General features: G+C 43.0%; 1 protein-coding gene across 1 annotated transcript; it reads left to right on the forward strand.

Moving 5' to 3' along the window:
• The first annotated feature begins 8,039 nt into the window (after nt 1-8,039).
• Nucleotides 8,040-24,215, forward strand: slitrk6 (SLIT and NTRK-like family, member 6). The gene is made up of 2 exons (XM_069166375.1): nt 8,040-8,574; nt 19,991-24,215. The coding sequence occupies exon 2, from the start codon at nt 20,006-20,008 to the stop codon at nt 22,544-22,546; it is 2,541 nt and encodes an 846-aa protein (XP_069022476.1). The 5' UTR covers nt 8,040-8,574; nt 19,991-20,005; the 3' UTR covers nt 22,547-24,215.
• The last annotated feature ends 47,874 nt before the right edge of the window (nt 24,216-72,089 follow it).

Consider the following 72,089-nt stretch of genomic DNA (forward strand, 5'->3'; position numbering starts at 1 on the left):
ATTTGCTCCCTCTGATCATTTACAAAATGGGGGGGGATATGCAGCTGTTAATTTGTGCTGACAAATTACACTCTTCTTATTTTACCCTCTGAGCTTTGAAGGTATTAAAAGCCATAAATGTCATGTTCGATCAACAACTTAGACTTGCAAATATATGCAAAGCCTTAATACTGTGTATGTATTTGTAAATGTATGCGCGTGCGTCAGCTATGAATACAACACTGCAGCTCACTTCTGTCTGCCGCTGAGACCACTGAACCAAAATGGCCACCAATTACACAGTGACCCAAACGGTCTGCATGTTTCCTCGTACAAAATATAGGCTAGTCGTCAGGACAGGAGCAGAGAGAGAGAGAGAGAGAGGGGGGCGGGGGGGCGTGCTGAGTGACGGCCACCGCGAGCGAAATAAAAACAGAAATCAGAGAGCAATAGACCGAGGGACCATGTGGCAGAGCGCCCCGAGGCCCTTCCGATCTCTCTCAAAGCGACTTCATCAGTGAAACAAGCTGTCCTCTTTCACCAGCATTTACGTCAGCCGCGCTCCCGGGGTCAGGACGGGCGCGCGGACTCGGCTGGGTCACCTGGAAGCGGCTCCCGCCGTTCGCCGGCCGGTATGGGACGACGAAGAGTCACGGGGACAAAAGCAGAGGTGGCTTTCCCCAGCTTCCTGGCTACAATGGCGGCGCCCTCTTTTGTGGCGGAAACACAAAAGCCGCGTTGGGTTTTAATTAAGATTCGCCCCGGGTGAACAATAAACAGGATATTGTCCAGGTAGTCACCCTTTTGTATCGGTTCGCAGGATTCGCCGGGGTGTCTTGCGCGAGGACGACCGGAGCGGTGTCGGATGAACAGCTCCGGAGAGCAAACAGGTGTTCGCGAGGATGGAAAAGTACAAGGTTATCGGCGTCCGTCACAATTGCACTCATGACTCACTCGGCGCAGGTAAAGGAGGCATGATGCTGAGGGGAAGGGCACCGCATGACAAACGAGATCGGATTACTAATAAGATCTTGGCTCAATGGCGGATCAATGGGGTTTCGGACGGCACGAGATGAGTTAGCTCGTCTTCTCAAGGACAGAAGGCGTTCACGCGTTGAGTATTTTTTTTTTTTTTTATGCGGAGGGTTTATGTTTGAGCGGGTCTAATGGTGGCATGTTGGGGTTTGCTGGCATTGATCAAAGGTTACAATTAATCAGACTCGTATTGCTTTAAAAAAAAAAAAAAAAAAAAAAAAAACACCAGGTTCTGAGACATTTTCCGCATTTGCATCTTCACACGTGAGGAAGTAATTTGCACCCTGCTGCTTTAATGCCGAAGCTAATTTCTCCCGCAAGTAAACCGTGATGCGCTGTAATAGCGGCAGGTCTTTCATTCCGCCGCATTTCCCATGTGCCCTCGCGTGACACGGCACGGGCGTGCCCCATTAAGCCCCGTTGTAAGGTGTTGGAGTCCCGTGTGGCCAACTTTTGCCTCAGTGTGTGCGTGTGAGAGACCGAACGTGTTATTGCAGTGGACCAAAGCGTTCCAAATCTCATTGTTTTTGGTGAATTTCACAAAGGGGATTGTCTCGACCGAGTCTTTCGGGCCACAGGAGTGACGTTGTCGGGGGAGCGGAGCTTCGCTTTCGTTGTTTTTTTGTAACGCCGCGGCACGTTCCACTTTTAGCTCGCACATAAAAAAAAAAAAACACAATGCCACGCTCGTGCTTTCCCGTCCTTTCCTGTCAGAGCTCATACAATACGCTGACGTCACACACTTGAAATGTGTTGACCCGAGGGGAGCGGGGTCGAATCCGACGCCCGCCGCGTTCCCCGGTCCTGCTGTGCCTTTGCATCCGGCCGCCGTGTGCTCACCTTTCGCCCTCTTGTCACTAACGGTGTAAAAGTCATATTGAAAACCAAGACACACACACTCACGGTGAAAATAACAAAGCCCTGCCCGAATGAATGAATGAATGAATGAAGCTGTCTGGAAGTAGCGTGCCAGAGATGTGCATGGTATTTTTTTTTAAGAAAGGTCAAAACTTTGAACTTTGAAGCCTTCGGCGACGTCTATAATAGACACGCTGGAGCGGAAAGGTGATTAAAAGCATGAACAAGGAAACAGGTTGCTAATTCCTGTTATTCTCCAAGCGGTTAAGGTTCAATGACCCGCAGCGATGCGCCACCGTCTTTGAAATCCTTGTCTTTTGGTGGTTACTGAAACAACTAAAGTGTGAAAAGTGTCTCATCACAAAGAATAAATCATTGCTAACCACGGGGAGTGCAACGAGGTGCAAAACAAAGCCGCTAATGAGGGGAAAGCATGTCGTAGCTTGATGATTTGCACAAAAATGAAGGCCCAAGAACCAAATTTTCTCACCTCCTCATGTCTCGGCGCGACTTTAAACGGCACACGTGCACCTTTCGTTTAGTACTGGCTGAAAAGATGATCACCCTTTATTGCGCAACGCCGCGAGGACAGGTTGGACCGCCACAGACGCCAAATATCCTGCGAGCCTGGACCTGAGTCAAAGAAGAAAATTGGCACGCTCCTCTCGTCACACCACTGCATGTTTGTCAAAAAGGCAGGGTTTGAAACTCGGATCGAGGGAGCACTCTTTTGTCGTGACTCTTGCTAAATCACTGTGCCAACAAAAGGCAACAGCGCCGCCACGTGACGCGATGAAAGCGCCTGCCGTTGTGCGGTTTAAGCAGTAGCCTGTGTAAATATCAACCAAGTTGCGCGTGAGTTTGCCTCGACGTCTCGATGCTTTCGTATTGACTGACAGCTGTTAGAGTACGAACCGAAATGTAAATGTCATCCGAGTTGTTTTACAGCCGAAGGGAGCCACGCGGAGCTTCACCTCTGCCTCTGACCTACCTTCTCCACCCTGCCACATATTATATAGGTCTGTGCGGGACTTGCTGTGGTTTTGATATCTTTCAAGATGGCACTTTTTTTTTTTTTTTTTTTAAGGGACGGGTGATAACAGAAATGAAAGCCATCCATGTGTCCCCGGGTGATTTGACACTCCATCGGCTGGTGCTTCACGCTCACAGCGGCTGGGTGATAACAGACAACCGGCATTATTACTAAAAGTATCAAGACTAACCTTATTTAAGTGGCTCAAAGTCTGTGCGGGAGGCACCCCGGCTGCTACAGCAATTGTGAGGAAACAGCCTCTGAGTTACTTTCTTCTTCTTCTTTTTTTTAGGGGGATTTAACATCAAAATCGCATCATAACATCTTTTGTGTTAATCTAAGAAGATGTGGCCTTGGGAAGTGACCAGCCTGATTGCCAAAGTAGCAGTCAGGCTGACAACAAGGGCAGAGGAGGGAACTAGTTTGACCAGAGGTGCACTCTGGGGCACTCAGTTGCTCCACTAAGGAAAACAGATACTCATAATCTCCGGGAAAAAAAAAATTGTAAAAATGTCATTATCCTTTGTTTATTTTCTGCTCCAGTGTGTTAAAAGTGCAGTGAATTGGTGAAGCGTTAAGCCTAAGAAAGGCTAAGAAGGAATATTTGAGAATGTACGCCCATTTGAAACACCTGGATGAGGTGTACAAGTGACCCGACCACACCTGCAGCTCGTTCTCATTTGTGCCTGAGCTTAACGACTCAAAGCTACGGCACGTTCCTCGCACAACACGCCCAGATCTTTGCTCAAACTGCCAGCGACGCAGTGGAATTGCGCAAAATGCGCCTCCTCAAACATGGAACTAAAAGTTGGAAGCACCTGAAATATCACGAGGAGGTTGCTAAAACGTTCCGTTTCCGGCGGAGGTCGACGGCAAAGACAACATTGTCCAATCTGAACAAAGCCTCGGCTGTCTTGTGCATCGTGCAGAGCCGTCTGCAGTCCATCTTCCGTTTGACCCGATCACCGTTGTCTCAATCACAATGACCGAAACAACAAAAGCCATTGCACGTCAGTCGGTCATGTGGTGAACCTTTGTGTTATCTCTCTAGGGATAAAAAAAAAAAAAAAAAGAATGTAAGCACAATTGTTGCGTGGAATATAGTTAAAGCACGATACGGCCTGAAGCACTCTACAATAGATCTAACAGGTGGTGCAGTGGAAATATCAGCAAGCGAAACGTGACGCACATGTCGATTCATTGCGAACATCTGAATGATGTGTGAAAAGGTGAAAGAAGATGCTGCACAATATATAATATACAATATAATACTGTCAGACAGAGTAGAATTGGATTTTTTTTTTCCAGCTTTTTCGAGAAAAAGTAGAACAACTTTTCATTTGAATAAGTGCAAAAGAGTGCAAATAACTCCCATTTACAGCAGTATATATTTTTTAAAATTGTAATGTGGATATTTTGACCTCCAACTGCATGCTGCATTTATTGACTTCAATCCCACACAGCAGCTCTTGCCTGTGGACTCTCACTTACTTGTCCAGTTATTGAGAGCTGGAGGTGAGGAGCGTAAAGCACTCGATGGGCTTGTAAAGTTTGTGGTTGGAAGGCTTGTGTTTGATGGGTCTCCTTTTTTAGAAGGAGACAAAAAAAAAAATTGCCCAGTCTGGGCCCCGGCGAGGTCTTTTCTTCTCCTGATGCAAAGCATGTTAGACATCTAATACTGCAGCACACAAAATGTGACATGTAGGACTGTGGGTGGGCCAGCTCCTTGGGCCAGGACCCCAAAAAAAAAAAACACAAATGCAAGAGGATCTGCCATTCCAAGATTCTCCTTGCAGATAAGTAAAAAGTTGCCCTGTCATTCGGATGTCATCACGCAGCTTCTTCTTTTTTTTTTTTTTTTTTACTCCTGGCTTCTTGGGGTATCGCGTTCATTCCGTGAAGATTACTGGCAGTGACATCAGAAGTATTAAAAGTAGGAGCAGGGAAGATATGGCCCTAAAAGTGTTGCAGAATCTACACGCCTTCATGGTCCTAAAAAGGTCAAGAACACTTGTACTGTAGGATTTTTTTTTTTTTTTTGTGGTTTCCTAAAATGCAGCAGAAAATACGACGTCGATGGAGGGGGGGGGGGAAAGAAAGCAAACAGCTGTGGAACACATTGATGATAATTGCGCATATTGTTACAGAGCCATTATGCAAAATATTATGTAAAAAAAATCCTGTTTAGCAAAGGAACCTTCTTCAGAAGACACTCAGCTTTCAGAAAATACAAGAGTTGCCTCAGAAAACTGACTCGGGAGCTCTTGAATTATGCATAAGAACAGTCACAACTAAGAAACTAACAAAACCAGATACGCACCAAATAACTGAAGCTGCATTGCTGTATTGTAAATTGAACACCTTCCAAATAAAACACACATATTCTGTCCAACATTTAAACAGTCAGATCAAGGCCTGCTGTTGCAGTTGGCTAATCCCACTCTTCCCAGAGTCCCTGGGCGCCCTTTCGGCTCACGTACTCCCCCATCTTTTTCTCCATCAGTCCAGTGGGAAGCATGTAATTGCCTTGATACAATGTCTGCTGTCGGTATATAGAGGTAACGTCGCGTTCATTACCATCGGAGCCCTGGGAGAAAGCGGGGGGAGGGACGCCGGATCACACTGTGGATGCAGCGAGGCTTTTTTTTTTTTTTTTTTTTTTTACCCGCTGTCAAGTACACTACGATTCTGCTGAAAATAGGACGGATGTGTTTGAAAGAGTTGCCAGCAGACGGTTCCTTTGCGAGTGGCACCCTACATTTTGGTTCGCTTTTATTTATTCTTTTTTTAATTTATTTTTTTTTTTTTTTTTTTTTAAACGATTGGGTTTTCAGTATGCAAAATGTTAAACCGGGACGCATTCACTGCCGCCTCCAGCGCTTGGCTCGGTATCTTAAAAACCTGCGAGATACAGCGGGAAAATCTTGGGGGTCCCGTGGTAAAAAAAAAACAAAAAAACATTCAAAGATTTTTTTTTTTTTTTAAACAGCCCACATAAATGGAATTAATTCAGCTTGAACAACGGTGTTGACAGTCTCCACTATACGTGTGCATTAGAGAAAGAAACGACTGTACTAATTGCTGTCAGTGTGAACCTCTTTTGTTTTGTGCGCCCACTATTTGTGGCCTCATTCAAATCCTCACACGAAAAAAAGCACACAAATTCCACCATCGAGCTACAACGTTAAGTGTGTAACACGAGTGAGGTGACATTTGAATTGTAAACATAGATTTGAATAAAGTTATTCATGTCGGCCTTGTGTTTCTTGCAGCCTCGGTTTCCTCTTTCGCTCCTCCGGCTGGTTCCACATTTCCACGGTAGCTGGGTAAAAGTTGCGTTTAATTCAACCTGATCTTTCGATCCCATCTGCACGTCGGCGGGGCTCACGTTTTGTTTGATTGTGAACAAATGGCGCCTCGTCCTGTGATCAAACAACAGATCAATGAAAAATGGAGTAAATAATTTAACACGTGGAGCACTTGTGCAAAACTCCATCAACACCCAGTCTGCTCCTTTTGTTTAGTCCACAAAGAACAAATACACGAGTGTTATTGCCATACTTTACTTGGTATTAGTTAACGTCCTTGTGGTAAAGCAGCCGGGCTTCTTGGAACAGCACACAGAGAGGTGCTTAATGGCTTTGTGGTTTTCAAAGGCGTGCTAGAAAGTAGTTAAAGAGCATTTTTCAACAAGGCGCCTCTGAAAGGATGCAGTGTATTTATTCTGAAAGAAAATGAGACACTAGGTCGGGGAGTTATTTGAAGAGTGACTTTGCATAACTATTTTCAATACACAGCCTTCCCTCACAATCACCTCCATTAACGGACTGTTAAATATTGACTTTTATTTGGTCTAAATGCTGGAATCTGCTTTCTGCAAGTTCTACAATAACTCACAGGAATCAATTTCAGGACTAAACTCTCCATTACAAGCACTCGTGTCTTTTCAAGGTTGTAATTTTTCACTTTAATTCACTGCTGCTTCCTCCAATCCTCCGACCCCCTCTTTTGAGAAGATCTATCTGGGTTGGGTCACCGGTGAGGTCGAGCATCAGACTCGCGCCGCTCTGTGATGTTTCAGACGGGAGTACATTTACCCTAATCCTGTGACAAACCCACTTGGCTTTAAGCGTAAAAAAAAAAAAAAAAAAAAACACAAAGTGAGGGACACATTCGCAGCCACATCTGAGAGTGATCAGCCAGTAAGCCGCAGAGAATTACAACCGGGGGGGGGTTTAGACGCAGATGAATCAGGCGTTATCCCAAGGTTACATACTGCGGTTTGATCTATCAAAACTGTATTTTTTTTTTTTTTTTGGAGTCACCACATCGGAGCACGAGCTTGAATAATGATGATATACTTTATTAGTTTCAGCGTGGCAGGGAGACCAGAGGTCAGACTGAGCCACAACTCAGCTGGAACTGGTAGCACTTCCGAGTCTAGTCCAAGGACACAGAATCACTTGAACTCCTGCATGACGAAAGGTGTATTCAGGGTGCCACTGTGCAAAGACACTTCTCTTATTTTCTCCCACGAGACTGATTCTGTTGTGACGCATGTCTTTATAAATAGCTTGTGAATGCTGGACTAGTATTAAGTGTATTGGTCTGTTAATCTGTTTTGCATGACCCTTTTTATGCCTATTAAATAGAATTACATTCATCCATTGGTTTTTGGTGCAGCAACCATGCTATTTAATACCCATTAGATGACGATTTTTTTGTCTCCTCCATATATTGTAAGAATCTCCAAGAGGAGGAGCTTCGTAAAACTGCTACAGAGCTTCCCAGTCTGAATGAAAAATACCGGAAATTGCATGATTTTTCCTTGTAAATAAAATCTGATAAAAGAGCTGTAGGAGAGTGATGGAACAGCTCCACAATGAAATGCAGAACGTGTTATAATTGGTTGATTATGGTTCAAATAATGTTGTATGTTTTGCGCAGGAATTGCGTAAAAATACGCGTGCGAACCAAAAAAATAAAAATAAAAATCTATCGAAAGCTGTAGCCCCGGGCTTTTATTCTGAAAGTCTCCTTCCAGATCTCCTGATGTGTATTGCAGGAGGCTTGACGCCGCTTTCCTTCCAATGTAGTCTCCCCTCCACGGCATGCAAATGACCGAGCAACTCCAATATATCGCAGATTTGGGTTAACTACACAGAGCGCGCGGCGCGGCGCAGGAGCAGGGCACCGTGCTCGCTTTCGTGATTTGAAGTGGGCTGTGCAACAACAACAAAAAAAACACAAAAAAAATGAAAGAATAGCCTCGTTTCAATCCCAACACTTGTTTGTTTTTGTGTTGTGTTTGCCTCGAACCCGCAACTTAAGTCAGAATTAATTGTGGGGAGGCTGGCTTGCGCTCATCCCGGGACCCGGAGCGGAAAACCTTCAACGCGACCACCGACTTAGTGCGTCGGGATAATTAGTGCGGTGACAGCTGGGGGGGGGGAAGACTGTGGAAGCAAGGGGATTGACGGATCCTGTGAAGTTTTTTTTTTTTTTTTTCTTCCTTTTTTTGTTCTGGTTTGTTTAAGGAGCGTGGTGGACCTGAGAGAAACTGCTTCCCCTCTTATCTCTCCGATGCGTCGGTTCCACCGCATTTTACCGATGGACCGAACACGGTGAAATTTGGACCTGGCTTCCTCTTTTATCTTCAGTTTTAGCCGGTAAGACATATGAGGCAGAGTCTGTAAGAATGTATGTGTATATGTTTAAAAAAAAAAAAAAAAAAACGCACTGTAATATGCTTTATGATTTAATAATTACTTTTTTTTTCCCGACCAGATGGGGCTTTATGGGGACTTTATTCTGCTTCTTTTTTTTTCTTTTTTTCCCCAACAGCCTAAGTGATAAGGAATCCAAACTGTCCATTACGGACAGGTTCTAACTCGCTAAAGTATGTTACAGTACAGTTCACACCTCCACCTTTACCCCCCCCCCCCCCTTAAAAAAAAAAAAAAAAAAAAAAAAAAAAAAAAGGTGCACTCGTACAAAATGCAATTGGCGATAAATTAACAGAAAAGACAGGGCCGATGTATTTACATGTGTTTATGAGGAGATAAGGAGCTATAAAAAAAAAATTAAAAAAAAAGTGGTCGGACTTGACAGAGAAGGACCAGTGAGTTTTCCTGGGGGGGGGGGGCTCCATTACCTCGAGCACACCTGGCTCTCTGCCACACGCAGCTCCTGTATCCTACGGCGCCGTATGGTAATCCTGACTGGTGTGCCTACACGCTGCCTCCTATTACCATAAAAACAAGTTCAAAAAAAAAAAAATTGAACTTTGCTTTAAATCTTTGTTTTGTTTTTTTTCTCCCAGTAAAATTATACTCGAGCTCTGCATGAGAATAGATCCTTCATTTATCAGTTTCCTCTTTCTCTGGCGTTGGTTAAATATAGCTGTGGCTTTTGAATATTTATAATCCCAGGTCACAGGTGTGTTTTAATTGAGACTGCGTCGTGACTCCTCTCAGCTCAGCCAATCGGGAGGCGTCATTTCTCTGCTCCAGTCGCCCTCATTAAGTGCTGTACAGTACTGCTGCCATTCCTGGCTCCACGGTACATCACGGCTGATTAGATAAACGTGAACTCCCAATTATTCCTAATTGAATCAGGTAGTACTTTGTCCTATAGGGCTACTTTTTATTTTTATTTTCTATGTTCTCAATTAGAGGTTTGAGTTTTATTCAAGGGCAAGTTAATGAGGAAAGTAGGGTCTAATCAGCTTCAAATTCAGGAATTGCATAATTGAGTCTGGGTCCAAATTTGTTGCTTGAATCAATGGCTAATAATCATATGGTGTGGTGGTAAGCACTGCATACCATGCATGTATAAACTGCTTTAACCCCATGTGCCTATATCATTTCATATTCATTATTGATTGGTGGTTTTTGAAGAATCTATGTGGGCCAGTTTAACAAATTATTCAAAGCTCAGGATGATTTTTTTTTTTTGGTTTATTTTGATGCTGCTCTTCCAGTAATCTTTTTGTTGAAAGATCTGTGTCACCATTTGCATTCACAAGGATTGGCACCAGGCTATTTTTTTTTATTTATTTTTTTTCTCCTGCTTTGTAGGACCAGTGGCTCCAATAATCACCCATCCACAGGGAATTGTGGCTCCCAAAAAAAAAGTGATCTGCTGTTTACACGTGGATATCAGGCGACGCAGTCCTGGTCAATCCCCCACTGAACAAACCGTTTTCATTAGGGGACACCCAGATATGTGTTTGAATAGGTGTTTTCATGTGTAAAGTAGCCAAAGGAAAATTAGGCCTGGCAAGGTGTGTGAGCTGTGTGCACATTCAGCCCATCAGCTCAGGGATAGAGCTGCAGGTCAGGGGGAGGCGGAAATGTGAAAGTTTACTAATGCACGCTATTTTCAGACAGAGAAATCCTGCAGATATATCGGAGTGCCTCCTGCTTCTCGAAGACACGGAGGAGGTAGGCAGCACGAGCCCACAGAATATTGAATCAGTCAAAAAGAAAGAAAGGGCTGGAACAAGGGGCAGGAGAGTTGAACTATCTATTGCCTCTTGAGTGGGCGGATGTCATAATTATCATTTCTCCGGGATTGCGGTGGAGGGCCGCGGGCGCTGGCAAGGATCTCTGCAGATATGTGGGTGTAGTGGTGGTGTCGACCCTGCAGGGCAAGCCACATCACTTCCAATGCGCGGGGAGAAGGGACAAGTCCCGCCGTAATTGGTGCCTGGGAACGCTGCAGGGCGCTCAGGGAAGTTGATAGACGGTCAGGGCGAGTGCGCTGTCCGCAAACAAGGCTGGGGGGAACGCACACACACACACACACACACGCACACACACACACACACGCACACGCACGCACGCTGACGCGCGCACGCCAAAGCAATAGAGTGCAAGGGGAGGCCTCTAATCTGCTATACCATGTCAGGCTGAAATGAAACAACCCCTAGCTGGACGCAACAAGCCTCACTATCTCGCGATTCTCTATGTCCCAGTCCCCCTTCTCATTCTCTGTTTCAGCCCCCCCACCCCCTTCCCCGAGCGAGAGGCAGCCTGACTTTAAGTATAAGTAGATGCACGCAACCGTTGGTCGGTGACCTCCAAGGGAGTCGGGATACAAGGAGGAAAGAAAGACGACTCCCCCCTGCCGTTAGCCAGGTTCTTGGTATTTTCTGCTTCACGTCTTGCTGTGTAACTTGGAATAATTAGCAGGTAGGACTTTTTGTATCCTGTTACAGTTCTTCTTACAGTCAGACAAGGCATTCTGTGTCATTTAAATGAGCTGTCGCCCGCCTGAGCCCAGCCACTCCTTCGTTGAATTGCTGTTGTCTCAACCACCTGGAGGAAAATAGCTTCTTTCGCGAGGTCTTGCTATAAAACTCTCTGTCAAGAGGAATATAAAAGGTGGGAGCTTCAGGCCAGTGGATGTCTTATTGGAGCCTGGCGAGTCAATAGAGTTGTCCCAGGGCTCCTCACTTTGTTTTCTCCACGAGAGGAGCACTGGTGTTCCTTACTTAAAAAAAAAATATTAGGAGCTTCAGTCCAAATGTTGGAACAGCTCTTAAAACCATTTTCAGCACCATCGATTTGGGAACTTTGTAGATTTGCTACTGGTTAATGCTTTAAAGGCACATTTTCCATGGTTCTGTCTGTTTTTTGTTTTTAAAACATTCATTCATGACAGGTGTTGAGGCTCCTACCTTATCTATCTATCCATCCATCCAGCTGAATGCTTTATGAATATTGAAAAACCTGCTGCTCGGGAAGTCGCTCAAGTACGACGGGCCGTGGTTAGCATTCTGATGAAATGCTCAGTGAGCAGATTATTTAGGACAATAAACACCCCGCTGCTTTTGTTTGAAATGCAACACTCCCTTCTGTTGCACCGGTGTCACGTGTGATATGCACACATCTCTTATGCCAGCCGCACAGTACACAAGCCGTGTTGTCTGTAAATGCATTTAATCTCCCGTTTCTGTTACGATTCGAGGCATTTTATCTGACTCCCGAGTACAAATACGGACTTAAGGGTGGCGTTCAGGCTTCTTTTTTTTTAAATTTTTTTTATTTGACTTTGGAGTTTTCTGTGTTCTCATAACAGGTTTGAACAAGATCTTAGGATGCTGTCCAGCCTCTGCAACTGCCCGCTGTGGCATTCCTACTTAATTGGTCTTGAAAGGTCTTGTTCAGTCGGACGGTGCAGGTCAGCTCAAGTCTCTGTAGTTGTTAAGTCATCAGACACTCAATTAACTCAGCCACAGTACCTGATCTAAGAAAAAAAAAAAAAAAATAAGAAACGGTACATGCAGAAAACAAGCCACCTTGAGCTAAATTTGAATTAGAATTGCTGTCGAAGGTGTCCAGGCGAGACTTTCATGTAAAAATATACCCATTTTTTTTTTTTAGCCTTCTATCTATCAGTCTAGCTCAGTATTTTTATCTTCTGAATGGAGCTGTGTTCGAGTCCTCTGTTCACATGTTTCCCACTCATCAGTCCAGAAGCTCTGCCTTTTCCAATGAGTCTTGTTATTTCCATCAGCCTTCCTCTGGATTTCCTTCAGGCACAAATGCGCATCAGTCTGCTCCGAAGTGTCCAATAGGGGGGAGTTTTTGGTTTTACTGGCTCTGCATCATAAAGCAACTCATACTGATCCCCAGTATGACACAGGAATGAATTATGGAAGTGCCTAGTGAATAAATTCGGCCGCATGAGAGAGAAAACGAGAGAGAGAGAGGTGGGATAGGAGGTATACATGATCCAACCAGTGATTTTCTGTCAGAGGTAAAACTTGCCAATGCACGTTTCCCAAACAGTAAGAGATAGTCTGTGACTTTGTACTAATCTTCTGTCCTGTTATTACTTTCTCTCTGGAACACAAGAGCCGAGGGGGAAATTTGGGTATGTTTTTGCTTGGTTTGCTGAAAGCTAATCCACAGGGCTTAAAGCCGGGGCGCCATTGCTGTGTGTATTTATTTGATCTTTTCCATTTTTGTCATGAACAGGCGTGGGCTTAGCATGCGCACCTCCTTGTATAAAATGTGCAGTCACTTTGGACAGTAATCATCGTCAATGTTGGCAGTGCAATTACAGATGCCACGCAGAACTTTTCAAAAGTGTGTTGTTTTTTTGTTTTTTTTTAGTCGCCTTTTTGATGAACTATCACTTCACGAGACACCGTTCAGCTGTTACTAATGATTACAGCCACTCGCAGATGTGGTTATAAAAAAAAAAAATGCTTATGACTTTATTATCTACTTAGTCCAATTAGTAAACTCAGAAGAGCTCTGTTGAAGAATTGTAAGCATACAGTACAGTACAGTTAGGATGCCACAATATGTAATATGCCACGTGAGAGATGTACTTGAGTTGTATTTAGTATGTGTGGCTCTAATTTCATGTATTTGTAGTTGTATTAGAAGGTGATACGAGTATTTAGACAACAGTAGACATTTATGTTGATGCAACAACTCATATTTTTTTTTCAGATAGCCAACATTACTTCTTTTCTAGTTTCCTTTGCTATTTCAAAGCAAAATGAAGTCAGTTGGGGCCAAGTCATGGAATATCAGGGAATTTTGTTTGCACGTTGAAATTTGAGTTGCCATTTATCGAAGTGTAATATTTTCCATGTTTGCAGCTGAAAACGTGAGCTAGTTATTGTCGACGTGTATGTTTGACAGAAATTGAAAATGTAGCTCATCAGACTGCCAGCTATTTGCGGTTATTGTCAGATGAATTCTTTGCATCCGCAACCAGTATTTTGACATGTATTTAACTATTTTCAATATCCTCGCAAACAGGTGCATTTTTCAGCCCTTTTTTTTTTTTTTTTTTTTTTTTAACAGAAACATTGTTGTTTCTTGTTTGCTCAGCACAACAGTAGCCTGTTTTCTGTTCATTGCAGGTCGTGGAATTTCAGCTATTTAGTCAGTGAAAGTCAGGGAATTTGACATTTGACTGAGAGTGGGAACCCGGTGTCATTAACCTATCCGTCCTGTCGCACTGGTACGACATGGTGTTCTAGGTGGTGCCCTTTTTCTTTGTTTGATCCTCAGTAAGCAGGTCTGTCTACCTATAACATGTGGCTCCTTGGAGACTGAAGTTTCAGTATCAGATAGCAGATCTACAGCTATTTATGGAGTGAATCATAAGACTGTCATTACCATTACCCTGTGGCCTTTTAGCGAAGGGTTGGGTACTTCTTTTTAAATGGGCAATTGAAACAGATGAGAACAGATAAAGACTGAAACGTATGACTATGTAAAACATCTTAATTTTAGATGAGGCATGAAATTACTAGCTGTATATTTCTCAACAACTAATAAACTCAACTTTTCAGAAGTCCTTTCTGTATTAGTACTAGATTCTATATATTTTTAACCAGACTTTCCAGACACAGCTGCCTCTGAATTGAGTATTCTGAACCAATTTATTTCCAGGTTGCCAGACCTGCTGGTGAGTCACTCCTGAACAGAAACTGTCCCTTTTTAAAGGCACAGTAAAGTACACAGAGACAAAAATATATATATATACATCTGTTTGGTGCAGATGGGTCTCCTTACAAAACATACCTTGATGCCACTCTACACTGGTGTAATCCGCCTGCTCATTTCTGGAGAACTAATTACTGCGCATTAGTTAAACAGACCATTTGAAATGCAAGCCTGCTAAATCACGCTTGCCAAGGGAGCCGAACCGCCCCCCCCCTCCTCCCCACCACCCACACCCCTTCTTCCTTTCCCCCCCTCCGCTCCCCACGCATCCTTTGTGCTTCTATTATTAGTTCTATCGTGCATATGTTCTCGATCAGAAATGAAAGCCCACCAGCAGAGAACGGGCAAATGAGGAACGCAAGCACACAAGGTAGCGAATAAGTGGAGCCGTACAGTTGCATGGGTTTGTGGTCGCACGGATGTGTGAGGTTTCTATCGGTGTGTCATGCCCCTCTGCTTATGCGTTGCCGTGTGATCAGCTGCCAGCTGCTTGGAGCACTGCACGACACGAGAAGAAGCACACAGCTGATCACGGATGATGTTTCTGAAGATGCAATCCTTGCAGCAGCCGGCAGAGCACAAGCTTCGATTCCCCTGATCACTAGGGAGGTGTGCTTCCAACACAGCCAAACAGATCTTTGCTTTAGAACGGGGAGAAGTCGGCGGAGGAGCCGTGGGTTGCTACAGCTTCCAAGTGGAGAATGCGCGGTTTGATTTAACAGTTAAAAGCATGCGAGTTTGCTAAAACAAATATATTGGGTATAGAAACCTAACACATACAAAAAAAAAAATCTCCCTGCTCATGGTATTTGATCCGTGTTATGTTACTCCAGATTACAGTTACATTTTCGCTTTTATACATGCTTATAAAACACCAACATTATTTATGCGGTTCAGTCAGGGAACCGCAGACCTCACTGAATTAAAATGTACTCTTGCAACCTCCTTGTTGTCGAGATCCATTAATCACCATGACTGCAGGTAGCCTAGCAATGAGAACCGAGGTCATAAAGTGTTCAGACCTGAGGTGACTGTGAAGCTTTTTGTTGTTGTTGTTGTTGTTAACAAGTTAACAGCCCACAAATATTATGCAATATCCACAAGACATCTCCACAATGTGCTTGTGGAGTGACTTGTGTCAGTCTTAACGGAGTTGGGAGAAAGGCTCGAACTGTCGGGTGCCACTAGGGATAACAAGCCTTTCATACTTATACATCAAGTTGCCTCATGCTACAGAAAAAAAGGAATTAGGCTCCTGCCTTATGGGCTATTTGTGTCTCTGGCATGCTTTACTTCCTTTGACAGAGACGGGGACAGAACACGACTGTAGCTGCGTTCATATTATCTAAAAATAATATTCAAAACTGTCAACTGGATGACGTGCGCGTTACTCGGTACAGCGCCATCCAGGTTTGTGTTGTGTTATTGTGTCTACATATTACGTATGCGTGTCCATTCACTGCAAACTGTGACAAATGAATAGTTGATAAAAAATAAAAAAAAGTGGTATTGCAGTGCTGTGACCACCAGGTCCACGAAGCGTGCAACATCCTTAGAAAGCAAGGGCATAGTGGTTCCTCGGTAAAGACGGCACGCTCAGTGTAAATGCAACTTTAAAACTCCACGTTTTGACCAATCGTGTCGAAAACAGAATAGACGGGAAGCACGATGTGTTTGCCGAGTTCATCAGCAAGGGTTTCTGTAGCTCCGCTGCTTATTCACACTACACTGACAAGTCGTGACAGTTAGCCCAGTGTATCATGCCTAATTAAGCCGGTCGGTGGTACGCAGGTAGACAGCCGAGGAAGGAGAGAAAACGAAATCATGTAGGAATGGTAAGCACGCGAGGTGATTTCAGTCGCGCGGGCGGTGCAACCAAACTTCCTGTCTCGATGTTTGCTTACCTTCCCGAAAACACTGAATTATTGATATCTGCAGAACTTGTAGCTGAGCCTCACCTCTGACCCGAGAGTGAACTTGAAGTCGAACACAACAGTTCTGCGCAGCCTCATCTGTTGTCCATCTCGTTCATGTGATGTTCGACAGCCGATTCAATTGGCTGTAAATATCATCTTCCTGGAAGTAAATTGAGTGCATTGATCATGAGTGACTGCGGAAGAATGAGCCATATTCTTTCGAGCAGTGTGTCTCTGAGGCATATGAACATGTGTATTCATGACTTGTCTGGGTGTTGGGAGTGTTGGCTAGAATAACATAGAGGAGGCCTTGTTACTGTGACATGACGATGTGGCATTGGACTCAAGCTGATGGGTGTTCCATGATATTATGGAGCTCTTCACTGCACTGGAATAATACAACTCACAACGGACCCAAATACAGCGCTTTCTTTTCCTGGGTTTGTTGTGGACAAAGCCGAGTGTGTATGTTGCCGTCGAGGGGCTCAATGTGTGATGAATACTCCATCATCGCATTTTTTTTCTTCCCTTTCCCCTTCGCTGTCCTGCCCTCCTCAGCTCCGCGCACCTCTTTTTTTTAAATTTTTTTTTATTCTCATGTCATTTGATGTCGGAGGATGAGTTGGCCTCACTCACATGCATGAGGAGAGATCTCATAGGGCCTCAGTGGATCTCTAATTGAATTGTCTGAACGGCAAGAGTTGCACATTTGAATCTGTAAAAGAGAGTGCAGCGGAAGACGGGCACCGGAAGAGTGTTTCATCTCGCCGCGCCCTTCACGCTGAGTTCCATGCAACATTGATTGCCTGAAAAATGGATCAGTTAGAGAAGTCTGTTTGAAATACAGAAGAAAGAGTGCATCAGGCTTTTGCCTCTCCGTATCAGCTCACTGCAGTGTTGTCATGCAGTATGCGATAAACATCTCTTAATAGTTTTTTTTGTTTTTTGTTTTTGTCGTTTCATATGGTCCGACAAGCAATCAGGTTCACAAAGGTGAGTGCCTCGGGTACCATGACCGCCACCAGTCTCCTCTGCAAGCGATAATTTCCGAAAAGAAAACAGCCATGTTATCACTGTCCACACAATACATGTGTGACAGGTTTGACAAATTAGATGTGTCATCATATTTTACCACATATTATTTTTCACTGATAAATAGATGGATCTCAGAGAGAGTGACATATCCTGATTTCGTTTGTTGGGTGAAAATAACAATTTCGTATCTTGCTGTGATGTTTGAAAGACTTCACAAATGTGATGTCCAAGCCTGTTCCAAGTTCTGTTAACGTGACTTTTTTTTTTTTTTTTTTTATCACCTTTTATATATTTGAGATCATCTTCATGTGCTTACACCTATTTTGTGTATGCAAATACCAGTTTTTGTAAATGATCCACATGAGTTACTTGTCATTCTGAGAGATTTTTCAGTGGCAGGTCTCCCTATTGTTGTTGTACCGCTGTGCAGGCCGACTCAGCACCAGATGTCCCTGGAGGCAACGACATGCAACACATTTTTCTGGTGTTTTCTGTCTGATGTTATAGTAATCCCCTGGAGAAATTAGTAAGGGAGGGGCCGAGACATGATTAGTGCACTTACTTTGAACTTTTACTTCTCTCTGTAGGTAGATTGTCTACGATATTTATCGTGATTTATTTATTTTATTTTGGTCAGAGAAGTGAGTTCAAGATTATTTTATTCATGTAATGATTAGCGTTTCATATTCAGTTGAATTTTCTGTAATATTTTTTCTGTGGTGTGAGGAGTGTGAGTGCATCAGTTGTGACAGGAATGTTTACAGTGACCTCAGGGTGTATGCCTGAATGCCTTACAGATGCTGAAGATAGTGTTGCCTCGCTTTTCATCAATTTCGAGTTTACCCGACGGCACAAAAACAAAAATACGCTTCGAGGGACATTAAAAGAGTCAAAAAGAGAACGAGAAGGTTAGAGTTAAGTTCTAACTTCAGAGAATGCTTCTGAAAACTAAATGTGGAGCGGCGATCTTATCTCAAAGGTTGTGTTGTCTCCTCAGGTAACGCGCATGTGGAGATGTGGGCTAGTCAGAATTTCATGCGACTTCGCTCCACCACTCATCTGTCTATAGCCAGCAAATGCATTAATATATACATTGGTGTCGAGTGACATAATTTAGATGGACACTGTTTGATCTCCGGTCATATTCCAACACACATTTTGTGCCACACTACCTGATTTTTAAGGCACACTCGTGTCCAAACACCCCCAGACAAAGTGCCCCACATCTCAATGACTTTCAATAGGGAGAAAGTATTGTTTATATGTATGTCAAAAGAGAATCAGATACCATTTATAGAAGGATTATGAGTCAGAGGTTTCAGTCTCTGACTAACACGGGCCGTATTGGCTGAACTAGACTTGCCCAGTCTTGCTCAAATGAAGCCTTCCAGATGCGGATGGTTAACAAGAACAGCTGTCATCTTCCCACATCTCACCTCTTTGAAGAATCGTGTGCGATAACGTCAAATATCGAGATGATCCTTGATCTCGGAAAAATGCCTACACTTCTCCAACCAGTTCCCCCCCCCGAGAGAGATCCAGCCTTTGATCCACTGTGATTTTAGTCAAGTTAATGTAATGGATCTCGATGTGGTGCCGAGGCTGCTCATCATTAAAATCACAGATAGGCGTTTCACTTGTCGTTCAACCTAATTTCTGCTTCCAGTGGAGTCGGAATTATCTTCTTTGGAGCCGGGTTGGACAATGCTGCTACCAGATCCTTTGGTTCAGTAGAAAAACATAAGCAGATTACCAGTGTAAGAGATGAGACTGATGAATATATGCTCGGTTTATGATTGGTTCACTTTCAGTTCACTCTCGTGGGCTGGTTTCACAGTGAAGACATAGCTTTTCAGTCCTTTATGTTAAATGCCTGTTATAAATGTTACTTTGACATGGACTGAACTGACTTCTGCATTTGCATGACTCACTCTTTTGTTCACATGAGTCTGCATATGAAGCCAAGAGAAATCAGTCAAACGAGAGCCATTTAAAAAAAAAAAAAAAGTACCATTATCCCGCTGTGAGTCACTGGAAGAAGACGCTCTTACTTATTCGTATTGCTCGCCCTGTGAAATGTATTTACGAATTGGTAAAATGTAGTGTCCAGATGGACAGTAGGAATCTGAGTAAAAAGACGCTTTGTATGGATAATCAGGATTCCCATTAGCTGCTACATAGGACACAATACAACATAGATTAAAGAAGTGCCACACAGGGATAAATCAAAAGAGCACATCTGACTGATAGCTTTGCGAGGATGTATTTAAAACAGTACTATTTCCACAGAATATAAGGTTTGTAGAATGGTGGGCATGAAGCTATATTTATTATATATAAGCTATATATTTTTCATGCATTTTCACTATTTAAAGACAATTGGACACTCCACTTTCATCTAAGATGAGTGTCTTCTCTTCATGCATGTAATGCACTCATGAATGACATTTTACACTATTACACTTTTACACGTACAACAACCAAAGTTGGTGTATTTTAACACATGAAACTTGTGTGACATTTGAATCACTGGGATTGCGTCATCTAGAATAATAGAGTCTGTGTTTAGCACGATGCATTTGAACTAAAACAAGTTAATGCCTTTTCTTTTTTTCTCCCCTCCTCCCTCTGCCCACGCTTCTGTCCTTTCTCCACAGATACCTCAGACCGAAATGCTGGCCCGTATCATTTTCATCGGCTTGTTCCTCACCGCGGCCCGATCCCAAGATATCCATCCCTCAGAGGCATCATCCTCTATTAGTGAATCTTGTGACTCCTTGTGCTCCTGCGAGGGGAAAGATGGCATCCTTCATCTTAACTGCGAGCAGAGAAACATCAGCAAAATCTCCCAAATCAAAGTCCCGTCAGGTGTACCCTTCCACCTGAACCTTTACAAGAATGACTTGGTCGAGCTGCGTGCCGAGGAAATGGAAGGGCTTAAGAATGCCCTTTCGCTGCACATTGGGGGTAATAGCATACAAGAGCTGGAGCCCGGGGTCTTCAGCACTCTCGGGTCCCTGAAAAAACTCCACATAAATAGCAATTTCCTTGTCACTCTGAAAGAGGACACTTTTCAGGGCCTGGTGAATTTAGAGTTTCTCCAAGCTGACACAAATTTTATCCGGGTCATTGAACCGGGGGCCTTCAACAAACTGATCCGCCTCAAGGTCCTCATCCTCAATGATAATTCCATCGAGTTTTTACCCAACAACATTTTCCGGTTTGTGCCCCTCACTCACCTGGACTTGCGCGGCAACAAGCTCCAGACACTGCCTTATGTGGGCTTTTTGGAGCACATCGGACGGATAATGGAACTTCTCCTGGAGGACAACGAGTGGGTCTGTGACTGCGATATTTTACATCTAAAAATCTGGATGGAGAACATGAGGGCCCAGTCGGCGATCGGGGACGTGGTTTGCAGCACTCCGCATCACCTCAAGGGGACCATTCTGGCTAAAGTCAAGCGGGACATCCTCTGCCCGTCCCATGCCGACATTAACCTGGAGGAGCCCTCCAAGTCACTGGATATGGTTGTTACTCCCTCATCGAAAGTGTCTCAGATTCCCAAGCTGATTAACGCCAAAGATGACGCCAGGGCGCCGACACCATCTCACATTCCCGGCAGTCCTTGTGTGGAGCACTGTTCCTGTCACAATCACCCTGTGGCTGGCTTTTTGATGCATTGTCAGGACCGGGGAATTCAAAAGATCTCAGATATCGGAATACTTCAACATAGCCCAACTAAACTAGTCATGACTGGAAATATGATTCAGAAACTGTTGAAGTATGATTTTGTCACGTACGATACTTTAGAATTACTCAACTTGGCGAACAACAGAATTGATTACATCGATAACGAAACTTTCCTCAGCCTGAGCAGTTTGAAAAAACTCTATTTGAATGGCAACAGAATCGAAAAACTCTTCTCAACGATGTTTGTGGGACTCCACAACCTTGAATACCTGTATCTGGAATACAACCTTATCAAAGAGATTGCTCCAGGCACATTTAATCCCCTGCCAAACCTGAAGCTGTTGTCATTAAATAACAACCTGCTCAGCTCTCTTCCAGCGCAGATATTTCGCAACGTTCCCCTCACCAAATTAAACCTGAGGAAAAATCTGCTTATGCACCTGCCAGTGAGCAACGTGCTTGATCAACTTATCTCGCTGGAGCAGATTTATTTAGAGGACAACCCATGGGACTGCAGCTGTGACTTGCTCAGCCTCAAACAATGGGTGGAGAAACTGAGGAAGGACACAGTGGTGGGCTCCATTTTGTGTCACACCCCAAAGAAAGTGATGCAGACTGAGCTAAGGAGCCTTCATCATGACGTGCTCTGTCCCGGTTTAGGGACCTACTACCCTATTCCCCCAGGTGGGGAGGAGAGTGTGACGACCACACTGGGGCCCGACAGCGACAAGAGGAATTTGTTCCTCTCACTCACTGACACTATCCCGCTCTCTGTGCTCATCTTAAGCCTTCTTGTTTTCGTCCTCATGATTATATTCTGCTCCGCCGGGTTGGTCGTGTTCGTGGTGCATCGCCGGCGCCGCAGGGCAAAGAGAAAATCAGCAGAAGAGCAACCTAGAGAAAACACCAGCGGCAGCTCCCCCATTCACCTGCATTACAGCATGTACGGGCAGAAAACTACCCACCACACTCTGACGCAAAGGACGGGGTCGGCCTCTCTGTACGAGGAGAGGTCCCACAGTCCCATCGTGCAGATCTGTCGCAACCCCACCTACTGCTCCCAGCACAAGGAGCACGACGCAGATTTGGATTACAGCCTGGACGACCCCAGCACCAAACACCACGTCTGTCGGAGTATCATGGAGAAGGAGAACACCTCCCCTCTCACGGGGAACCCTGGCTCCAAGTTCCGTCCCATGACCGGAGAGTGCCCGGCGGAGTTCGTCACTCTCGGGAACCCCAACTCTTTGTACAGGAACATTCTGGAGCGGGAGAAGGAGCTGCAGCAGCTCGGAATAACGGAGTACCTTCGGAAAAACATGCCGCAACTCCAGTCCGCTGTGGACATGCAGGTGCCGGGACACCAGGAGGAGTTAAAGCTAATGGAGGCGATAATGTACTCGAGACCACGCAAGGTCATGCTGGAGCAAACTAAGAATGAGTACTTTGAACTTAAAGCTAACCTGCATACTGAGCCAGACTACTTGGAGGTTCTGGAGCATCAAACTGCATTTAACTGAGCTCAAAGAGAAAAGACAGCTTCATATATCATGTTTGAACCAAGTGCCTTGTCCTGTTTGCCCTCTTGTACTTTCCACAGTGTGAAAAAACAAATATATATATATATATATATATTACGGGCACATCTCTTTAAGTTGAACTGTAGCACAGAATGTATCTGGGTTATCCTTCCGTGACCTTTCATCTGTCGACAGCCATGTTATGTAGCTGGTGAAAGGTGTAAAATATTTGGCCAAATGTGACTCGAAGAAGCTGTCACAGTCTGTCGAGGAGCCCCGGCTTCCAAGTCTACTCAATTAGCTATTTTTTTTTTTTTTTTTTGCGATTGATTACATTTCCACGGTGTTACTGCAGCCAAATGAATTGATCCACGCAGCACACCCACACACCCCGACCCCCCCCCCCCCCCCCCCCAACCCACTAACCCGATATCCTGACCGGATAAAGCAGATGTTTGGAAAGAAGTTAGTGAATTTCAATCAGCACTCGACCCAGAATTGCTGTTTAATCAGTCTATCCTGACCCGGGGTATGACCTGATTACACCCTCTATCAACATAAGCCAGCTGGACCGCTGCAACCCCCAATGCTCATTGTGCCGTAGTCATCACAAATTTGCCAACTGTACATTGGAAAACAGTGATAGGGAGCGCGGCTCCACCGCTTGTCCCGCTGTCACTCCATTGATCCAACAGCTGCAGTCACAGCAACTTTATTTATTTTATACAAGCTGATAATATTCACAAAGATGTTTTGTTTTTCTCTTTATCAGTAAATAGAGCACTTCAAGTACAGTATATACACAACTGTAATCTTGTAAAAAAAAAAAAAAAAAAAAAATGCATTGCACTAATCAAATGCCATTAGATGGTGCATGACAATCAAGAGTCCTACTGAAACATTTTGTTCATATTTTCTTTTATTATTTCGGAGAAGAAATGAGCCACTAATGTGCGTGATCATTCAGTGTGCGCTTGTGCGGGTGTGTATGTGTGTGAGGCTGTGCTTGATGCCACTCTTTTTGCGTCTGACAACACATTCAACTGCATTGCTCCTTCCTCGTGCTGGCATCGTGAGAGTCTCGAACTGTTTTAGAACTGATTGGAGGCGGGGCTTATCGACCCGTTAGAACATTACTGGTGACTGACGGGCGACATTTATCCAAAAGCGAAGCTCCAGTTTTCACACACGGACAACCTGACAACGGACTTCATAGTAAAAAGCAATGGACAGTTGGCAACTGACATCCAATGTGGACATTGCCGTCATTCAGGATTTATTACAACACACTCATACGTCGATACTCTCGGAAACTCGTTCAGATTTGAAACAGTTCATGTAAGCACACACTCTGTAGCTTTTCTACTAGATTGAATTATTTATTCTGTATATTTTGTATATACTTCTGTTCCATGATATCTTTTGGTTTTTGTGTGCCTTCAGTGCTGTACAGAATATAAACAGAAGTTGTAACTGAAACAGGAAATAAAGAATTGCAATATTACACACAAGTTAGAAAGTAATTGATGGCTAACTGATGTGCAGAGAGGTATACCTTTATACATCCTGCCTCTTCAGTGCAGTATCACCACTAATTGTGACAGCGGGTTTCCAGGCTGAAAAAAAAAAAGAAAAAAAAGTGTTCTCTTAATCTGTTATCAGCCCTCCACAGTGCATATATATATATAGATATAGATATATATAGATATATGTATATATATGAGCATGGATGTTCTTGTTTAAACAATGTTTGGTTCTTTCCCTGCTGTGTGAATAATTTAGCCCCCCCATGAAGGCTCAAACATAGCCCTTAATCACACAACAGTGGCTGCAGGCGTTTTCACCAGCCATGCTTTTCTGCATGACTTTCATTTTCTCTCTCTCTCTCTCTCCGGGGAAAACAGTGGACCCTCTCTAATTCCTCCATTTTCCATCATAATTGATGTATCTGAAGTTCCTTTTGCAAGAACACACGCGCAACCTTGCGGTTTGATTGCCGCCTGACGTGCAGCGCCCGCCTCCCCATCCGGATACCCCGCGAACATCAATAAATACACGTTTATACAATTTGTATACACGCACACGTTTTTTTTTTTTTTAAGGTAGGCAAACTCAAAGAGGCAAACGACCAGCGCACACACACAGCAGGGAAGACAAATTATCTTCTGCAGCTTGATCCTGTGAGACTCATAAGCAATACACCCCTCCAAAGGTGAGACATTAGCAGAGCATAACTGTGTTCAGAGAGATTCTTTACTTCAGGGGCCAACTTCAAATAAATGGATTCATTTATGAAGTAAAGCTCATCGAGATAGCGTCATGCAGCAGCACTGCAGAAGTAAAGAACCACAACTCAAAGAAGGGGTAATGCAGCATATAACGTATGTCAGACAGCTATAATGTTGTAGTTGCAACCGTTTAATCAGCTAAAATCCCGAGCTGGGATTCAGAAATTGAATATGTGGTGCGGAGTTTTCTGTAATTTGTGCTCACTCGAGTGAGAGCGACCAGTCCACCTGTCAAGAAGTTTTTGTACCTTTTGAAATAGCAACATTTGATTTAGACTTGTGTGTTACGTAGAGCTGCCTCGCCTCGTTTTCCCCGACATTATACACATTTTCTTCTCCTGACTTTCCCGTGCACCTGAGAACAAGATTATGTTAAGGACCTCATATTCTAGTCACAGGTTCCTCCCATCGAGTAGGTGATGTGAGGAGGTTTCGCTGCATAAATTTGCACAACAATTATGAAAATGGTGGTACATTAGGGGCTGAGCACCTCTTGTTCGCTATAAGCTGACTTACCTCTAATGACTGTGGATGTTCATGTTTAGATCCTGCAAAGAGATAGTCGTCCACGCACTGATGCACTAACCGTCATCATATGGAGAGCAATTATGTGGAAACAGCTGCAGAAATTCACAATAAACCGGAAAAAAAAAACCATAATGCGCAACCAGTAGTGAAAGTTAGACATAAAATGCATTACTTACACACATAAGCTCGACTCAGGGAGGCAAACAGATGCCGACCTGAGCTCCAACAACACACCAGCAACCAGCTGTGACTGTTTACAATTCATTTTGAACTCTGCCTATGTTTGTTTTGCGTCACGGCCGACAAGGAATCACATCTCGTGATCTCAAATGTAACCACATAGACTTCCTGGTCAGATAGCAGAAAATGAACAAATAATGCTTTTCATATGCCAAATAACACCGCTTATGATTGAAATGTTAGTGTTTTATGTTTCCTCTATTGATACAGGCAGTAAAGGGAACTTAGTGGAGTATCCCATTTGTTCTGCAGATGATGTATTAGCTCTTTTAGCAAAGCGCTTCCAAAGAGAGATATGAAAAAAAATCGATATCATCTCACCCAGTTATTATTTATAAAATGCTCTATCTGTTCCATCGTCCCTGCGGCCACAATACATTAATATTCATATCTGAGAGCACAACAACAGAACATCTCTTCTGGGCAACAGTATCGATCGCTCGTTCGTCTCTTAGAGATTCACCGGGTTCTTTTTGTAGCGAGCGGCAGTCAATTGATGTCTCGCGTTCCATTCTTCAGGCTGCGGCATTGCTTTCTCTCCTCGCCTTTAATTTCTGCTGACATTTAATGAACAGTGAGTGGTCGAAGTGCAGAACAATCCCACATATAATCAGATATAATTGCCGGAGGAGCTCCCCCCCCCCCAAAAAAAAGGGGCGAACACATGCGAGAGGTGATAAGATGTTGGACGAAAGTTGGGAATTAGGTCCCGTTCCTGCAGGGTGGGAGAAGTATGTAGAGACTTTACTGAAGAGTTGTGATGCTGCAATGAAGACACTTCTTAGCTTAAGTGTCACAACTAAAATCCCTGTAGGCATAAATGTGGGCTGCAAATGACCTCATGAAGCTCAACTTCTCATAATGAAAACTTTTTTATGACATGTAAGTATATTTTATCTGGGGATTTTTCTTTTCTTGTAGAGCGGTATCTGCTGAAACATCTCCGCAGCGATATTACGAGCTGACGTGAGGAGCTTTCAAATTCCCTCCATGACATCTTTTATCATTTGAGTCGACATGTGGTCACTTTAATTATTGGGGCACGATTTGGAATGAGCTCCACGTCCATCGATCAGACCAACCGTCCATTTTTCTTTACTGGCTTGTTTTTAGAACTCAGGGTCATGCCAGGAGGGGTGGGGGGGCTATCCCAGCATGCACCGGGACAACGGCAGGCAGACGTGCGTAAAATGCTCATGTTTATGTATAAAATGATGGAGATTGAGCACGTCGGAGCAGAAAGATTTGTCCATTAAAACGGCGATTGATGCTGTAATCGCTGCCAGAGGGGTTTCTAATGTATTCAATCTCCGGCAGGTGAAATAAGAAGGGCATAACAAATCAAAGGCGGTATTAAAAGGCACTGAAGTGACAATCCACATGCTGTGTGGGGCATTCAGGAAATACAAGCGTGAATGAGGCGCCATTATAAGTGGCGACTTTGTCTCTCAGCACGCCCCCACTTCCTGACTGAACTGTTGTGGGTTGCAGAGCTTTACCCCGAGGGCGATCTTATGATACCGCCTGCCAAGCGGAGCAGCTCGCTATGAAGCCGCGGACATTGAACCCCGATCCTGTTGTTCGCCTGGCTCACAGTTTAAAGACAACCGAGCCGGTGACCCAATTTCAAATCCGAACATCACAAGTGTTTAGTCATGGGATGTATTGTGCTGAATCTTTTGTTGCGAGCAGCCTCTCAGGTGTGGGGGATATAAACTGTGTGAAAAGAAGAAAAAAAAAATCCCTCATTGCGAACACTAAAACCGTCCACTGACAATATATTTTTGAATGTCCTGGATCAGTTTCGTGGTTTGTTTGTTGCAGACTGTTGCTTTACACTGAGGTGTTTTCAGTGCTAATGCTGCTGTGTCACACTCGTTCTAATGCCACCATTTTGCTGTGCAGAAACTATAGTTTCTCCACCACCCACAATGCAATGCAGCCAATACAGTTTGTCCTCGTCTAAATGCTATTCTGACTACGTTCTTAACATGCAAATGTCATTGCTGGAAGTTCAGACATGTCCTCTGGCATTCTGGGATGGGAAATCACGATCTGGACCAGGAACCAGCTATGGACTTTATATAAAAATAGACATAGAATTCAACTCTGTAATAGAAAGTCTTTGCGGAAGTGCTTTAAAGTGCAATATCGCTGATGGCCCCCCATGGCTAAAAAACAACAACAATTGGCTCCCATTTAAAAGGCATCAACTTCCCTCATGAAATATAAAGTTAATATAAGTCATTATGATGTCATACACTAAAATCACTCCTTATGTTCAGTCTTCTGAAAATAATCCCATCATTAATTACACATTAGGCCTCAAAGAGAGGTATGTTTGGGTACGTGCCTGGTTTGATTAACATGCCTGGGGTGTAGTCAGGTTTCTGTTGTTGGTGGGCGGGGGGGGGGGGGGGGGGGTTTACTGTCCTCACTCCTCCCCAGGACATTCAAATATGGTCAGTTCTGGCTCCTAAAAACCAAGATAGGTTTGACGAAAATGCAAGAATTGAGGCCTCAAAATCCCACTTCAAAAACCAATGAATGAGTTGAAGCCTAAAACCAACCAAGCAGGGTGAGAGTGGGTGCCGTCCACCCCAGAAAATGGTAAAGTGCAGCACTTCGTTGTCAAATAGCTCCTGGAATGTGTTGCACATCCCAGATTGACGACATATAAAAGCAGAAGTATCGAAGGAAGGGTTTCTTGGCTTGCGTGCAGCATTTTATGAGGTATCACATACAGCACAGTGAAAATGGATGGAGAGTAATGAAGGAGAATGTACAATGTGATTGAGATCGTAACCACTTGATGGATTAAACAGTGGGTAACATTGGGGGCAGGGACAGGAATAGATAGGGTATTATGAATGGCATTGATTTGTTCTGTTCCCTTGAAATGACCTTTTTCATCTTAGATCAATTGGAAAACAGTTAGTCTCTAATGAAGTCCAGTACATTCAAAGAAAAGGCATTATATTGAATGAATTAACATTATTGAATCCTTACAGATCATGGAGGAGGTGATGAAGATGGAGGTACGTACATTTTGATCTATGAGATGGATTGTTAAGACGCAAAAACCCCTGTGACCCAGTAGAGGATATGGTCTGACGCAAATAACCCCCAGGAGCAACACCGAGGGGCCAAATAAAGCCACTACGGTTAATGTGAATGTACACAGCAGTGATACTGAGTAGAAAAAAATGTGAACATAATGTATTTGAATTTTAAACACTGACATGAGGGTAGAATTAAAGTGAGTCTCCTGGCGAAGATGAATAGCCTAAAATCGTAAAGACTACGTTTATTATGTACATGTTTTAGGAGATGATGTCTGGTTAGTAAAAGCCCTTAAAAACTTGCCTTTAAATCCACTGTTTATAACTCTTTAAACATGCAGGGGTAAAAAGCGACGGGTTGATTTTTCTGAGCTTTGGCACTGCAAGCAAAGGAATCAACCTTTGACGATGAATTTCAGGTGCGGTGACGTCCCTGGTTTCAGCTGTGGGGAATTTGAATTAAGCTGTTGCACCTGAAGCTCACATTCAGAGTGATTTGCAGACCACTACCACAACTTCCATGGAGCAGGCAGGTCTCCCAGCTTCGGTCGGTCGGTCGGCTCACCTGTATCATGAGGTCAGAACCAAAACTCGTTCTTTCTCAGATCAGCTGCCTGCCTGTATGAAGAGTTTTGTATTTTCGTGTCTTCCCCGTCAGGCCGCCGGTGTGTCAAGACCTTTAGAAATGTTGTTAGTTTGAGTGTTTGAGGTTTTCTTTTACTTTGATTGACAGTATAAGAGCCGCAACTGTTGTCAGATTGTTATTCAGTGGATTCACGGGTGTACGTTACATGTTTTGTGGTTTTGGCCACCTCAGTCGACTGAGACTTATTTAGATATCTCGAATGTAAAATATCCAAGACAGATCATTTTATGTCTATGCATGACCCAATAAGTCAAAGCAAGACTTTGAAAGAGAAGAAAGTATCACGTGAAATCGTCTCGCTTCCCTTTACCTTGTGGCAGTCTGGTAAGACTCGTGCCTGGATACGTTGTGAATGTGTTTGCGCAGTTTATTGCGCAACGATGGTTTTATATTTTTAACTTTTGTATTCCCATGTGAGGGCATCACTTGCAGCTGCAGACTGTTTGTGTACCACTCAGGGGTGCATGACTGTGCCAATTTCCATGTTACAGTGATGTCACATGGCCACCGCTTAAATCAAAATTTGACACATTAAATGCTTGTTATGAATTCAGTCAGAGAGATAGATGTCCTTTCTACTGGACCTGAACTCTTCACATCCGCACTGTACATTTCTGGCTTGTTGACAAATTGCCCCGAGCAGAAAATAACCTGAGCACGGTTCAGATAGAAGACAGCAACTGACACAGGTGCAACACACGGGAGAGTCTACATACGAGTTCGCCTTTGTTCATACAATAGTAGGAATATGAGAAAAAGATAATTACTCAAGCTCAATGAACCTCATCCCAGAAGTGACTTACTGCGTTCCCTCTCTATGGGGTCAATAAATTGAACTTTTTATAGGTGAGGAAAAGCCCGTTCGTGCAGATTTAATATGTATACAGCGTGTTTGCATGTCCTTTTAAGAGAATAGTGTTTGCTATGTCTTAGAAACACACTGCGAGCTTGTAGAGAAGCAGCACCGTCGGGCATGACACGAATGCAACGCCCTCCAAGACCGGGACGGAGTCACAAGTCACACTTGCGTTTCCTGCATTAGGACAAAATTTCCTCGTGTGATCACCCTGCAGAAATATGAGATCGTAGCCCAAAGTGTTTCTAATAATATTCCAACCTAATGACCCATTTCGAAAAGTGGCCTCGCCCGGCCCCACTCGGAACATTGAACAGGATCACTTATAGGTTTTCATGGCTTGAGAAGACGGAGCCGAACGAGCCATCGGTTCCTTCCTCCACTGAATGATGGTGCAATTAAATGTTTCATGGTGTGCCAACATCAGTGCTACCACTGCACTGGCTCCCAGCTATCTCCTTTTTCTTCCTCAAAGAGCTGTCATGCAAAGCACAAAGAGATGAGATGTGAGCTTGTTACTTATTTCTCTCTTCTTCTCTTTTTTTTTTGGTGTTTTGTTTTCGTCTGTTTGCCTCATTTTAACTTCATCTAACTTTCCCTTTCTCTCGCTCCTTTGTCTCTGAGCTCCAGAAGCACATCTAAGTCATATCAATTAGAGAAGTAAACTTTAAACCTCTACTCTCCAAATGATCTCCGAATGCACCGCTCAGTGCACATAAACGTTTCCTTAGTTGTGTATTCTCTAAGGTGTGGACGTAAAGACCGACAGAAGTGTGTTTGTGTGGGAGGGGAGGGGGGGGAAAGGGGAGAGAAGTGGGGGGGTTGGGAGGGGGGGGGCATTATGAAACCAATACCAGCATCAATCAGTGTGTTTCTTTGCACAGCTTGATGTTTTCGAGTGTGCTGCAAAGCATCTGCACTTCAGAAATGACAAAGTTTTTGCTGAAATCACAAATGTACGAATGTTCTCCTTTTTGGTCCTTTTGAAGAATTCTGAGACAAGAGGTGCGCGGAACGAGAGGCAGTGATCAAAAGGGGGATTTTAAGTAAAGTGGCAAGGAAAAACTGAGGCAGAAAATATATTCTGAAATGCACAAATCTGAAAGATAAATAAGAGGAGGGTAAACACAGTACTGTGGACAATGCATGAGAAGATTAGGCTCTGGAGTCTGTTTTCCTGTTTGCAATGTGTCGCGTGCATGGATAAACCTGTTGTCTTTAACTGCTATTTGTAATTATAAAGGCATGGCTGTAAATTTGACCTGACTCATGAACTCCTCAGAATGTCTTGCCACTACTACGATGGACCTGAAACAAAGTGCAACACTCACTGTTAATAGTGGAGCGAGTGCGCTAGACTCATTATGACATGCTGCCTTAAGGGCCACCAGGCCACAACCATCTTCCTTTAGTAATCATATGCCATGTCACCAGGAAGCAGTTAGTCCTATTTTGACATCCACTTTCATGAAATGGTGTGACGTTTAGCCTGAGGGACTTTTATTAAAATGTTTATCTGAAAGGGAGATTAAGACGAGATTACCAAACGTTATGCAGGGTAAATATGGCGATAGTCTACACCGGTTTGGATAGATATGGTGGTGAATCCGTTATTGCTGACTCTGACTCAAAATGTAGCCAATTGTTGTGTTTAAAAGATGTCAAATCAAACTGGTTTTTTTTCCTCCATAAAAAGAATATCAGCGGTAGAAACTGAAATGTGTTGTGGTGGGATAAGACACAAAGTTATACAAACCAACAGATGCTAAAGCTTTGCTATGGGGTGACAACTGGCAGCCATAAAAAGCATTTCTGCACATCTGGGCAACAGATTCCCTTTCTTTGAAAGGAGACCCACATCATAGGGTTGTTGTTTTTTTGTCCCAGGGCTGCTGAAAGGTTTCCAAATATACAAGTAAAAAGTGTCTGTCAGATTATCGCTACATGTTTTGTTTGGACTTTTGGGGGCCACCAAAGGACTTAGGCAGGCCTCGGTTTGGAGGCAACAGCTTGATGCGCCCGTTCCACCAAAGTGCAGATGCTTCTTGCAGGCTTATGGATTCAAAGTTTGAGCTGGTGACGATGCTGGAGGAAAATAATGAAGGGAAGTTGTTTCAATTTGTCTCGTGGGAATCAAACATTTCTGCATTAATTACCATCCAGTCCAAGCTGACATTTCAAAATCTCAAATGTTGCAAGATTTAACACTAATGAGGGAACTATTGATTTCTGTGTGGGCCAATGTGAGGCCTAATTTGGATGTTTGTGGTGCCCCCAAAAGTCTTGAGCCAGCCCCGAGTTGGATATTATGATAAAATGTGATTCAAATGTGTTGTATTAACAGATATACGGTAAATGGGTGTGTTAAATCAGCTATAAAATGATCAACAATTAAGATAAGCACTAAAACGTTGATGTGGTGCAACAAAGCTGCTGCGTGTCGTCATAATCTGTTAAATCTGGCAGTAAGCTGCTGTCTGATTCCCAGTCTCCAAAATGCGCCTGCTAGTTAAAATGCATGTTTATGTTTTCAGAAAAGTGAACGATTCAAAGGTTTCTGGTGGAAATCAACAGACCTGTCCCTAAAGTGCATCCAGCCCATGAATCAGACGTGACTCAATGAGCCACATCCCCCAACGGTCCGGAGTTCCCCGCTGTCTCCGTCTTAGAGACACACTTCCACTGTGTTTGGGGCTTAGGACCGTCCCCTGGTGAAATCCCCAAAGTCTCTTATGTGGATTTTTGAAGCCTCTTATTTGGAATTAGAGCCTGTGCTTAATCTTGTGGATTTAAGAGAAGCGGATTGCTCTCAAAGAAAAGGAAAATATTGGATTTAACAGGAGGAAAAAAAACAACTTTTATTTCTGTACAACTGACATAAAAGTGAACGTATGGACTACTCCTTTTAATTATGAAACATGTTTCCCGCAATGTTCCAGTTATTTTTTTCAAGCCTTAGGTTTTTTTTTTTACAAATAAGTTATATAGTCTACGATATCTGCTACAACAGCCAGCCCCAGCTTTCACCTGCCATCTTTGAACTTGAACCACTTTCATCCATCTTGAGAGAGAGCGCAGCAGTGCAATGCCGAATTTGCCTCTTTTCTTTTTTTTTGAATCTTTTTTTTGACTTCGGCAAGGTTTTTAAATCCATACAAGAATATTTGAGCATCCTTCGCTTTAGGCTCCATGCGTTCCTGCAGTTGTATTCTTGACGTTAGAAGTCAAAACAATTAAGTCATTTTTCACCCATAGGCCTGTGTGGTATAGAGGCTGCAAAAGCTTACAGAGGAGGCAAATTTTTTTTAAACTCACGCACGCACATTTCTCCACACGGAAAAGGAACACGGGCAAACATTTTTTTTTAGCCTTTTTTTTCCCTTTTGCAAAGATCTGGCCCATATTAAATATGTATTCCTACTGTAGTTTTACAATCCATATTCCACTTAGCTAAAAAATAAAAAATAAAAAAAACCCTAATTAGCGCTAGTTTTAAGCAGCGGTACATAAAATATGACGGCACAAGTTGTTCCATTTGAGTCCTTTGACGAGAACGCACGCTCGTATTCCATTTTATTTTTCATTTCCACTCCACCGAGGTGGTTTCAGCAGGATGTAATCAAAGACAAGTTTTATACCGCGCTGTGATTGTTAGTCTTACACCTGTAATAAATGTCAAGCGTCTTCAGGCAAGCACAGTAAATGCTGGTGGCTCCGGATGGAGGGAACACACACCCACACACACACACACACCCACACACAAATATAAACACAATCAGGAACTCGAGGGACATCGTTGGTTTGGTTTATGATGCTGTTGCTCAGCTGAAACTCAGACGCACGTGCATGCTGCAGATTTGCGTACCACAGAATGCACATATGAAACCACACACACACACACACTCGCATGTGCGCCTCGGCTCGCTTAGGAATGATCGCCTGGACTTAACGCTACATGGGCCAGTGCACATGGCTGCCTATAGTGGGGGTGGTGATGGAGGCTTACGTGTATCTGTGTCTGTTTGAATGCGTGTGTGTGTGTGTGTGTGTCGGTCTGTACGTAGCCCCCCCCCCCCTCCACGGTTTGCTGTTTCTACGCTTACTGAAGCCAGCGCGTGCTTTTCGATACCACCCACCGAAAATCTCGCAGCCCGGGCTAATTTGTTCCCGATGACGTCGTCACACACTCCCACACGCCCGCATTCACGGATGAACCCACTTGGCCGAGGCTGAGGGAGCGTTCCTGTGAATCGGCGCGTCTCATCGCGACGTGGTCATGCACGTACTCTCAGTCAAAACTTCAGCCGCTGTTGATTGATAATTGATGTAAATTCAGAACTATGCCACCTCCGCAACCGGTCCGACGGACACGTGTGAACTTCGCGCGCTTTGCATGCAGACGCCTCTCCCTCCCCAGCGCTGCACACACCAACACACAAATGTGAGTGTAACCGACATGATGAATCATGCCCAAAATCCCTTTGAGCATTTTTTTTTCCCCCCTTTCTTTTTAGTGGTATATATATATATATATATATATATATATATATATATATGTGATGTGTTCAAGGGGTGAGCAGGACACTGTTCAGGCTTTTGACTGCATTGTCATCCACCCTGGTGCTAGTGGGTTCCAGTTCCAGTCATATCCGCTGGGAGCCGGGTCACGCACTTCAGCAGGAGTCTCCCCCCCCCTCCCACAACCAAACACACACACACACACACACACACACACACACACACTAAAGGTGTGCAAGAGTACAGGGATTTTTTTTTTGGAAAGAGATACACAGACTTCTTCTCGGCAGGAGCTCGAGCCTGCTGTCAGTTTAGAGAAAAGAGGCTGCGAACCCCTGGAGTTCGGCCTCTTCTTCCTTCTCTCTTCGCCGGATTCTCCCCCGATTCTCCTCACCTCACCTCTCCCTTCCCCTCCGCCTTTTCATACTCTCAATCCCGCTACTTCCGCCACCATTTCCCCATGTCTCCTCCCCCCCCCCCCCCGCTCCCACACGGCATCCCTCTTCATCCTCCGCCTTCCATCTTAACACAAAATGCAGCGACATGCCACTATCTGCTCCTCGAGCTCCACCAGCACCCTCACAGGCAACCTCTTCGGCTCTATCAGCTCTCTGGGCTATTTTTAGCCGCCTTGCAGCACCTACATAAATGAGCCAGAGCCTCCTCCGACTTAACGGGATTCTGATTATGCTGCGTGCACCACCCCTTGGAAAGTTAGACGAGAGGTGTGAATCTGCAAAAGATTAAATCTCTTTGATACAGTCGGCTTATGTCGCAGAGCAGATCCCCAAATACTCGACAAGATAATACAGATGTGACTGCGGTGCTTCTTCCGGTCTCTCTTCCCTCTTATTTGGTTCCAGCTTGTTTTTTTTTTCTTTTTCCCTTTGTGCATCAAGACACCAAACTCACTCAGCCATCTAAAGTATGTCCTCTTAGCTCTTTGCTGTCGATCACTTGTAGAGAGTGTACTCGTAAACATAGAGGGCTTCTCTTTTCTTTTTCTCAAACATTATGCTTCTTTTTGTCAGCAGGCACCTGTCTGTTTGTAACATGCGACACAGGGGTGCCGGTACCTGCGGACACAAACGAGAAGGGTGACCTTTTGTTGCTGTCCCACTTATTATTTAATGTTTCCCAAGCTCTTCCGCTTTGTGCACTTTTGGATATTTGCCTCAGAAAAATATGAACCTCACGCTGGAGGAGGAGGCGTGCACGCTTTCATTTGCACAGGCCGACTTCACTGGTGGATTTCAGTGTGTGAATCCCGTGACCTAGAACCACCGCATAGCGCACAAACAAGCAGGGTGAACAAAGCTGACAGTAACATTCTGTTCATGCCGTACTCAGACCATGAGAAGCGAGGTGGTTTTTTTTTTCCGGGGTCGACGCCGGCCCAGCAACATATTTGTTTGACGTATTTTCTCAGGAATGATGACGTAAAAGGTGTCAGCTGTGCCAACAGGGTTAATTTTCACGGGCGTACCTGAAATGACAATAGCAGCTGCTATTTTTGGTGCAAATCAAAGAGAGTTGCCCTGAAGACAAACTTCATATGGTGTTGAGCTGCCAGTGGTAGAGAAAGTAGGAATATAACTGGAACAGAATAACTATCAAACTGGCAAACTTTGACATGTTTTGTTGCACACAAACATTTTCTAAGTATCATGAAGCCATCATCCTTCATTCCTAATATGTAACGTCCTCATTTTATAAACATTAATTTGAGTGGAGAGCTTGTGATGGGAAATCCTTGTTGACTTGTGTTCAGTTCTGTTCTGCCCATACAGGTTATTAAATTCTTTTTTTTTTTTAACCTGCCTGACCCTTTAAGAAACTGCGTACTACCCCTTCAATATGTCTTTGTGGCGTGATGTTATTAGTTTGTTTGTTGTACCTTGTGAGAAGCTGAATTTAGTTCACATTGGTGTGAAAGTACAGCTGAGAAGCGTGCTGCTCTTCACGAGCAGAGATTGATTCCACCTGGGTCAAAGTGGCACTAATTCTGGAGGCCTTCTCTGATTGGCCACAGACAGACGGTGACACGCTATACAAGGGTTTGGAAGACAGAAAACAGGTTGGTCTGTTTCATTAACTCCCAGGAGGTGGGGTTTTTTGTGTTATATTTGATATATTTATTTTGGGCAAGGGAGGATCTTGGCTGTGTTTTTCTGTGTTTTTTTTTTTTCCCCCCGTGGTTGGTCTGAAGCTGATTTAGCTCCTATCAATAAAAAGGCAATCTTAAATTTACAGCTAAATGAACAAATCAGGGTTTGAAACATACGTCTATATTCCCTGGGTCTTATGCCCCCCCCCCTCACTCTTCCCAAATATGGTCACTTCCGGCTCAAAAAAAACCCCAAAGATGGCTTTGCCATGCTCCCATTAAGTTCTGTATTAGTCTGGGGAACAAAGGACTCTGGGAACACAGCAGGAACTAACCTCAAGAAGCTAGAGAACTTTAAATGAGTCTTCAGAGCTTCACCAGCCAAATGCTTCTTTAAGCAGTTTGATTGTGGACAAAAGTGATAGACGACCTCATAAAAGTGTCTGGCCTTACATCCCAATAACCAAGATATTGCACGGAATATAAAGTTGTCCGTGGGTAATGACTTTGAGGAAAAGGGATATTCGCCCTTAATGGGTGTTTTCCAGCGCGGTGTACAACATGCAAAAATGCCATTACTTGTTTTTTTTTGTGTCTTTATCATGTTCCTCAAGGACTTTGCAGTTCAGCACAAAGGCATGAGGAGGATTACATAAATTTAAAGTTTATTGTACATAACGCAGGCTACAGGTAGGGAGCAGTCACTGTGACTTGAGGGTAGCTTTGTGCTAAATCATGGATAAAATATGGAATACAGTGACAAGCCCCATTCCCTTTCGTGTCAGGATAATGAGCTACTGCAAGGTTATGCATAGGATTACTTTAATAACACCGATGGAGTTTTCACATCATTCGGGCTCCACAGAAAGCTGTGATATTCATGTACAGTAAGGACTCTTGGTTTTGTCTTTCAAGGGCTGCAAAACTTTGCACAAGGTGCATGAAAAAGTCAGCTGTCAATTACAGACAAATGAATGAAATATTGGTATTACCCGGTTTCCTCACCTTGCCCTCAATACACAGTTAGGCAGTGAGATGAAGAGAGAGGGATGCCAGCTGCAATGTAATATACAATTAAGAGCTGCAGTGCTCAGTGCCAAACTATGAAATGAAAGATTTAATGCAATTGCAAAGTGTGCGAGCCGCGGTGTCCTGGCTCTAATGTTACTTCTCTGAGGCTGTGCTTATTTTACAACCCAGCCACCATTTTTTTTTAGTTGTCACACAACAGGAGTGCTGCTATTTAATTTTTTTTTTTTTTTTTTTTAAATGTCTATGAACTGGCTTCATACAGGCTTACGCAACAGCTCAGTCGCAGGTGTTGCTGTCTATTTCTATTGCGTGTGTAAATGGGCCCACTCACTACTGTATGCTTGTCAAGTGTTGTCAATAATAGAGTTCAGTTCAAAGGAATAACTTGGACCAACCTTGCACACATACTGTAAATGCATACAGGTGTTCAGACATACTGAGACAAACTGCTGTACTTCGATATGGTTCTTAAACGTGTGGTAAATTATGAAAAAGCTTGCAACATGATTGGTATTGTCAGAGGCACAGCGGTCTTTGTTGTTATTGCATCTTGGTCACTAAATTCACCCTAGAAATCCCATTTTGAAACTAGTACATACTAAAATTTTGCACAAACATCATTTGATTTATGATTTGTATTCATTATGTTTCTCTGTTTGTTGATTCACCCCCTTGTTCTGCGAAAACTCATAATATGCACATAATTTGTGGTCATTTTTTAATGCTCTCCCCAATCAGTTTTGGCTTCATAACAGAGACATTGTTTGTGATTAAGCTTAGCAGTGTTCACATCAAACAAAAAGCCACGGGCCTACAAGAAAAAAAAAAAATCTCAAAGATCGCAAAAGATGTGAACTTATCCAGTGATGATAATCTTGTTTATAGTGTATGAACTCAGTCAGAACATGCTGAATGTGCAGCAGAAACATCAAACAGATGCTAGAAGAAGAGAAAAAAAGAACCACTGTGCAGTTTGTAAGACTTGGCCAAAGTCGACTTTATTATTCCTTTTAGCCAGTTATTACATATCACTAGTAGCAAATAAGTTAAACTGCATGAACAGACTTGATTTGTTAGTTTAGTTATTTATTATGAAGTGCTTTAACTGCAGCTGTAAATGCCAGCTCAGTGGTGCTTCAACAAACTCGTTCTGTAATGCCAGATTTGAATAATTTCCATCACAGCATGCGTGCACATCATGAAGGTGAACAGTTTCACGCAAGCCGAGTCTAATTTCTAGAAGAAAACAAAACCAAAAACCTGCACTACAGACCCACATTTAATTAACTTCTTTTTGCTGTTGTTGTCGTTTACCATTTTTAAAGATAAAGTTCGAGTACCGTCCTGGCTTCAAAAGGGAAAACATGGACGTGACAAAGTTGATACGTTTTGAGGGCTCATTCCCAGCGAGCGACTTCCACTTCATCCCTTCCCTGTGGGTGTCAGGTGATTGGCAGTAAGCAGAGTGTAACGTAATGCAGCGCTGATACGAGGACGCTCGGCTGTGGCACAATGAAATAACGATTAAGCAGACTCCGACAAAGCCCAAATTAAGGCTTCATGTTTGCCATGATGGATTACCTGGCTGGAGCCGCGACGATTTTCAAGTTGTTTCAAGTATAGAATTGAGTGGCGGCGAAATAGCTTATTCTGACGAGATGAAAACAAGCCGCAATATCTGGGACAGAAAAAAATCCTTTAAATAAGCCTGCAAACTCAATGATTGATTTTTTTTATTTTTTTTTTCCTTCATTCCACATGCTCTGTTCCCCAGAAAGGCTGCATCCCACCGTCAGAGGTGAACGATTTAGATTCAGAAATACGAACATTCTGAAAAGTAGGAGTAAAATGAAGCCTCACGTATTGATGGAAGTCATTACTCATCAATGACGTCCACAAAGGATCCTTTAAAAGAGCGTAAAGTGAGGTGGAAAGAGGACAATTACTCCTTTGACAGTGAGCTCCTTCCTTAAGATGTTCTTCTTCGATATGAAGTCTTAATTTAAAGACTTGAAACATCCATAAGAGGAGATTAGTCTTGTTTTCCAGATTTATCTTAGACCTGTGAAGAAGGGTTTTCCGAGGACATAATTCCCCCTTCGCCCCAACCCACCATCACCCACTTCCAATCAACTGACGGATCATCTGGCACCCGGCCTGTGTGGCCTCAGTGACCCCCCCAGAGGAAGGGGCTTTTTGACTTAAACAAGATCTGCAGATGTCAAGGCTCCACATGGATAAAACAACGTCGGGGGCACATTTAGGTGTTAAATATTCTCGGCGTGGCTTCAAGACGCTGAGCATGACCAACATTGTCTTTACAGGGGACACTTTCTGGTATGTCATGCTTTCACTGCTCTTCACGCTGCATTACAGTCGACACAAACTACTTTTTTGTTGTTGTTGTTGTTGTTGTTGTCGTCTCCAAGTTGGAAAGTTAGTTCAGACTGCCTGAAAACCGGGCACCTGCCGGAGTAAACATTTGGTTGTGGGTATTGATCGGGCCTCGCAGATAACCGTGTTCAGTGGCTTTCCCATCTGCCATAATGGCTAGAGGCCACTCGCCAGCTGCCATCACAGGTTTTCAGGTTCTGGTTCAGTGTTAAACAAAAGATAAAGGTGTGTTTCTGTGACAAAAAAGCAACCCAAATTAGTTTTTCATTTCTGAGGTCTTGTGCATTAAATTATTGTGTATTTTCTTTTTTTGAAGAATTGGAGGCTTTGTCAAGTTTTTTTTTAGTTTTTTTTATTTTTTATTCTGCAGGGTGATTTTTTTTTTTTTCCTTACTAAATTAGTTTGCACATCCACCACACAGTTGAATTAGTCTTTGTTTTTTTCTCACTTTCTCTATGAAACGCTGTCTTTATTGTTAAGCATATTTGTGCTCAACTGCCCCCCCCCCTCCCTAAGAGCTCTACAATCTACGTCAAACAACAACAAAAAGTACATTGATTTCTATATTTTAAGTAGCGATTGCCCTTTCAAAGAAAATCCAATGAAGTTTGAAATCGTGCTATTACTTGAGCTTCAGAATGTGTTTTCTCGTAGCAGGGCGTTTAACTGCGGCTTAACAGTTCACACTGAGAGCCCACAACAACAACAACAACAACAACAAAAGCTTCACGCCAGCGTAGCGACGATGTGCTGCTTCTCAATAGAGATTTCCAAACGTGCTCTTTATCGCCGGGAGAAATGGCAGCGGACCGTTAACACGTGATTCAGCCGGTCTGCTGTACACTGCAGAGAGGAGAGCAACGCAGCCCGAAGGGAGAGGGAAGGCATCCGAGGGATCCGGGCTGAGTTCATGTACATTATGTTTAAATAATAAAACAACTCTCCAGCTTTTCAGTTTAGATCCGTTTCTGTAACCAAATTACACCAATAGCATTCGTGTGATCTTGGGAAGATCATTTATGTTCCATAAACGTAAACAAAACACCCTTTGAACGAGCAGCGGCCAATACAGCTTTGAATATCAGATGCAGACGATGAAAGCATTTTGCTGGATAAGTAAGTGTTACTGCCAATTATACAGTTAGCTTACACGCTAAACTGATTGGATTTCCATTCCAAATGTCCACACGCATAAATCTACCAGTTTTTTTTTGTTTTTTTTTATTTTTTCAAATCGACAGCTGCAAGCGTTTCCCAAAACGTTCCGCTCCTTCGGGGAACAAAAAAACCCCACAAACGGTAGTAATGCGCTGTCAACCGTCATAATGCACAATTTAATCTGGGAAAGGAAGTGGCCTCGGTGAATATACGAAAAATAAGGAAATGGGACACCGGAACCGCCACCTTTAGAAGTTAGTTTCCTTTTGAGTGCAATAGGAGACTGTGGGGGCGGGGGAAGAGCCCTCAGTCAGCTCACCGCTTTCAACTCAATCAGAAATATCTAACTGAACTGCATTGAATTAACATCGAAGGCGAACTGTTAATGACTCAAGATCTCTGGCTTTTAAAAAAAAAAGAAAAAAAAAAGAGCAGCTCCAGTCGTGAAATAACACTCTAAAAGAGCTCATTACTATCCGGCAATCTTCACTCTTTCTACTGTACATCCAGCTATCATTAAGCCTGCATTTTGGCTATAATGACCTTGTGTTGTTCCATGGCTGTCACGGGCTATATCAGTAATGGTCCTCAAGCCACTGTCTCACCCTGTTGCTAAAAAGTGCCACAAGTTAAGGACACACGTGTACGCACACACACACACACACACACACACACTCGCACGCACACGCACACACACAAAGTTGCTCACAGTATTTTTCACCCAGTTATCCCCAAAGGACCAGAGAGCCATTGGCCAAGTAGCACTGTCTCGACACCTTGTCACAACCCGCGGCCTGAGTGGTCAGAATTGTGCTCGCACGTGTGTGTGTGTGTGTGTGTGTGTGTGTGTGTGTGTGTGTGTGTGTGTGTGTGTGTGTGCGTGTGTGTGTGCGTGTGTGCGTGCGTGCATCACCTCCTCAGACACAGTGAGCCATATCGATGTGACACTGCAAAGTGCAAAGCTGATTGCGGGTGTACGGCCACCAGGATGTTTGACGGCGCCGAGTGTGCCATCACGAAGGTCATTTACATAAAGTTGCCCTTGATGTAAATTGGACCGTTTTCAATTGGCTATTAGATAACTCGGTTACATCACTGTTTCCGTGGGATCTATTTCCCGCTCCACTGATCAAGAGGAATGAAGAGGAGAGGCGCGCACAGTAAAGGAAGGATGTGAGGAAAAAAAAAAGATGAAACTGATGTCTTCAGCTTCCTATAAGCACAAGTGATGTCACAGTGAGAGTTCATTTTCTAACTTCATAAATTGAAATTAGGATGAGTTCCAATGTTACAGCTCTGGACCATAAAATAGCAACCAACAGAAAAAAAAAATAAATAAAAAAAAGTTTTTCAGCAGCCCTCCGTATTTCCTTTTGATGTGGTCGCTTGATCGTTGCAAGCGAGTAGCAAGCAACTGTAATGTAAAAATACATTCTGGGTGACACATCCGTTTTTGCCTCCTAAATGTGCCTCAGATCAAAGAAAGTACATAATTTTGTTTTTCCACTCAAACTTGAAGCGCTCCCAGGTCCACTGTGCATAATCCATTTTAAGACTCATTCACACTGTGTACCTTTCGGCTGAACAGCGGGTTACAGAGGTGGGAGGGAGCGTTTTGTCTGCCTCCACTGTTTCTTCCAGTTTAGTCACGACTTCTCGGGAAGACCAGCTCACGCTCGCTGTCCTTCCCTATAACTCTGACACAGGCAACAAAAGGAGGAAGACGTTCAATATTTCAGGACGGTGTCTCCCTCCGTCACCTCTCGGCGTCTCGTGCGGAGACGGTGTGCTGATGGCATTGATGTACGTGCGCGCACGCGCACACATTGGCTCCGACTGTCTGGGAACTTCCAGGAGTTTGAATTATTAACGTCCGACATGAAAGCAAACAGAACGGCTCGCGTTGTTCAGGAAATTGTGTCATTTCCCGTTTGTACCGTTGGAGCATTTTGAATATTCGGAGAGCAGGAAAAGGTGTCCAATCAGCGGAATCATCCTTTTGAATTTGCGAGCAGTGTCAATATTTTGAGTTCCAACGTGTTTATATTCCACAGACGATTCTAATATTTATGCCCAATTAGTTTCTCCCCTCCTTGAATTGCCCTCGACAAGGATTCTATCAAGAACAAGATACTGTATGCTTTTTCATTACGGCAGAACTGATATCATCGCAGCAGCCTAATATGTAAAGATAAGATGTAAAGTAATTAATTTTTAAATCTTCTTTCTTGCGTCTATGTGTGTTTCTGTGAAGCTCTTTTGATATGACTTTCCAGGGTGGGCCGTTACTACTGGTCGCCCGGCTGCACCAGCGTCACAACAGCCTCTTTGTGCAGGCATCTACAAACCACATTGTTTTTCAAGTCTTATTTAAAAAAAAAAAAGAAAAAAAAAAGTCTTCTCCTAGTATTTTTTAAAAGTTAGAGGTGCGTTTTCAATATTCTGTGTTGAGCATTTGCAGAAGGAAAGATTCGTTTGGGAGAACTGAGGAAGACATTTTGCTCACTAAGCACTGAACGGTCCTCCGGCTCTGAATCGTTGAAGTTTGAAAGCTGTCTGTGTGATGTCCAGTCTGTCAAAGAGAGGTGGTTTAAAAGCGTCAGCCGCTAAAGAAAAACGACAAGACGAGAGCGAGAGCTACAAATGATGTGAGGAACCCATCAGAGTTTGAACATTAGTCTGAGATGTTTCTGCCGACAGAAGTGTGATTGTAAAACTGGAACATGAATTGACAAAAAGTACCTTTTCCCTTTCCATTCCTCTTCCCAATCATCGCTTCCTTGAAAGACGAGACCACTTTAAAAAAAAAAAAAATGTGGACAGAAAAATATCCTTATGTCCAGTCAATAACAGCTTCAAAACTGTACAGTTAAATGTATGACCTTGAGCTCTAAGGATAAGAGACATGTCCTCATGATAAAATCATTTTTTCAACGACTCTCAAAATGACACGAGGGTTTTCAACGCCTTCTAGAAGGCCAACACGTCTTCGTACCTAAAAACAGAAAAGGGCATTTTCCAAAACGACGTATGTAACTGTTGGAAGCTAAAAGTATACTGAACCTTCGTCGTCATGGTGACGATAATGGGCACTCGGACGATGCTGTGAAGTGATGGCTGTTTGGTTACGATGAGGCACCAAAACTACTTGGTTGCGTTCAGGAAAAGCACATATTTCCGCATATGTGCTTCAAGTGCAGCTTATGAATGAAAAATCCCCAAAGCGAACACATTCTGTACTCGAAGTACTCGTGACAAAAAGAACAGTTCGATAAAATACATTAAATGCACGAGGAAAAAAAAAAGTCGCCCCCACTGTGTAAAGGCCTTAAATGTAAATGAACTTGCACATGAAGTTCAAAATAAGTCAATGTTGACTTAAGTTTTCAACAAACATCCATCTAACCACTGACCTCCGCCCTACACAAACTTTGCCACTCCTTATTGTAAGTCACCTGACTTCCTCTTTTGCTCCTGTCATAATTACTATGGGCACTAAATAACAGCCTTATAACAATGAGTCAGTACACGCTTATGTTTCTAAACCAGTTCTAAAAATGATGAACTGCAGCGTGATCCCATATTGATGTTCCTTAGTCAGGTTATCTGTGTCTTCTCTAGAACATGTGTAGAAATGGCTGCTTTCTAAATCTTGTTTTCATCAAGCACTACTTTCAAATGATAACTGGTTGCCAACACATCTTTAAAGCAGATGTGCAGGATGTGACTCCAGTTCCAAATATAGTAAAGGTTTGAAGCCCTGCGCAACATTTTGTGCAGAAAGGAACTGATAAGCTTTACCATTTACAGTAAAAGCTCTGGTGAGCTGCTCGGAGTAAAGCAACTGATCACGAGTACAGCCTGCAGAGAATCCAAGGACCGACACGGTACAGTAGCCACAGATCACAGTGAAGTGCAGCACAACAGCACCGGTCACTTAGCAAAGAAAGAAAACCATGAAATACTAGATAACTCAATAACCTGTCCCCGTGGCATTTTTCGCTTTCTGTCAGGCATATGGCACTCTTAAGGCAATCTGGTATCCCTGGCTGCCTGGGAGGCTAAATTCATATCTAACTGCCTGACAGAGTGCACCCTGTATGGCTTTGCTTCCTGTCAGACATCTGGTATTGTCTGGCAGCTACCAACTCGAGCTCGGCTTCCTGCGAGGCTTAAACATGGCATTGTGCTGCCTATGACAGACTGCTTGCATGTTTAGCAGCCTGTAGCTACTATCACTTTGTACCTCATGCCTTTAAGGCAGCACTTTTTTAAAAGGCAGCCCGGAAGGCAAGTTCGACTTCCTAGAAGTGTTCGCCATAAGCTTTGTCAGGATTTCTCCACATTGCATTAGTATTGTAGTTACTGATGCTGCAGAGATATCTGTCTATATAAAGAACATCTATTTTAGAACCATCACACCAAGACAGGGTGATATGAGTAATAGCACTTTTTATTGGATGCCGACTTCTTTTTTTATTTATACATGGACAGGTCTAAGGTTGACATGACAACAGACGGAGGCGGGTTGGATAATAAAATGCAAACTACTCAGAACACCAAACAGTTGCACCACCCACAACTTCCTTGACAGAAGCTGTGATGGAGAAGCTTCAGGCTTTCTCAGACAGCGTGACCTATGCACACTCTGTTGGCCGTAAATGCGGTAATTGGACTGCCCTTAATTAAAAAATGTAATTAGGATTACAGGTAGCGGTGCAGCTAATGGTGCTCATCACTTGTGATTGGTTAATTGCGGGAAAAACGGAACCAAATGGGCCAGAATGTGTCGGCCTCAAGGGGAGCTGCAGACACAGTTTCGCAGCATGTAAGGAATCAGAGTTGTCACGATAACCAAAATTCAATAATGCATTATACAAACATTTCGGATAGTTTCAAAGGTGTGCTTCTAGACGGATTTCGACATCACCTCCCAGAGGCGCACACGGACCGGCAGACTTGAAAGACGAAGGATTTGGAAGAGAAAGAGCTTCAAGTCTGGGTCCTAAAGGTGGACTGCAAGCATCACTGCAGACTTTTCAAGCGAAACGGAAAACATGGCAACAGCATCAAACAGTCTCGATAACCAAATCCCAGTCCACCTGAGCCCGTAGACAAAAGTGATGCCTGGAGAAAAAGACTGGTGTTTTTTTTTTATTTTTTTTATTTACAGAGCTAACAAAGGTGGACATCCAACCTAACATATCAAAACCAAAAGTTTCAATTCAGCCGTCAGACACAGTTGGTTCACTTGATCCTTTTCTTTACCCGTTTCCTGTTGAAACAGTGCAGCCGTATAGATCGTAATTTCTACTTAATAAATTCAGAGTTTCTATCAAAGTTAAGCTCCTTATAAAGAAACTTTTGGACCTCAAGAATAAGAACTCAATTTTAAAGGGGATTCTCGCCAACTCTCAAAAGAATCCCCTACATTTCGGTGGATTCCATCGGAGAGGAGAAAACCTGAATGATTTAAATTAACTCAGGTTACTTGCTTTAAGCAACGCATCCAATGGGATTATGTGGAGCTCTTGAGATGGATTTGTGCTAGAGAGTGTGTGAGTGTGTGTCTCGTGTGACAGAATACTGAGCGCTCCGCAACCAGATGTCTCCAGAGCAATCCCTCTGCACAATTACCTCCGGACATCTGGGACCTATAAACACAATGAGCAAACTCCAGCTCACTTTTTTTCCCTTCGGCCTTTTATTGTCTTTTCATCGTTGTCCTCTACCTTAAGTCCGTTTCTCGCTTTTCCGTTCTCCCTTTTCTGCGTACGGAGACAACACAAAGCTGTACAGACAGTCTTGTTGGTTTTTTTTTGCTGCTCTCTCCTTTCCCATGCATATATTCATTCCTCTATTCCTTCCTGTACAGCGCCCATGCCTCAACAGATGCATTCTACCGTCATCCTTCCTGTTCCACCATCCCTGCATATTGTATATGTACAGTCTCTGTATTTTTCTCTCTCTCTGCTGAATAGTGGCCACCTTGTTTACCTTGTTTACCTCCCCTCCCTTGTCGTCTTCTTTTTGTGCTGCTTTCAGTCATGTCAAAACATCACCTCCTCCCTGTGCACCAACAGCAGCAGCAGAGCCTATTTGCTATTCAAATATTTTGTTTCCCCGAAGATCATCACCTTGCACGTATTGAGATTGAGCGGCATAAATCATCATGCAACTGATTGTGCGCTTCTGAACAGTCTTAGTCAATCAATAATCGTGTTTGTGGCTTATTTAACACGTTATTGGTTAGCAGGTTGCAATGTGAAATCATCAGATTAAGTTTGTGTTAATTTTGACACACATGCAACACATATAAGAGGATTGCAGAACTCACAAAAATATGTGATTTACAATCATCTTTAAATGGGCTGACAAGTCACTTTTTGAAAAATGCCGCCAGGCTTCAGTTCGGACTTTAATGAGGCCTAATTTCCTTAACTCGGCCCCCTTATTAAAATTTAATAAATACATCGGGAGGAAGAGATGTTTAACTATAAAATATGTCCTCTATAAATTCGATTCTATTCTAAAACTGCCAAATGACACAAATATAATTGTGGTTGAGAAACACAATCGTGCATTCATTTATTTATTTACTTTTTCATTTAATGTTACATGCGGTTGTCAAAGTGGGTGCACATTTTGCCCCACCAAAAAAAAAAAATCTCTTTGTACGAGTTGAATGTGTTCCGTACATTATCCCCGACAAAATAAATGTAATAATAAAGGAATGAATAGGAGCAAATTTGGCTGAGCGTAGAGGGAGCTGAGGCGCGTATGGCCGTTTGAAATGTTTCAATTCCAATGAAAAATATCCCCGTGCTTTCTAGATCTATTGTTACTGGATAAATACACGAGAGACGAGAGGACTCGGGAGGAAAGGGACTGGAGGAAGATGACAGAAGTGGAGTTCTGAGATGAGTCAGAAGCCGATCTGAACACACACACACACACACACACACACACACACACACACACACTCAGTGTGTTTCCATCGCAGTGCTGTGGCTGTTTTAGGGGAGGGATATTACCGACTGCACACACAGGCTAGCGGTCAAATGAAAAGCTATGTATCTGAGCTCACCTTATATCATGAGACTCTTATTCTGAAGTGGAATTTGTTTGTGCATATCTGGTAATCGATCGCTCGTCGAGGAGCTTCCTTAATGAAACATTTAGCCGAGATGATGCCATGCTTCCACCCCTCCTCTTACCCTAATGAATCCAACTTCCAGCAATACAGAACGTAAACCCTTCCACTACTTGTTACAATGAGAACTAATCATATTGAAGTAAAAATTGCTGCCCAGCATTTATTGCTGACTCATCCTATGACAAACGCAAACAAAGAAAATTTAATTTAATCACAGTGCCCGTTTCAGAGTTAAGTGTAAATACTCGGTTGTAGAAGTGTTTATTTGACATAAGTGATCTTCCCACTTGGGTTTTATTATTGTTCAATTGTGTTTTGTAATTGTCATTCTGCTGCTTTAAATATTCATTTGAGCAATAAAAACAAGGGTAAATCAACATTTGGTCCTGGGTGAGAGGTAAATCCTGTTCAATGAGTCCAAAAATAACAGTCTTCGCCTCAGGAACAGATTTCACCTGCAAAGCCTGTTCCAAATGCAAATCATGATTTTCTCATTTTGAGTATTATCTAGCAGTCATGCAACAAACAATATAAAAAGATGAAAACAAGCAGCGCAGAATCCAAATTGGCTTTATTTGTGACTCCGAGCGAGCATGTCCTGTTTGTACGCCGGCTGAGGGAAGGGTAAATAATTTCTCCGTCGCAGGAGGCTACAGTCTCTTGTGATGATTATTGGAGCCAGAGGAGTAAACGCGGGGCCAGAGACGAGGTTTACCATGGCCCAAATAGCTCAGGTAGGCTGTCACGGCAATCTAAATATGAGCTGCTAGGGGAAAAATTCTGCGTGTGGTAACTGTTTTTGTCCAGAGGATAAACAGTGGTGCACAGGAGGGTGATTTAAGGGGAGTGAAGATGGGTGGCTGCAAGTGGTTGGAGCAACAATCCTTCCCCTTTGGGAATGGAAGAGAGAATTAGATACTCCTAGTTTTAGTGTCCCTATTCTGCCAGTGTTTTTAAATGCAAATGGTGACTACTTTAGAGGCAAAGATAGTGTAAATTAAGGTCCAAGATTATGAGGTCAATCTGATTAGGTTGCACATAATCCAAGCTCTTAAAGGCTATTCCACATGCTTAACCCACATCTCCGAAGAGTTTGCATTACTTAGTTTGTACCTAACAATATGCAAAGAGGCCCCTTCCCCCTCAAACTGATCCTCTCCCCTTCCAAGCATGCAGCATGTTTTGCAGTGAGAATACAGCTTTCCATCTGGACATCCTTGCCTCGAAGTGTTTATGTTCATAGCTCACTTGCAGTGGAACACATTGAGGTGCAAAGGGCATCCGAGCTGCAGAAGATGACAAACAAAGTCGTAACACAAGCGAGAGATCTGTGTAAAGATTTGGCACAAGTCAACGACCCTCTTAATTTTTCAGTGAAGCATAAAAGGCCACGTTGTCTTCGCCTGCACACCACTGTTTCCCCACTCGATATTATTGACCTCGTCGGTCCCCTGATGGCTTTCTGAATATGGGACAAGGCTTTTCATTTATTCTCAGATGCTGACGAGAGTCCTTGAACTACTTGTCCCTGTCATTTGTAGTTTCAGGTGGGACTGTTAACCTTGTAAAACAACTCGAGCAGGGCTCTCGGTACATGCAGATTCACACTCTGAGGTCTCTTGTCACAAAGCTTGTCACAGTGACATTGATCTGCGATCACTGCCGGGGTTACACCAAACTTCAAGGAAAGCAGGCGAACAATGGGGAATATCTGTCTTATCTGTACTGGACAGACAAAGTGTCAAATAACAATAATCGTGTGATCCATTCATTTTGATACACAGTATATGTGCACCACCCAGGAATACCATGGTAACGACGAGTTCAGTATTGGTAAAACCGGTATTGGTAGAATCCAGGGCAACAATACCGAACTCCGCCACCACCAATTACACCTATTATATGGAAAGATAATTGCTAACTGGAAATACATTGAAAGGCTAGAAATTGACCGTAAATGGCATTAACATGGATGGATTTGATGTCATTGAAACATGAAGGATTGTACCTTAAATATACATTATTTGACGTTTCCCACTTCAAAGGTAGCTTTAGTTTGCACTTCCTCTTTGAACACACACACCATTGATTCATCCGCTCTATAATGTTGCATCGTTTGATATAAATAATGAACACATTTCAATGCAAGGATGACTATCTCCCACATACTGTATTTTCCTGCGGTAAATTAAACCACTGGCACACTGCCACCACTTTCCTAATACATATTTAAACAAACCTTTCCTCACACCCTTTGAAATTCGTCAAATGCACTTGGTCATGTTGCAACTTCAAACGGTTGATCACTGGCAAGCGGCCACGGTGATGAACTTCCGCTCATGTCTTGGCTCTTGACGAGCAGATTGCTTTTGACCTAAAGGCGTTTTGTCTGGGGGGGGGCTGATGGGAGGATGACCACGGGGACGCGGCCCAGGTATCTCGTTGCCGTAATGAGAGAGTGAGGCTGTCAAGGTGTGACATTTGAGCTAATGACCTTTGACCTTGGCGCTGCATTCAAGTGGGGGCGGGGTTGTGGAAAAGTACAGCTCCACAAACAGCTGTTCAAAAAACAGAAAGCATTTAACTCGAACCAGAGTTTTTAAATGTGTGTAAGATCCTACAGAAGTGCCTCTGACCGGAGGAAATGTGGCTCCTATGGATTCAAGCAGGGCTCCATCTTGACCAAATATGTTTATTCACCGCCTGTGTTTATAACGTGTGCCTCTTTTCTTCATATAATCCTGCAGGGCAGTCCAGATTTGAGGCATTAAGAAGACAATTGTTTGTGAAAAACTTTGCCATAATCCTATGACCCACTTATGGTCGTTGTGGAAAAACCTCATACGAAAGCCTTCATATGGCTTTATCACAGGCCGCTCTCGAGAATACATTTCCATCGTTTAATGTAAATGTGAACTCCTGCAAGCTTCTTTTTTCTTTATTTTTTTTTTTCAAAAGATGATTCCTATACACGCGCTCAGCAGAACGATGACTCGCCTGGTGGGTGAGCCAAGCACGAAGCAGACCTAACCCTGATTATTTAAACAAATGTAAATGCAGGCGTCTTTTTTGATGCCAGGGATTGTTTGTCAAGTTCATTTCTCAGGCTGTTTGTAGTTCTAAAAAACAGTAAAGTGATGATATTGCAGGTGTTGCGTCAGACTTCGGTATTTGGATCGGATTACCACGAGAGGTTCCCTCATGAATGTCGGTGTCGAGTCAGGTGATGTTGCCTGGAGACCTTCCTGATGTGACAATTATCGTGTTTAGACACAAAACACTGGATCAATTTCAAAATAACTGATGCATTCAAAAGCAAAAAAGAGACCAGAATAGGAAGATGAGAAGCGTCACATTACCGCAGCCCCAATTCATGTTTCACTGGCTCCGAGCTGAGAGATACTTAGCTTGGAAAAAATGTGGTTGTTTAGCTTGACCCAGTGAGTTTACACTCCGCCAATGAGGTTATTTCCGTCCCATGAGCAGGCAAGTTATACAACTTAAACTCTCAGCAAATAAAAGTCAAGACATGTTGAGAGCAGCACGGAAAAAAATAAGAGAATCAAGGGTTTTACTATCAAATGCTCTGAGATAGAGACAGAAGACAGGCAAACAATGAGCTTCCTCGTCATGTAAACGTCTTCCCGTTGAAGCCATCTGTCGTGTGTCGGGAAGGAAACCAAAGCAGTTCAGCTATCGGTCGGTTTGTTTATGAAATGATGTGGAAAAAAAAAAAAAAAAACAGAAAGCCGAGTCAGTAAAACACCTGTTTTCAGCTGGTTTTTGTATCCAAGCTGCACATTTTTAAATTAAGCGAAAGAAATCGCTGAATTTGGTACGACTGCAAATATACTTCAGCAGATCTAATAGTCTTGTCACAGCCTTGAAGTTTAGTGTGGTCTGACATGCTCCTTTAATAAGTAGAGGAAGTGCAGAGAGTATTTAGTCTGGGTTGTTCCCCTCAGATGTACATCGAGCTGCGTATCTAGACGCCGTGTCAGCACTGCAGATGAACTTGGTGGAGCAGCTATCCGCACACTTTGATCCATCCACATCAGACCTTCGTGGTAGCAGCATCTTGGGAAAGAGTCAGTGCTGGTTTTCTTTAAAAGCATCACGCATTAAGAAAAACTATAGCTTAAACCAATTTGATGAAGGTAGTTCTCAGAAATGACTAAATATTGCATGAATCAAATTTAAATGATCTCCCTGTCTCTAATAATGCGTGTTAATAGTGGCGCTAATGGCAGTCAAAGAGTGTACCGTTGTAAATATGTATATTAAGGATGAAAGGTTCCTATGAATTTCCAAGAAACTTATTGAAAAAGTAAATTCCTTGTCATTTTGAAGGTTAAAGAAAGACACGTAAAGGGTTAAATGCCTTATTGCAGGTCACAAACTGCACGTGAACGCGCACAGTGTTCGTCAACATCGCCGCACCACCAGAGTTTCATCCCCCCCCCCCGTCGCCAATGAACACCATGTGGCCGGATGCAAAGTGCACTTCCGAACGGTACCACCGAAACTTCCTTGATCTTAAACCGCTGCCAGAGAAGACCGTCCATCACGTCACGGGGAGAAAAGAGAAAGCAGACAGGGCTCGTAAGAGAAACCAGACCTGACCAGCCCGCATGGCCTCGTGAAGAATACGGCCCCCACACTGTAAATATTTCCCTTTTTTTTAAGGACACGCACGATGTGGACACTAAGCAGACGGCGGCCTGTGCGACACAGAGCTGCACCAAGTAGAACATCAATCTTCAACGTGCACACATCAGAGGTGCGTATTTAAAAAAATGGAAGCGTCCTTCTCCCCTGAAAGAAATGTATCTGGGACTGATGATACAGCATCGGAGACGATTCTTGTATCGCGAGGACAACCTCCCGAACAAACTACCCACAATTCCACCGTGAAATCGGAGCGTGAAAGTCCCGAACAACTGGTGACTTCTGTTCTTGTTTTTTTTCTGCAGAACCGCACGCTTTTATCCCCTTTCATTTCTTTATTACGCATTACGCGATGCATTAGGCATGTTGTAATCAAATGTGGGGAATCCTTTTGATGACCAAAACAGCCAAATACGGCGCGGTGACAGCAGCGTTTTGGCATCGCCAGACTGAAGGCGCGAGTCCACACTCGATTGTCATTTCCTGCGAGGACTGTGCTCCCATTCATAACCCTCATCACTTTGATACCAGCCATCTTCTGTTGTCCCGATGACCTCACTTGAGAGTTCCCCTCCCAAATCACTCCAGATCAAAGAATGTGATGTTTGATGCGCGAAGCCCTCGAACCTCGGATCAGACCCAGACTTTGTGTCCCGCTCGCTTCATCACCCTTCACTTCACAGCTCTGGAAATTGCCATATTGAATAAAAAACCATTTTTGAGGAGTAAAAACTGAAATGCCCAAAAAGTCAAAAGGGGGGTGAGCACTTAGTGGAGTAATGATGCCAGTTAGCATCGCCGGTCTCCCAGTTTGCGTGACCTAGATAGAGAGTGATGCGAGCAGGCTGCGGTGACTGGAATTGCTTCCATTTGTTCCACACTGCAGCATCGCTGATACGTTTCTGCTGAGAGATAGGATAAGTGTGTCAAGTACAATATGTTAATCAAAGTATTTTTGAAAAAAAAAAAAAAAAAAAAAAAACATCTGACGTTTTGCATGATTTTTAAGGGATGTGCTCCAGCGGCAGGGTGAAGTTTGGGAAGTGAAAGAGTTTCTCGTTGCTTTACATATTTCTGCAGGACTCGTGTTTGTTTATTATCGGGCGCGAAATCCTGAAATGAAAAGCGCTGCATGATTGCAGTGTAAAGATGTTCCGACAAGGACACATTCTTCAAACTCCCTCAAGTGGCCGTCCTCATCTCGCTGTTTACATATTCATGAGCTGCAAACTGATATTTCGGTCTATGAGACCTTCATCAGCAGGAAGACATATTGAGACGGTGACAAATTGGCACGCGTCCACCAGCACGCGCGCCGTGACACACACACACACACACACACACACACGCACACACACACTCCTGTCACTACACTGGAGTCCACTAAAGGGAACAATCCAAGGGCATCTTCTGGTCCCAGACGCTCCCTAGTCTGACAAATCTGCCTCACTCTGCACTTTCTGCATAATTCCCTCAACTTCGGGCCTAAATGACCTGCGTGATCGCCATGAATATCAATGTCACGCGTGTCGGTCTGCGTCAATTCAGCTCAGCTTGATGCACGTCGTCGGCGCTGCTGTTAAAATGCTTGGCTGGGCTGGAGGAAGAGGAGAAGGAAAATGAGGAATATGCACAAGACTGATATTGCTGGTTGATTCACGTCACCTTAAAATGCAATGTATACATCACTTTGAGGCACGTAACAGAAATGGGAGGCCCTTTACGCTGCCATAGACCTCCTTTACAATCTTAACCAACTTTGTCACCGTTGCGTCCCGGATAAATAATCGTTATTCCGACCTCTTCTGCAATCACAACATGGATTATGTTTTGGCTGTCAACTCTGACTTTCACAAATAAGCCAAAGTGATTTTATTTTTTATTTTGACAGGATCTTTGGATATTATTTACAGCTGCAATTATGAAAGTTTGTGTTCCAAAACTCTACTTTTGGTGCATCACCACTGTTAGTAGTTAGTCATTCAAAGCAAGACTTTCATTCAGCTGAATGTTGAAAAATCACTGTGATGAATGGAATTTGGAAGATTAAGTTTTCTAATCTACACAGAATCCTAAAAACTGTTTACCCCAGATTTGTGTTTGACTGTGTTTGACGGGTTAGACTTAAACTGTTTTAAATCTGTAATTTGGAACAAATTTAAGCAACAATTGTACCATTTTAGAACAAATAAGGTGGCTTGACTTGAATGTGACAGACTTTTATTTCAATGTAAAACTTAAGTACAATCACCACTGCTTCTAAAAAAAAACAAAAAAACCTCTTCAAACTACACTCAGATCATCATTCGAGCACTAAAAGTATTTTAGGGTCAGCATCCCTCGAGGAAATACAGCCTGCTGCATCTGTTTGGTGGTGGAACAGGAATTCATTCCAGACACGACACGCTATAATCTCACAGTCATTATAAGAAGAAGAGCATTCAGTTAATGTTATTTAGTACATATATATATATATATATATTATAATGACTGTGTGAGATCATGTCACGGCAGGCTCCTGCTGTCATTCTGTGTCAGTTTCTCTAATATGACACAGGCCACCACTGGTACTCAGCCAGGACAAGTGCCCTTCAAATAAAAGATATCCCTCTGCCAGATTTCAGCATGCGAAGCCATCAGGCTCAGCTGCTATAGCATCTGACCTCTCCAAGTGGCTGCTCTCCACCACACATTACAGTTGTATAATGAGGAGTAAAAAAGAAGCCTGACTCAAGATTTAAAGGTTAGATTTATAGTCGATGGGTATCAGCTTTAAATATATTCACGGCCGAATTGATGTCACGTCTGCGTATCTTTTTTTTTTTTTTTTTTTTTTAAACCCAATTGAATTCTTTTGAAAAAGGCACCAGGAGTGCTTTGTTTATTGATTGTTTTTGTGTTTGTGTGTGATGAGCACGGTAATCAATGAAACATCCCCCTAAACCATCCCGACCTGACATTTGAGGCAGACCAAAGCAAACACATAATTATTTGACGCAACAAACAAGAAACAAAAAAAACAACAACAAAAAAAAAAATTATGCAAAAGACAGAAATATCCAGAGCCAGAATAAAAACAAATTGTTTTCAAAAATATAAGTCTCTGGTTACTTTAATATCAAACCAAAATGATCCCTTCAGCTATTTTCAGTCTGATGTTTCCTCTCTGAATATAAGGCCAGACGTTCACATGACACACAGCTACTTTCATTGACTTTACCTTTAAAGAAAAGCCCCCTGTATCAAAGAAGAAAGGCCTGATGTTATCTTTCAAGTGCTTGTTCAATGTGACCACTCTAAGCCAGGCCAGGGCGGGCAGTTGCGTGTGCAGTGCTGCTGTGCTCGAAAAAATAATTGCATGGACAATGTGCCTCGAGTAAATTTGGACCTGTGCCTTTTGACTTTTTTTTTTTTTTTTATTCCAAGCCCACTCTTATGTCATATTTCAGGACATCACATTTGGTGAGGGAACTTTATTTTAGTGAGAAGCCCTACTGTTTGGTACAAATAGTTCCCCATTTGTTAATCAAGCAGACTGGCAGATGAAGCTGATGTTTCCTGATGTGTAGCTCAGAGCGGGTAAACTTATATTTGAAGTAGGACAGCGATGCCTACTGAGATAAACACTTCCCCCCCCCCCCAAAAAAAAAACACTGTCGCTGTTCGAGGCTCTCACACTGTGTGACTGCAAGTTTCTAAACTTAAGCTTTTGTTTTTTTCTGTTTCACCTTGATCACACATTTCTCCAGCGCCAGTGAGATGGAGCCATCAATAATTGATTCCCCCCAGAACAAAATGTGTGTTCTTTTCAAGATGCGGCTTGTGTCTGCAGTAGCTGTTTTATTAGGCGTCTGTAGACACACACAAAAAGAAGTTTCAAACTCTCAACACTTCTTACCCCTTTCTCTTCCTTTGAAGAAAAAGAAAAAAAAAGAGATCATTTGATTTGAATTGACGAGTCCAAGCGCAGTAGTTTATCTTTTAAGAGAAATGTGACTTGCTTGCAAAAACAGGGAACAAAGTAACCTTAAGAATTTTCTAAGGAAATTTAGTCTCTAGAAACTGCACTTTGAGTTGAGTCTACAAGTACAGGTCGACCGAGCTAAATGGAAGGTCACCGCTTCTAGTTTTAAAAACCGACATGGAGACTTATCGAAGTTCAAAAAAAAATGTTTTTAAAAAGGCATCCATGTGCAATGAGTGTTCATAGGAACAAGCTGCTCCTGAAGGGGGAACACGCGTGCATTTGACATGATTCATGTACGTAAAGTGGATACCGAGTCGAGGAACAACGGCGATAACAGGCGTGTGGTAAAATGAGACGTGGCAGCGCACGGCTGCAGCTCGGAGCCGTCGTGCAGTAGATCATACGAGTAGATTGGTGACAAAGAGGACTGTGAAGGCCAGAAGGTGTGTAAATGGAAAAGGAAAGTGAAAAGAAGTGAGGAGAAGCCCATCTGGAATCGCCTCTATTATTAGATGTGATTTTTTTTTTTTTTTTTTTTTTGTACCTCGGAGGGGATGAAGACTGAACGTCCCTCCTCATCACTGTAAAATAGGGACAGCAGGGGGTGGAGGCACGATCACAGCACAATGGCTGCCACATACTTGATCCCGTTTTATTAACTTAGCGCGGTGAGACACTCCTCCTCTCCGCGGACGACGGCTGGCTTGTTGTGCGACAGATAAAATGAAGCGCACTTGAGGAGATCAGTCAGCGTTGCCAGAAGCGGATCCGGAGGGGTACGTTTCAGTGTGAAAAGGGTGGGAAAGGAGATGTTAGAAATCTTCATAATAACTATTCAAATGTCACATTCGAGAGGTTTTTATACATTTTTGTAAAGCAGCCTGGCTATTTAAAGGTTACCGTCCCTCGAGGATGTTTTTCTCCAGCATCTCAGATAAAGAACATCACTTGTGTGTTGTTTTTTTGTTTTTTTTACACTCTATCCAGCAGAATTATCCCATCTATAATATAAAGTTTTGATCGGTGAAGACATATTTTTCCATCAAAAAGGGAATTGTCGGAGTCAAATTGACACATGCATAATTAGAACGCAATCCCAGCAGCTCCGTTAATTAAAGCGGAGTGTGAGGTTAGATATAATAAAATGGGATTAGATGAAACTCATTGTCCTCCAAGGACTTTCCCATAGCTCAATTAACTCTGCAAATAACCTGAATAAAATACGAGCATATTGCAATATTAATTTTCTGCACGGAAAGGGATACTGCATGAATTATGCAACAAAAAAAAAAAGAAAGAAAGAGGGCCATCTAACATCCATACATGTTTACAATGTGAAAATGAAATCCGCAGAGTTTGCTGGTTGTAACCTGGCAGGAGGGTATTTTGGCTGCCGTCCACACACAACTGCTCTCCCCTTTGTTTCCTCCTCTCTCTGGCAGAAAAGCGCTCCTTTTTAACCTTTTCTGTCGGCAACCTCAAATGAGAAATTTAGTTGCTCACCCAGGGAGCGAGGCTCATTAAACCATATTGGGCTTCAACTCATACTTTTGGTATCCAGGCCATGAATATGCATTATTCAAAGGAAAGGACATCATCTGTCTCATTGTGCAACTGAAGAACGCTGTTTTTTTTTTTTATTTTAAACCCAGTGGGCATGAGAAATAAGTGTGCAAAACATTTTTTTCCACTGTGCCAATATGTCATGGCCGTAAAGCATTTTGATAAATGCGGCCGTTTTATGTGCAAATTGATTGACACATCCACAACTGGGGTTTAATGAGGTCATGTATTGGCTTTTTTTTTTTTTTTTTTTTTTTTTTTTTTTTTGCTGCTTTGTGATACATTAAAGAAAAGATCTGCCACTATGCTGTAAAGCCAATAGCTTTATAGCATTACACAGAAACATCATGCACGCAGTGTTAATTATATATAATCTTAAGCTGCTTGTTGTCCCTCGTTTATTCCCGTCGTGCCAACAAGCCCGGAGGGGGGGGGGGAATGAAGTCTGCTGCAACCGCCTTTAAGAAACTGCCAGATGCTTTCAGAGAATATCACACTCAGCTGCGACAATATGCATCAGCTGCACTGTTCTGTACATTATGTCCCGTTCAGACGAATTATCACGCGTGATTTAGTCAGTGACGGAATTGATTATGCGACTGTCAGATGTCTGATAGCGCCGGTGTCTTTTTCTCGACTGTTTGGGGTGAAAGCTTGTGTGTTCTCCCAACCAAGCACGCAGGGAGACCAACGCGCACACACACACAAAAAAAGAAGTTGCTCTCGGTGCAGCTCATTTGTCTCCCTGATGATAATCTATAACAGCCAGGTTGCCTGCTTGTGTGGGCCGCACTCAGCTGCAGCTCGGAGACCTCCAGTTGCCTTCCATTTTTTTTTTTTTTTTTTTTTTTTTTTTTTTGGCAAACAACATCAGATGGCAATTGAGCACAAAAAAATAAAAATAAAGGAGAGAGACTTTGGATTAGGCAAGATTTATACAAATGCAGAATGATTTCTGATGACACTGCTCTTACTAACACAGTTCCACATCATTATGTTTGCCTGCCTGCAGACTGTCAGCGCGGCACTGTGCCACAAATATTGACCGTAAGTTGTGCCTGTGGTTTGATTACTAAAATCTGTCTTCTGATTTGCCTACCAGCTTCTGGTGCTTGTCTGTCGAGATGGCCAAGTGGTGATATTATGTTCAAAGAGTCCCGGAGGAGCTTATTTCCAGAAAAGGACGGGGGGGGGAAGGACTGGAAGAAGAGGCAAAGTTAAAGTGACAGAAAATGCAAAAGAACCAGTTTTAAAGGGCCGCGCTGAACTTGGTGTTAAGCATCTTTTCCAGTCAAACTGAATCGGTCACAGTTGGAGGAGGGACTACATGGAGCAGTGCTTTGATAAGCAGGTCCCTGTTTGCCTTGTATTTCTCGCTCTGCTATACCATGCACATGAGGACATCAGCCCAGTATCCTTAAAGGGGACCTCTGCCAATTTTCCACTTCAAAGTCTGTTTACAGGTCTTGGGGAGTACTACTGCACATGTGAAACGAGTTATATAAAGAGTTTGTGGCTCCAGAGGGAGCTGTGTGAAGTCTGATAAATAGGCAGGGGCTGAAGACAAGTTTGGAAACGAAAACCAAAAAAAATGTAGGGGGGGGGGGAGAGAAATCCGCTTCCTAGACCTTTGTCGCAATTCAAGGCTACTTTACGCGCCAGTGGCGTAAGACAAACTGTCAGCAGTTTGGGTCGCATTGGGGGTAATAAAGGCGCAAGGGTTTTTAAAAGAAATGAAAACATGTCAAAGTTCTTGTAGTTCTTTCAAAAGGGCAATACCATGTGCAGAACATGTGCATGGAGGTCTCGGCGATGAAAGGGCATTCAAAGCATCTTCTGTGGAGAAAGTGTTGGTTTCTATAACTTGTATATTAACAACACCCATTAATTAGGGGTGGGCTTACCCTCGCTAAACTGCTATAATCGTGATCATTATTTAACTATAACAGGCTGGCACCCTCACACGATCACCAAAAAAGTGCAGGGATATGTTGGGCGAAAGGCAAAGAGATAAGAGACTGTGAGGAAACAAACATCGATATCAACAATGAAGGTTTGAAAGTTTTTTTTAAAAATGGTAGTGCAAAACTTTTATGAGTGCAACTAAATGCCTTCATACCAGTTAGACTTCAAAGATAAAAAATAAAAAATAAAAAAAACTGTTAGTGTTTACAAGACAACTCCATGGGGTATCTTCAAGTTAACCTTTTGATAAACCTTACAGCCTCACAATCATTACATACTCATGCTGTGCAGGCAAACACTGTTCGACCCACAGGAGTTCAATTCTGAATACGTCAGGCTGTCTTTTGAGGGAAAGTATGAAATGTTGCAGAAGAACGTGATGAGCATTTCCCACAGTTCCCGTCTCTGTCCTTGTGTCCTGTGGCTTTCCCTCTGTTCCCACCCACCTCACGCGTTCCCTATCACCAATCAGCCCCTGTGCATTTAAACATGCCCCTTTGCCCTCACTCTCTCCCCAATTCATGCTTACACACTCATGTTGTCTCGTTTCCTGATTGTCGTTTGGATTTCTGATTGCACCTGTTCTTTTTTTTTGTTTATACCTGCCCACCTGTTGTAAGATCGTATTTGATCATCAATAAATCACCCAAACCGCTCTTGTCTGCCTGACCGGCGACACCAATCTTGACATTAACATTTGAAAGAGAAGGCCCAATCCTAAAAGCAATGATCATATAGCTTGAATCAAGAGCTGAAACAAGCTGAAAAAATAGATTACTCTTTACAGCTTTAATGGTAAAATGTTAATTTAGTCCAGCAATAGTCTGTTAAAACAGGCCACTCGCATTTTATATCTTTGCTTTGTGATATGCAAAATCGTTAGTGCTAAGTACAAGAGGTAACCTGTCAATCACACAGCTCTCGGTACATCTACATATTTGATTTTTACATTGAAGTTTGAGTGGGAGTCGCTTTTTTCTTTTTCTTTTGTTCTTTTTTGTCGTGGCTCCTCATGCTAATTACCCGCATCCACCGCTGATAACCAAAATGGAAAAACACACACACATTTCTGCCAAGGGATTCCAGGAATGTCAAACAATGGCAGGCTGTGTGTGTGGCTGTAATCAAATACAAGCAAATGTAATTTCCCAGCGAGAAGGCAGAAATATTCACTAGTTTGTTTTCGATTTATTTTTATGGAAATGTGTAAATGTAGTTTCAAACTGTTACTGATAATGCAGTAATTTTAAATAAATAACATTAATTCAGCCACCCATCATTACAGTAATCCTGAAGGATGTAGTTCAAAGACCTTCGCCTGCTCTTCTCTGCTTCCTGCTGTATCCTCTGCCTCCGACTCGATACAGGTCATGTGGCGTCCTGCCGTGTTTAAGGACGCGAGCTTTTGTCAAAATGTGTGGATGTAAACAACTCAATAGGGCTGACAAGAGCCCAGCCCCCTACAATAACAGTGCTCTGTTCCCCCATGACTCCATTTGCTTTCATGTTTGTATCTGAAGAGTATGGCTGCTCTTAGCAATAAAAAAAAATAAAAAATAAAAAATTGCTTCTAGCGCTGGTCCCACAGTCCCCCCCCCCCCCTCCACCCGAACTTCAAAGGGCTGCAAGGGAAACTTTCCTCTATCTTGATGCAGCATTCACCTCGGTGCCACGATCAGGAAGGCTCCATCCCTCTCCATCTTTAGCTCACGGATCTGCCACAAACACCTGCAGTAACGAATGCCGACCATGCGACATTTGGTCATCTCATTCATCGCATGGTTGTTTTGAAATTAGATTTAGCCCGTGCGAGCGCGGCGGCATTAGAGGGCGGGGGAGTTTGTCACCGTCCGGCCGAGCCTGATTGGACCGACCAATCAAAAGAATGATGAAAGGCGAAGAATAGAGACGTCTGCTCGCCCTGATATTTGCATTTTTCCGTTTAAGCCTTTCTCTCGGAGACACTGTCACCTCATTCAGGCTCCGCAGCCTCTCCGAAATATAGTTCATTTTGAAAGTGATGTATGATTAGCTCTGCCAGCCACCATCCTAATTGAAATGAGATTCGGCTGCGCAGCGGGGGGAACAGGGGCACGGATGCACAGCTGTGCCTGTTTCAATTGGTCGGAATCAGTTGTTCGTCCCATTTCAGTCTGTGGACTAATGATTCCCTTGCAGTGGTTGGAATCGTTGATAAGGTCATCCGAGGGAAAGTTTCAACAGCGTAAATTAACACAGAAGACGCTCGGGATTGCCGCAAAGTTCTCTTTTAGTATCAGTAGCGAGGGAAACTAACGAGAGATCAAGTTAATTTACACCTCTGTGCTTTTTTTTTTTTTGGTGAGCTCCAGCTAGGCCGCCTCTCGAGGTGATTCATCTCCGGTGTTGTACCGCGGTGCTGCATCGAGATCTGAAAGCGGCTCAACACTGTGACAGCCAGGAGTGCAGACGTGCAACGTACTTCATGCGGTAGAGTAGCTGCTCGGCTAAACGGCAAAGAATTTCCCCCCCTCACCTTCGGCGTGGCGGCACACGGCGTCCTCCCCTTACGAGAGATTTGTCTCCCGCGCCACACAAGTGGAATCACATGCTTGTTTTCTTGCTTCAGGTCTGTTTATGCTCACTTTCTGCGCGGCGGCTGATGTATCGCCTCAGCGAGGCAGCAAATGATTGAACCCAGCTTGTGTTGCGCCTTGTAAGATGGGTCGGTGCGGGTACGACTGATAATATAAAGAAATAAAGCCCTATTAAAGCCCCAGGTGTACACACTTGTTGAGGAAGTAATGATGAACATGCAATAGTGACACCCATTTAAATTTGATTTGCAAATTATTATTTTGGTTGTCTGCTTCTGCCAGCGGCTAATTATTATTCACAGCGGGGACAACAATGTGTCATCTTCTATTTGCTGGGGGATTAGGGTGATACGGCTCGAAATGCACATGTTCCTCACAAGGAAGGGAGACGCTGAGGGCCCAAACATTACACTGGCACTTCATTTCGATAGCGCTTCATTTTGATGGCTTTAGAATAAGTGAACCTGCAGGGCCTTCGCTGTAATTGAAATGCTGCGCGAGAAGCGGTGGAGCACTGTATGTTCACTCGCTTCTATAGCTGCACATTGTTTGCTGTCAGAGGATCAGATCGTAGTCACATTCCTATTAAATATATCCATGTGAAACTATGAGCAGCAACTGTGTGTCCCTTTTGTTCTGCCTCCTTTGCATGGGACTATTTCATCTTGTCTCACTGACGACATGCTTTCTAAAACCTTTGGGGCTCAATTGAGAACACATAGCAAATTACTGTGTTTACTTTTCATTTTATTACCTATAATATTTTCTTACTTTAAACAGAGAAAAGCTCTAAATCACACCAAAAGTCATTCTTCTGCTGTGCAGGGTACAAAATGCAAATACCATCCATCTGTTCTCTATGCAGCATCAAAGTCCAGTATAAATGTGATACTGCAAACAGCATAAGAAATATAGGAATATATTTGCTGACATATAGTACGTAAAAATAAATACAAAGATCACACTGAGACTTGCAAAACCGTGTTCTTATCCAGAGCAATTTATTAGACTGCACAGTAACCAAATCAGAAGTCACATTGAGTTTTAACTAAATCATCCCAGAGAGCCTCAATCGACGTTGTGGTTATTTAGTGTTCTTTGTAAACCCACAAAGGATTCTCTGAGTCTGAGCTCTGCTGGGAGCTTTATGTATGATCAAGGTGCAAGAACAGAGGCTAGTTTTAACACATGTTTTCTAAAGAGGAGGTGTGGGTGGCAACAGGCAAAGCAACCGGAGAGATCCAGCTCCAGCAGAGGGGCCTTCATTCTCGCCCGGAGGTAGACATGTGGCAGCTCATTGTTGGCTTCATGTTCGCGTCAGGGTCTTGATCCAGCGGGGATCAGGAGCCGCGTGACACAAATATTTGGACAAGACGAGGAGCACATAGGCTTGACGTGTTCTGGCTCGGTCGGGGGTGCACCTGCGCGGCCCGCCGGCGGCGCCCGGCCGCAGCCAAATCTGCCGTCGGGTAAACTCGGCCATAAACATTTCAAGGTTTCTCACGGTTTTGAGGGATGACATTTACCGAAAGATCAAGAGGTGCTACTTTTAAACGATGACATAAGAGGGAATTGGAATTAACTTTAAACTTAAGCGGCGTAAAAGTAGAAACAACTGCACTGAGAAAGCCTTTGACACGGCAAAGAGACCCCTTAAGCATCTTTGTTCTCAGTGAAAAATACCTTTAATACCATGCTGTAATATCTTCACCTATGGGCACATTTTTTTTGTTGACGGCGACAAACTTCCCTTTTTTTGTTTTGATTATTGTAGATCAGAGCCTCCAGCTTTAGGAGAGCCGATCCAAGGCTCCGTGTTGACCATGTTACAACGTCTGATCATCACTCGGGTATATTTTTAGTTGTGCTCCAGGCATGGGAAGCAATTTGAAGAACAAAAAAAAAAAAAACGGGCACAAACAAAGTTGGCTCCACTCAAACCTGCCTCCAATAGCAATTAGCTTGCAGTTTGCTGACAACATGGGGTGAAGCTTCCATTGCTCTGGAGATTCAACTGGTCTGATGCCTGAGTTGCAAAAATTACTTTGAGGGCGAAAAGACGACCTAAATAGCACCAAATGTATTGCTGACATATTATCGCTCTAATGTATCTCCACTCAGCATGAGGTCTAACACCTACCGACCGGTATTAAATGTCAGCGCTGAAGCTCTTCCAAAACATGTGGATCAAACCGCTGTCACCTTGGGGCCGTGGTGGGGTGACGGAGTGGATATCGCTTTTCTCAGCGCTGCTCCGAAAATGTCATCCATCACCAGACTTCGAGATGATCCGGTTTCAGAGATGGATGTTTGCCATGTAAAACGGTGGCACCATTGTGTTTTCAAAAATATACTTTTGGGTACGTTTACATTCCACACCAGTCTCCTACTTTAGTGAATATAAACCCAATGAAACGTGTCATGTTTTACTCCTTCGGCTCTGTGGGCCTCAGCTGGAGCCCCGCCTCATCTCTCATGCTATTGGCTGCTGAATCTGGTAACCTGCAGCCAATAACAGTCCATGTGGGAGTACGATCGTGCCCCTTGGCCAATCTTGCCATGTGCATACACTTGTGTCTTCAGGGCTCTCGTGTTGTTAAAGTCAGGAAAGTATCAGCTGTGGTTAAATTTAGATCTCCCATTTGATTGGTGTATTTTGCTGAATTCCCTCTTGTCTGTGTTTGAATTAGTACTCTTGACATCTTGCGAGGGATTTTGTTGATAGTACGTTTAAGTTTAGTTTGAAAGGTTTTATTTTGGGGTAGTTTATTTTGTACCGGGATTTCTCTGAACTTCTATTTAAACTTCTTGATCTGGCCCAAAAGAAGATTGAAGTGCTCAACAATTGACCTCTAATTTCCTTCCTCTGGCTTTTTACTAGTCTCCTCTCCCCTTGCCCAACCATTGCCCATAAAGGTACTACTTGCATGTGACGCCCTGCAGCAACCACGTTTTAAAGCACTTGGGTACACTAAGACTTGCATGTGCTGTAAGGTGTCGAAAGAGCCACTAGACTTTATCATTTCTATAAATAGACAGATGTTGCATGCTCCAAGGTAACAAAGTACTCCTTGTTTTTGTGATAGTGATACATATTCATGACAACCACCTACGACATCACACTTTGTACGATTTTATGCAAATGGAAAATTACCGGCCTCCACTTAGTTCCCCATCGCTTTCGTTCTCTCCTGCAGCATCTTTCTTTCCAAGTCGTCCGATTTCCCTTTGCGTAATCACTGCTGTCACTTCTCCCTTGAATCACCTGTTCTGAGAAACAGCTGTTGTCATGTCGTAAATTTGGCAAAGCATGTTGAGCTTCGTCCAGCTTCACGCCTTTTGACATTCTCTTGACATTTAAGACTTGCGTTAGCGCCTGCACACACGTAAACATCTTTTTATTTTTTTTATTTTTTTTTAATGGGCAGTAAATGTTGGGCTTAATTTAGTCATTTTCTGTCACTATTATTCAGATTTACTCGATTACTCCGTTGCCCTTTCTTCTCCATGAATAACAGCAAGAGAAAAAGGTGCAAACAAGCAGGAAGAACATTCCTCTCACCTGTGAAAATCCATTTTTTACTCTCTGTGAGAGTTTAGAGGCAGACTATCGGGGCATTCTATTATCACTGTTTTCCTCTCTATTTCCACCCCAATTTATTATTTATTTTCCTCCTTTTATCTATTGTCAGAAGCAGGACTCATTACTCCACTACATCCCCATAGCCGGGGAATGCAACCACAGGTCCCAGTACCTAATTCAGTCCTCTCTATTCTCCTTCCTTTCGACAGCATCACGGCAGGCCGGAGGATGTGTTTTACCTCCACATCCACACATACCTCTAATTGCCAGCGCCTGTCCTTTTCACTGAGTCATTAGTACCATAATGCACTGTGACATCTATCTTTGGGCCAGGATGCTGTGCTCAGCTCGCTGTGGTCAGCTGTGCCAACGGGAACATAAGCAGGGGTATGTAATATTAAGGAGAAAATATAAAAATATACATCTACATGTGGCTTCTTTGCTCAAGTTGTATTTATGCAAATGTTGAGGTGGCATTTCAACATAATTTGCAGATGGAATGAGTTTTAGTCGGCCAAGTAACTCAGCTGAAGTCCGGTCTGAATTAAATATGTGATTCATGTTTTCAAGGAGATACAAGGAAGTGGTTATTTTTGACAGATGGTTGTCATTACCGAGAAGCAATTACACCATCTTCAGGAGGGCTGTCAAACAGGAAGAGGAAGTTGTTTGTCAGTAGACGGCCAAGTGAAACACTTAAACTGTGTCCACGCAGCGTGAGCAGCATGTTAGCGGAGCAGCCTCGGTGCTCCGTCTGTATCGAGTGGAGGTCACCTGGTGCTTTGGCAGCACTCGCAGTCCAATACACAGTCACTCAAGTTGATTAAAATAGAAGCTTTTTATTGCAGTAACACACTGTACACCATGAGGCTTTAGTGAATCATCAGTATGAGTGAGACAATTAGCTATACCACTGTATATACTCCGAACATGAAGCTGCAATTTAATTAACAGTTAGCCTGCATGTGTCATAAAATATAACCACCCATCAACTAAACACAAACTTAAAAGCTCAGTAATTAACATATTACACTTTGTTTGTTTACTCCACCGATTCGTATTTTTCTTTTGCTTTTAGTTTTTAAGGTAAAAAATATGAGCTGGTTCTAGCTTTCAGATATGAGAGTGTGTATGTTTTATTCTTTTGACTCTGAGCAAGAAAGCAAACAAGTATTTTTTCCCAAAATGTCAAACTATTTCTTTCTTGACTTACTTCTTCCGGTTTCTGAAGTCTACAACAAGGCAGACGCATTTTATAGTCACACATGCTGAAAGGAATATTAAAGGAGTCGAGAAGATGAGGGAGAAAACCTGAACTATAAATGCATGTGGCCTGTGTGTGGGATGATAGTTGGACTCATTAATGTAGTATTTCAAAAGAATTTAAGAGTTATGATGTCCCCACAGAATACATGCCTTTCTTTATTAATCTGTTTCATCTTCCTGAAATGGAAATCTGGATGAATTTGACATCGTTAAGTTAATAAAATATTCGTTTTGAGACATGATGTCATTACCAGGAGCTGGTGGAATCATGATGAAGACAACCATTGCAAGACCGAGTCCTGGAAGTCTACGCAAAACAGGAGGAGGAAGTTATTTATTTTTCTGAGCAGATGAAATATACAAATACCTAAAACATTAAAACATAAATGAAAAAATGTGTACGTGCATAAAAACAAAAAGTAAAGATGCAACCAAGATGTATTGAGGAAAAAGTCGACATATGTTGTCTTGAATTGCAGCAGCTGAAATTGCAGCAATAAACTGCACATCATACGTAATCATTTAGCTTAATGATCCCGTTTCTCTTGTATCTCAAGGTTACAAGAGCCCATACATAAACACTTTATGAACTACTGTAGCATTTCATGGCTATAAAACCTGTGTCCTAGCCTATCTGCTCTTTGCTACCGTACTGCACCTGACCCTGGCGGCGAATGAGTTTTCACAAAGCCCATTCTTTGGGTCTTTTATAGATAAACACATCCCAGGTCACAAATCCCTGGGTAAATAATGCTACAAGTCAGGTCACGGAATTTCTCCAGCGCTGGCACACAAAAAAAAACAGCCAAAGTCTTGCAACACATCCTCTCTGTAGCCCTTGACATCACCTAAGGCCCTTAATTTCCGACATATCAGAGTCGGAGTCGAGCTGGTCTTAAATATCAGCAGGAAGACAAAAGAGCAGACAGGAGAAATATATATACGAAGAGGTCCAAAGGTGCAAAATGGAAAACTTGACTTTTATTTAGAAGTATGTGCTGGGTAAATGGGGTACTTTGTACAGATTAGCGAGAGGATTGACACTCCAGCAAACACTTCACCTACTGAGGGAAATGAAACCCTGCTACTGATAGTTTTTTTTGGCCTACAGCCGAGTAGAACAGTAGTCCAGAAAGGAGAGATTATTAGGAGCAGAAAACAATTTATTGAAGTAATGGCAGTTTGACTTATCATTTTGGTGGCTACATTCCGAAGATGAGAGGTTGCTTCGTCGAGCGATGACCCAGATGGATATTGGAGATGTTCCCATGAATCCTACATGAGTGACAGCTGAGAGGAAAAAAAACCCTCAAAACTCCCTTTCAACAGGAAGAAACCTCCAACAGCAGAATTAATCCTTATTGAATTTACGGTAAACCTTCATTTGGAGAGAAATATACGCAAACATGTGAAATTAAAGAACAGGATATGTGTTCTTGTCAATTTGATCTAGTCTAAGATACAAACTAGTTATTGTTCCTGCCGGATTTAGTGCCTCTGGCTGGGTCAGAGTTTTTGCGATAGCAAAAGTCTGCAACTGTTTCTGCCTACGAAGTGTAATATCACCCAAGGCCTTTATCCGCTCTCACAAGCTCTACTTTGAGCTGATACTTTGCCCCATAACCCCGGGGAACGCGAGCTGTGTTCATGACAAGAAATAAGCACATTGTGTCTCCTCAGTTTGGGCTTCGACATTTTTTTCATAACAACTTCAAATAAAGCAGTTATTCAATTATACCATTAAATAAGATTAGAAATAGACACACAGCAACTGGTCTCCCTCTTTTCAGTGTTTTGGGATATGATTAAAAGAATGGTTTCGTGCTTCGGAGAGAATGTAGCATGGAAGAAAAATTTTACAGAGAAAGTGAGATCAAGAGCTAATTTGCAGGAACTTCCATTTATTTTTCATTGTTAGCAAGTAATGCCTCACAGAACAGTTGAAAGTTGGAGTAGAAGTATTGTTGGAGTGGGCTGAAGGTAGTCGTTTAGGCTGTGAGCTCATCCAGAAAGTATTAGGCTTCATATTAAATGATGAATGAGAGCCAGAAGAAACACCGTGACTTCCCTGATTATGGGTTTAATTGGCCTCCATTTTAAAATGTGTTAGAAAAATGACTCTGAAAAGAAAGAATGGCACCGAATCAGTGTCCTAATATTTGGCAAAAGGAAAATGTCCAGCAATTTTATGCAATGAAACACAAGATACTCATTTCCTGAAGAAATATCACACCCATAATTATTATTATAGCTATTATATCAGCAGGGGTCTTCTTTACTGTCCTGCTCCATGTGACCAGGATGTACGCAGAAAGCACTTACAAACCCCTGTAATTACAATGTAGACTTTTATACAGTGGTTTCCAGGTAATGCATCCTAATGACTTTTCCTCTATTGCCACCGGAGGCTTGATATTTGTGTTTCAGGGAGACAGACGTACATGTCTACAAATATTGGATAGATAAGCACAAAACTTTCATGTTCCCTCCAGAGTCGTAATAGGGTTGGTGATCCCCTCACTTTTCAGTTCAACACAGCAATTTAAAAAAAAAATATTGCAGGAGTTTCAAATTACTTTTCCAACATTTAATAACGTTCCTCCAGTAAAACCCGACCGCAGCTGGAATCAGATCATGAGACACCTCCAAAAAAAGAAGACAAAAGCAGAAATGTGAGGTTTACAACTTTGATAATATTAAATACATGATCTATAAGTCTGTAAGTCTGCTGGAATTAACTTTCCCACTTTTATTTACAGATGGAATAAAAACCCCTGCTGTTCCTTTTACAATTCCTTCGTAAATGGTAATGAAAACCTAATCACAGTGTTTTTCTGATCTAAATCCTCCTAGATTGAGATATGACCTTGTAAAATTGAGAAAAGAATCCCATTTTCTCTTCAGCTAATGCATCCTTTAGCACCGCTTTGAAAATCCCCAGTGAGGGTTATTTGAATATCAATAAGCCAAGAGACTGTGTGTGATCAAAAGGCCTCCTGAGTCAAAAGTTTGCCAGCGAATGTGGATGACCCAGACAGATGGCAGCTCTCAATCCCTGGACAGTGAAAACGAAACTCAAGGCAAAATTTGAGAGGGATGAAATTTGAGTGAGCTTAAGAGGGTTGAGTTTCTCTATGGGGAGGGGGTGGGAGGGGGGGGGTAGTAGTAGTAGTAATGGTGCTCTGTCTGCGATTGCGAAGGGATTCAGACAGATTAAAGACTGTTATTTATGGGAGAGGTTTGTAGTTTTAGATGTTTACTTTACAGCTGCGGTCTGCGCTTCGTAAGACCTTGCAAGGTCAACCTACCACAGGAAAAAGAGGGATGCCACTCGAGAATACCAACTTGCTTTTCCACCGCTCTGCACAGTGCAAAGACTAATATTTAATTCGAAGAGCTTGAGGGCAGAGCACCAGAAGTGCATTCTGGGATGGCACATTGATGTACAACCTGAGCCACACAGGTAGAAAGGTAAAACGCTTTTTGGCTCTTATAACACTTGCCAGAAAATACACTCTAATATGAACTTCATAGACTGTTGCTGCCAGTCTCAAACCAGAATACTTTGGCCCCCTGAGGGTTTATATTGTTGATTCAAATACCATGCAAAACTACATTAAAAATGCCATGACAAACAATGATGATAAAAGCCGCAGGAGTGTATGAAGACCTGTACTCCCTTAAATAACAATTTAAAAAAAGAGAATTAAACAATATTTCATGGTTTCTTATTAGTTTTACAGTCGAGATGATGAGGATTATCTCAACTAGAAGAGGTGCATTACGTACCAATACATATAATCGAATGTAATTACCATTAGCATAAACAGCCACATACTTCAAAGTTTAGAGAAAGTATGGTACAAAAAAAAAATAGTCTTTAAATTCAGTCTCTGTGAATCGTGACCACTGAGATTCATCATGGGCAGATCCAGACAGTTTAAATCAGAGATGCCTGCCTAACAAACT

Source organism: Embiotoca jacksoni, unplaced genomic scaffold, assembly GCF_022577435.1.
Source record: "Embiotoca jacksoni isolate LCO1_2020_lvr unplaced genomic scaffold, fEmbJac1.0.p SCAF_38, whole genome shotgun sequence".
In the NCBI taxonomy this organism is placed as follows: Eukaryota; Metazoa; Chordata; class Actinopteri; family Embiotocidae; genus Embiotoca; species Embiotoca jacksoni.

Coding starts and splice junctions, on each gene's coding strand:
- slitrk6 (XM_069166375.1), top strand. CDS start 20,006: ATGCTGGCCCGTATCATTTTCATCGGCTTGTTCCTCACCGCGGCCCGA.